Raw genomic sequence first — 72089 nt, 5'->3', positions numbered from 1 at the left:
CTGTGCAGTGTATATATACAGGACAGGAGGAGTGGTACTGTGCAGTGTGTATATACAGGACAGGAGGAGTGGTACTGTGCAGTGTATTTATACAGGACAGGAGGAGTGGTACTGTGCAGTGTATATATACAGGACAGGAGGAGCGGTACTGTGCAGTGTATTTATACAGGACAGGAGGAGTGGTACTGTGCAGTGTATATATACAGGACAGGAGGAGCGGTACTGTGCAGTGTATATATACAGGACAGGAGGAGTGGTACTGTGCAGTGTGTATATACAGGACAGGAGGAGTGGTACTGTGCAGTGTATATATACAGGACAGGATAATTGGTACTGTGCAGTGTATATATACAGGACAGGAGGAGCGGTACTGTGCAGTGTATATATACAGGACAGGAGGAGCGGTACTGTGCAGTGTATATATACAGGACAGGAGGAGCGGTACTGTGCAGTGTATATATACAGGACAGGAGGAGTGGTACTGTGCAGTGTATATATACAGGACAGGAGGAGCGGTACTGTGCAGTGTGTATATACAGGACAGGAGAAGTGGTACTGTGCAGTGTGTATATACAGGACAGGAGGAGTGGTACTGTGCAGATATACAGTACAATACAGAAAAAGCCACATTCACACGCTCAGTATTTGGTCAGTATTTCACCTTTTGTAGCCAAAACCAGGAGTGGGTGATAAATGCAGAAGTGGTGCATATGTTTCTATTATACTTTTCCTCTGGATTGTCCCACTCCTGGCTTTGGCTTACAAATACTGATTAAAATACTGAACAAATACTGAATGTGTGAATGTGGGCTTAATACAGGTACTCATTAGGGTGGAATCACAGTAGAATATGGAATCGGATGTGATATGCCAACGATACCCGGCTCTTGCTCTGCTGCGAGCGTAAGCCAAGTGTCAGTGCTCCAATGCTCTTGCAGCATAGATGTGGAGGAGAAGGAGAAATTAATTTCTCCATCTCCTCAATGGTCTGACTCGCCGTGTATCGGACTGCAACATCTGCTGAGAAAAAAAAGACTGCACACTGACAGCAAGTGGGAAGAAAATTGTACCACTTTTGTGGAAGAAAATGGAACCAATTTTTTTAATACTCTTTATTAGCCCATGTGGCAACATTTCACTTCCATATCAGAGAAATGTTCAGTTATGGATCCTAAACATTGCCACATGGGCCAATAAAGAGTCTGAACTTAATCAGGCTCCCTCGTTCCTGTATCCATGGCTCCTTATCCTCATCCTTGAATGCATGGTTCCTTATCCCCATTTTTCTATGCATGGCTCCTTATCCCCATCCTTGTCTGCATGGCTCCTTATCCCGGTCCTTGTCTGCTTGGTTCCTTATCCCCACTTTTGTCTGCATGGCTCCTCATCCCCATCCTTGTCTGCATGGCTTCTTATCCCCATCCTTGTCTGCATGGTTCCTTATCCCAGTCCTTGTCTGCATGGCTCCTTATCCCCGTCCTTGTCTGCATGGCTCCTTATCCCCGTCCTTGTCTGTATGGCTCCTCATCCCGGTCCTTGTCTGCATGACCCCTTATCCCCGTCCTCGTCTGCATGGCTCCTTATCCCTGTCCTTGTCTGTATGGCTCCTTACCCCCATCCTTGTCTGCATGGCTCCTTATCCCTGTCCTTGTCTGTATGGCTCCTTATCCCCGTCCTTGTCTGCATGGCTCCTTATCCCCATCCTTGTCTGCATGGCTCCTTATCCCGGTCCTTGTCTGCTTGGTTCCTTATCCCCACTTTTGTCTGCATGGCTCCTCATCCCCATCCTTGTCTGCATGGCTTCTTATCCCCATCCTTGTCTGCATGGTTCCTTATCCCCGTCCTTGTCTGCATGGCTCCTTATCCCTGTCCTTGTCTGTATGGCTCCTCATCCCGGTCCTTGTCTGCATGGCTCCTTATCCCCGTCCTCGTCTGCATGGCTTCTTATCCCCGTCCTTGTCTGCATGGCTCCTTATCCCTGTCCTTGTCTGCATGGCTCCTTATCCCCGTCCTTGTCTGCATGGCTCCTTATCCCCATCCTTGTATGCATGGCTCCTAATCCCCATCCTTGCCTGCATGGCTCCTTATCCCCGTCCTTGCCTGCATGGCTCCTTATCCCCGTCCTTGCCTGCATGGCTCCTTATCCCCGTTCTTGTCTGCATGGCTCCTTATCCCTGTTTTTGTATGCATGGTTCCTATTAAAAAAAAACAAAAAAACATCCTACTTACCTTCACTGCATGCCTTCGCAGAATCTCGTTCCGGTGCCAACAGCTCCTGTGGCCGGGTTATCACGTGTCCCCCGCTCATTAAGGTAATGAATATTTACTCCACGCCTATGGGAGTGGAGAGGGGTGAATACTCATTACCTTAATGAGTGGAGGGCACATGATCGCTCGGCCTGAAGAGCTGCTGGCGCAGGAACGAGATGCAGCGAGGGCGCGCAAGGAAGGTAAGTAGGTTGTGTGCTGGAAGCAGGCAGCTGTGCACGCTATAAGAGAAATGAATATTCATTGCCAGCGCAGTGAATATTTATTTCTCTTTAGCAGCGGCACAGGCTTTAGCCACAGCCACCGGCTCCTGCCTCTGTGACCCACTGCTCCCCCTCCATCTTTCTGAGACAATGACTCGTGTATAAGCCGAGGGGGGCGTTTTTAGCACAAAAAAAAAATGCTGAAAAACTCGGCTTTATACACGAGTATATACGGTATACTACATTCTATTATATACACAGCTGCATATTATATACCGTGTTAAGGAATATAGAGCGGTGTAAATATTATACAGTGTAGAAATGTGGCAGTGTATATAGTGTGAATTCTACACTATATACATAGCGCCATACAATATAAACATCTCTAGACTATAAAAATACATATATATATATATATATATATATATATATATACACACACACACGATGGTGGCCCGATTCTAACGCATCGGGTATGCTAGAATATGTATAGTAGTATATAGCACAGCCCTCGTGGTATATAACACAGGCCACGTGGTATATAACACAGGTCATGTAGTATATAGCACAGCCACGTAGTAGATAGCACAGCCACGTAGTATATAGCACAGCCCACGTAGTATATAGCACAGCCCACGTAGTATATAGCACAGCCATGTAGTATATTGCAGAGCCACGTAGTATATAGCACAGCCGACGTAGTATATAGCACAGAGACGTAGTATATAACAGCCCACGTAGTATATAGCAATGTGGGCACCATATTCCTGTTAAAAAAAAAAGAATTAAAATAAAAAATAGTTATATACTCACCTTTCGGCGGCCCCCAGATCCAGCCCAGGCCTTTACCGATGCTCCTCGCGATGCTCCGGTCCCAAGAATGCATTGCGGCAATAACACGTGATGATGTAGCGGTCTCGCGAGACCGCTACGTCATCTCCGGTCATTGCCGCAATGCATTCTTGGAACCGGAGCGTCGCGAGGAGCAGCAGGAAAGGTACCGGAAGGTTAGAATAGCACGATTTTTTTTTTTTAATTATTTTTAACATTAGATCTTTTTACTATTGATGCTGCATAGGCAGGATCAATAGTAAAAAGTTGGTCACACAGGGTTAATAGCAGCGGTAACAGACTGCATTACACCGTGTTATGCCGCGGTGTAACGCAGTCCGTTTAATGGACTGCTAAACCGCTATGGGGGCACTGACTGGAGGGGAGTAGGGAGGGTGCCAATTCGTGGCCCGACTGTGCCCGTCGATGATTGGTCGTGGCCGGTCGGGATTTCTGTGACAGACAAACAGACGTAAGTGACAATTAGATAGATAGATAGATACTGCGACTATACACAGCAGTATCACCTATATATTGAATATGAAGTAGTCTATACATTATACAGATGATTCTGCAAATGTTGGATACACGTTATGTATACTGCTACAGCTGTATATAATGATAGTATCACTTACATAATGTATATACAGCAGTCTATACATATTCTATAGGAGATACTGCTACTGTATATACGTTATATATAGGTGATATTGCTGGGTATATGTGTATGTATATATACATACACCGTCCGCAGTGTCACCTACAACGAATATACACATCAGTAGCAGTATTGCCTATAGAATGTATATAGACTGCTGTATATACATTATATGGGTGATACTATCATTATATACAGAAGCAGCCAGTATCACATATATTGTATATACAGCAGTCTATATACATTCTTTAGGCAATACTACTACTGATGTGTATGTATGTTATATATAGGTGATGCTGTGTGTGTATATATATATATATATATATATATATATATATATACACACGCACACACCAGTATTGCCTTTATAACAAGTATACACATCAATGCCAGTATTCCCTATATAATGTATATAGACTGCTATATATACACATTATCACTGTATCACCTTTATAATGTATGTATAGCAGTCTATATACATTATATAGTGAATATTGCTACCAATGTATATATATGTTATATAGGTGATACTGCTGTGTATATATGTACGGGTATGTGTATATAAATATATACACACACCGCAGTGTCACCTATATAATCTATATACATCAGTAGCAGTATTCACTATAGAATGCATATAGACTGCTATACATACATTATATAGGTGATACAGTGATTATATACAGCAGCATCACCTATATAATGTATATATAGCAGTCTTTACACATTATATAGGTTCAACTGCTGTATATACACATTTAAAAAAAATCATCTTGGGACTTACCCAGGTCCCTGAGATGGGGGGTTGGTAGGATAAAGGGCTGAGGTGGCTCGGGTCCCAGCGTCGGTGGTAGAGGATCCCAGGCAGCATTGGTGAGGACTCGGAGAGCAGTCTTTCTCTGACGCTGGTTCAGGCCGGCCAGCGTCAGACACAAGTGGAGGCGCCCAATTGCGCGCCAGCCTTTTCAAATATCTCCGTGTGCACGTGGGGTCTCCTGCTTGCCCGCTCTGGCAAGGGCAGCAGCAGCAGACGAGCACACTCAGCACCCGCAGGCAGGCGGCAGGAAGTGGAACAAGGACCGCGGCAGGAACAAGGACCGCAGCCGTGCACTGCTCATTGCTCCCGAGACCCGCAGTGACGCCGGCCGCCGCCGCGACCCGTACTGATGCCGGCCGCCGCCGCGACCCGCAGTGACGCAGCCCTTGTCAGTGCGGGCAACTGAACGCGCGCATGCAGGACCATTTAAAGGGCCGGTGCGCTATGCAGTAAAATCGCTGCTGGTCTTCCAGCGGCCCTGTGCAGCTGCTCAGGCACCGGCCCGGGGGGCACATGCCCCTCCTGTACTGTCTGTGAGCACAGCAGCCGGAAAGCAGAGCGGTGACGTCACCGCTCTGCTTTCCGGCTGACCGACGCTCACAGCCAGAGCAGGAGGAGAGCAGAGCACAGCGCTGGAGGACAGACGGCTGTAGGTAAGTATGTACTGTTTTTTTTTTTTTACTTTTAGGATGGTAACCAGGGTAAACATCGGGTTACTAAGCGCGGCCCTGCGCTTAGTTACCCGATGTTTACCCTGGTTACCAGTGAAGACATCGCTGGATCGGTGTCACACACGCCGATCCAGCGATGTCAGCAGGAGTCCAGCGACCAAATAAAGTTCTGGACTTTATTCAGTGACCAACGATCTCCCAGCAGGGGCCTGATCGTTGGTCGCTGTCACACATAACGATTTCATTAACGATATCGTTGCTACGTCACAAAAAGCAACTATATCGTTAACAATATCGTTATGTGTGAAGGTACCTTAACAGAAAATGTGCAATCTGCATTCAAACAAAATTTGACAGGTGCATAAGTATGGGCACCCCACCAGAAAAGTGACATTAATATTTAGTAGATCCTCCTTTTGCAAAAATAACAGCCTCTAGTCGCTTTCTGTAGCTTTTAATGAGTTCCTGGATCCTGGATGAGGGTATTTTTGACCATTCCTCTTTACAAAACAATTCCAGTTCAGTTGGCAAAAAACACAAAATACTTAATAAGTAACATTTCCCTCATGTCTACTTTACATCAGCACAATTTTGGAACTAAATTTTTTTTTAGTTAGAGAGTTATAAGGGTTAAAAGTTGACCAGCAATTTCTCATTTTTACAACACAATTTTTTTAGGGACCACATCTCATTTTAAGTCATTTTGAGGAGTCTATATAATAGAAAATAACCAAGTGTGACACCATTTTAAAAGCTGCACCCCTGAAGGTGCTCAAAACCACATTCAAGAAGTTTGTTAACCCTTCAGGTGTTTCACAGAAATTTTTGGAATGTTTAAATAAAAATGAACATTTAACTTTTTTTCACAAAAACTTTAATTCAGCTCCAATTTGTTTTATTTTACCAAGGGTAACAGGAGAAAATGGACCCCAAGTTGTTGAAAGTTATTGAACAATTTGTCCTGAGTACGCTGATACCCCATATGTGGGGGTAAACCACTGTTTGGGTGCATGGCAGAGCTCGGAAGAGAAGGAGCGCCATTTGACTTTTCAATGCAAAATTGACTGGAATTGAGATGGGACGCCATGTTGCATTTGGAGAGCCAGTGATGTGCCTAAACATTGAGACCCCCCACAAGTGACACCTTTTTGGAAACTAGACCCCCTAAGGAATTTATCTAGATGTGTGGTGAGCACTTTGACCCATTAAGTGATTCACAGAAGTTGAGAAGTTGAATGCAGAGCCGTAAAAATAAAAAATCATATTTTTTCACAAAAATGATCTTTTCACCCCCAATTTTTTTTCCCAAGAGTAAGAGAAGAAATTGGACCCCAAAAGTTGTTGTAAAATTTGTCCTGAGTATGCTGGTATCCCATATGTGGGGGTAAACTACTGTTTGGGCGCTTGGCAGAGCTCGGAAGGGAAGGAGCACCATTTGACTTTTCAATGCAAAATTGACTGGAATTGAGATGGGACGCCATGTTGCGTTTGGAGAGCCCCTGATGTGCCTAAACATTGAAACCCCCCACAAGTGACACCATTTTGGAAAGTAGACCCCCTAAGGAACTCATCTAGATGTGTTGTGAGAGCTTTGAACCCCCAAGTGTTTCACTACAGTTTATAATGCAGAGCCGTGAAAATAAAAAATCTTTTTTTTTCCCACAAAAATTTTTTTAGACCCCAGTTTTGTATTTTCCCAAGGGTAACAGGAGAAATTGGACCCAAAAAGTTATTGAACAATTTGTCCCGAGTACGTTGATACCCCATATGTGGGGAGGAACCACTGTTTGGGCACATGGGAGAGCTTGGAAGGGAAGGAGCGCCATTTGGAATGCAGACTTAGATGGAATGGTCTGCAGGCGTCACATTGCATTTGCAGAGCCCCTAATGTACCTAAACAGTAGACACCCCCCACAAGTGACCCCATATTGGAAACTAGACCCCCAAAGGAACTTTTCTAGATGTGCTGTGAGAACTTTGAACCCCCAAGTGTTTCACTACAGTTTATAATGCAGAGCCGTGAAAATAAAAAATCCTTTTTTTTCCACAAAAATAATTTTTTAGCCCCCAGTTTTGTATTTTTCCAAGGGTAACAGTTGAAATTGAACCCCAAAAGTTGTCCAATTTGTCCTGAGTACGCTGATAGCCAACATGTGGGGGGGAGAACCACCGTTTGGGCGCATGGCAGAGCTTGGGAGGGAAAGAGCGCCATTTGGAATGCAGACTTTGATAGAATGGTCTGCGGGCGTTATGTTGTGTTTGCAGACCCCTGATGTACCTAAACAGTAAAAAATAACACAAGTGACCCAATTTTGGAAAATAGACCCCCCATGGAACTTATCTAGATGTGTGGTGAGAATTTGAATGCCCAAGAGCTTCACAAAAGTTTATAATGCAGAGTCATGAAAATAAAAAATATTTTGTTTTCCACAAAAAAGTTTTTTAGCCCCCCAAGTTATTATTTTCACAAGGGTAACAAGAGAAATTGGGCCCCAAAAGTTGTTGTTCAATTTGTTCTGAGTATGCTGGTTCCCCATGTGTGGGGGAGACCACTGTTTGGGCGCACGGCAGAGCTCGGAAGGGAAGGAGTGCCGTTTTGGCATGCAGACTTTCATAGAATGGTCTGCGGGCATTATGTTGCGTTTGCAGAGCCCCTGATGTACCTAAACAGTAGAAACCCCCCACAAGTGACCCCATATTGAAAACTAGACCCCCCCATGGAACTTATCTAGATGTGTGGTGAGAACTTTGAATGCCCAAGTGCTTCACAGAAGTTTATAATGCAGAGTCGTGAAAATAAAAATACAATTTTTTTCCACAAAAAAGATTTTTAGCCCCCAAGTTTTTATTTTCACAAGGGTAACAGGAGAAATTGGACCCCAAAAGTTGTTGTAAAATTTGTCCTGAGTATGCTGGTACCCCATATGTGGGGGTAAACTACTGTTTGGGCGCTTGGCAGAGCTCGGAAGGGAAGGAGCGCCGTTTGACTTTTCAATGCAAAATTGACTGGAATTGAGATGGGACGCCATGTTGCGTTTGGAGAGCCCCTGATGTGCCTAAACATTGAAACCCCCCACAAGTGACACCATTTTGGAAAGTAGACCCCCTAAGGAACTCATCTAGATGTGTTGTGAGAGCTTTGAACCCCCAAGTGTTTCACTACAGTTTATAACGCAGAGCCGTGAAAATAAAAAATCCTTTTTTTTCCCACAAAAATTATTTTTTAGACCCCAGTTTTGTATTTTCCCAAGGGTAACAGGAGAAATTGGACCCAAAAAGTTGTTGAACAATTTGTCCCGAGTACGTTGATACCCCATATGTGGGGAGGAACCACCGTTTGGGCACATGGGAGAGCTTGGAAGGGAAGGAGCGCCATTTGGAATGCAGACTTAGATGGAATGGTCTGCAGGCGTCACATTGCATTTGCAGAGCCCCTAATGTACCTAAACAGTAGACACCCCCCACAAGTGACCCCATATTGGAAACTAGACCCCCGAAGGAACTTGTCTAGATGTGCTGTGAGAACTTTGAACCCCCAAGTGTTTCACTACAGTTTATAATGCAGAGCCGTGAAAATAAAAAATCCTTTTTTTTCCACAAAAATTATTTTTTAGCCCCCAGTTTTGTATTTTTCCAAGGGTAACAGTTGAAATTGAACCCCAAAAGTTGTTGTCCAATTTGTCCTGAGTACGCTGATACCCAACATGTGGGGGGGAGAACCACCGTTTGGGCGCATGGCAGAGCTTGGGAGGGAAAGAGCGCCATTTGGAATGCAGACTTTGATAGAATGGTCTGCGGGCGTTATGTTGCGTTTGCAGACCCCTGATGTACCTAAACAGTAAAAAAAAACACAAGTGACCCAATTTTGGGAAATAGACCCCCCATGGAACTTATCTAGATGTGTGGTGAGAATTTGAATGCCCAAGAGCTTCACAAAAGTTTATAATGCAGAGTCATGAAAATAAAAATACAATTTTTTTCCACAAAATAGATTTTTAGCCCCCAAGTTTTTATTTTCACAAGGGTAACAGGAGAAATTGGACCCCAAAAGTTGTTGTCCAATGTGTCCTGAGTACGCTGATACCCCACATGTTGGGATAAACCCCTGTTTGGGTGCACGGGAGAGCTCGGAAAGAAAGGAGAACTGTTTTGCTTTTTCAACGCAGAATTGGCTGGAATTGAGATCGGACGCTATGTCGCGTTTGGAGAGCCCCTGATGTGCCTAAACAGTGGAAACCCCCCAATTATAACTGAAACCCTAATCCAAACACACCCCTAACCCTAATCTCAACGGTAACCCTAACCACACCCCTAACCCTGACACACCCTTAACCCTAATCCCAACTCTATTCCCAACCATAAATGTAATCCAAACCCTAACCCTAACTTTAGCCCCAACCCTAACTGTAGCCCCAGCCCCAACCCTAGCCCTAACCCTAACGGGAAAATGGAAATAAATACATTTTTTTACTTTTTTAATTTTTCCCTAACTAAGGGGGTGATGAAGGGGGGTTTGATTTACTATTTATAGTGGGTTTTCTAGCGGATTTTTATGATTGGCAGCCGTCACACACTAAAAGACACTTTTTATTGCAAAAAATATTTTTTGCATTACCACATTTTGAGAGCTATAACTTTTCTATATTTTGGTCCACAGAGTCATGTGAGGTCTTGTTTTTTGCGAGACGAGATGACATTTTTATTGGTAACATTTTCGGGCAGGTGATTTTTTTTATCACTTTTTATTCCGATTTTTGTGAGGCAGAATGATCAAAAACCAGCTATTCATGAAATTCTTATTGGGGGGGGGGCGTTTATACCATTCCGCGTTTGGTAAAATGGATAAAGCAGCTTTAATCTTCGGGTCACTACGATTACAGCGATACCTCATTTATATCATTTTTTTATGTTTTGGCGCTTTTATAAGATAACAACTATTTTATAGAAAAAATAATTATTTTTGCATCGCTTTATTCTGAGGACTATAACTTTTTTATTTTTTTGCTGATGATGCTGTATGGTGGCTTGTTTTTTGCGGGTCAAGATTACGTTTTCAGCAGTACCATGTTTATTTATATCCGTCTTTTTGATCGCGTGTTATTCCACTTTTTGTTTGGCGGTATTATAATAAAGCGTTGTTTTTTGCCTTTTTTTTTTTTTTTACGGTGTTCTACGGTTAGGTTGGGTCGTTACGGATGCGGCGATACTAAATATGTGTACTTTTATTGTTTTTTTTTATTTAGGAATGTATTTATTGGAACAATATTTTTTTATTATTATTTATTTAGGAATTTTTTTTTTACATATGTAAATTTTTTTTATTTTTAATTTTTTACTTTGCCCCAGGGGGAGACATCGCAGTAAAGTGACAGATCGCTGATCTGACACTTTGCTGTGCACTCTGTCACATCAGCGATATGACGGGCACATCAGGGAGGCTTCCCGGCGCCTGCTCTGAGCAGGCACTGTGAAGCCACCTCACTGCAGGACCCGGATGCAGCGGCCATTTTGGATTCGGACCTGCTGCAGGGAGGAGGAGGTAAGAGACCCTCGGAGCAACGCGATGCTTCCCTATACCGCCGTAACACTGCGATCATGTTTGATCGCAGTGTGCCCTGGGTTAATGTCCCGGGGGCGGTCCATGACCGCTCCTGGCACATAGTGCCGGATGTCAGCTGCGATAGTCAGCTGACACCCGGCCGCGATCGGCCGCGCTCCCCCCGTGAGCGTGGCTGATCGCGCTGGACGTACTATTCCATCCTTGGGAAGTAGGGCTCACCCCACATGGACGGAATAGTATGTCCAATGGCAGAAAGGGGTTAAAGAGGTAATAATCATGGCCCTAATATTTGTAAGTCGAGAAGGTGTGAGCCCCAGTACTTCTGGAACTGAAGGTGCCTGTATAGTACTACGGCAACATTTTGGATCTGACAACACTGGCTATGTAAGCACAGAACCTTTGAAAATGTCTGTCTCCCTCACTGCAATCTGTACTTTGCACTATTTTTTTTTGTCTGTTCCTTTTAGGCCGGTTTCACACGTCAGTGGCTCCGGTACGTGAGGTGACAGTTTCCTCACGTACTGGAGCCACTGACACACGTAGACGCATTAAAATCAATGCATCTGTGCAGATGTCATTGATTTTTTGCGGACCGTGTCTCCGTGTGCCAAACAAGGAGACATGTCAGTGTTCGTGGGAGCGCACGTATTACACGGACCCATTAAGGTCATAGGGGTGGAGCCGCTATGAGCAGGACCTATGATGACGTCACGGTCACATGACCGTGACATCACGGCAGGTCCTTGTCACACACCAGCCCTGGGACCGGAAGCTGCCACTTGCAATGGAGCGGTCCCGGGAGCGACGCGAGGAGCGGGAAAGGCGGCAGATGGTGAGTATAGTAGGTTTTTTTTTTTTTATTATTATTTTTAACATGACATATTTTTACCATTGATGCTGCATAGGCAGCATCAATAGTAAATAGATGGGGACACACAGGGTTAATAGCAGCGGTAACGGAGTGCGTTACACCGTGGGCCGTTACCGCTGCCATTAACCCTGTGTGAGCGGTGAGTGGAGGGGATTATGGAGCGGGCGCCGGGCAGTGAGTGCAGGGGAGTAGTGGAGGGACTAATCGGACTGTGGCCGTCGCTGATTGGTCGCGGCAGCCATGACAGGCAGCTGCCGAGACCAATCAGCGAATGAGTAACCGTGACAGAAGGACAGACAGACAGACGGAAGTGACCCTTAGACAATTATATAGTAGATATATATGTGTGTGTGTGTTTTGATGAATATTTCCTTTGAAAATGATGTGTTAATGACAGAGAATTGCTGTATGTAAAAGCTCATGTTAAAATCGCATTACAATCGGATAGCAGTCGCACTGCACTCAGATGTAAATCGGATGCTAAGTGTCAAAAATCGGATTGTACTCACATTACACACGTGCGACTCTTGGCAGGGAGACTCGGACCGATTTTTCATACGTTATGTGTGACCCCAGCCTTAAACTCTTCCTCTATTATTTCTTAACCTCTTTTATGTCCTGAAAACGCTTTCCCTTTAGGTTGGGTGCGCATGGGTTGTCAAAAGTCATCAGAGGATCTGGGTCGGACTGGGCTACCGGAGGATTCTCCGGGGAGCCCAGGCCATGACACCTGCTGGCATACAGGGCCAGCAGCTGCCTAGGGCCCCCGCTGCTCCAGGGTCCCCCAGTCGCTCCAGGGTCCCCCATCCAGTGGGGTGTTGCTAATAGCAGCACACCACGCAGCTGCTATGGGGCCCCCGGTGCCAGCGGAGCAGCAGCTGGTGACAGGAAGCCTAAGCCTGTTCCTGCTGCTAAAGTGAAATGAATATTCATGCTCCCCCATGCCCCCATGGGCGTGGACAGGAGTGAATTAATTTCACTATAATAGCGGGCAGTGTTTACCACATGCTGCAGCTAACACTGCCCACTATCAGGGTCCGCAGACCAGGGCCCCTGCTCCCTCTCCCTCAGGGGCTCCCAGCCCATGCAGCCACTATGGGGCCATAAGCCAGGGGGACCTGTCCCCAGTGCCGCCCCCCAGCGTGCATTAATGGAGGAGAAAGCGTCAGATGGTGCTCCCTCTCCCATCATTCCCCTCGCCTCTGGCACAAAGCTGGTGCGCGATGAAGTGACATCACCCAGTACCTGCTGTGTGTGAGGCCGACTGCAGCGCAGCTCCTGACATCAGAGCAGAGCCGCCACCAGAATCAGTGTGGGAGTGAGAAGGAGAAGTGAGTATTGTGCTCTTTTTTAATATATATATCAGTGAGTCTGGGGCAGCATTATACCCTATGAGGGGGGAAGCATTATACCCTATGAAGGGGGCAGTATTATACCCTATGAGGGGCAGCATTATTCCCTATGGGGGAGCTACAGTATACCCTATGAGGTGGCAGCATTATTCCCTATGGGGATATACATTATACCCTATGAGGGGGGCAGAATTATACCCTATGAGGTGAGCAGCATTATACCCTATGAGGTGAGCAGCATTATACCCTATGAGAGGGGCAGCATTATTCCCAATGGGGGAGCTACAATATACCCTATGAGGGGGCAGCATTATTCCCTATGGGGGAGATACCTTATACCCTATGGGGGCAGCATTATACTCTATGTGTGTAGCAGTATTCCCTATGCATTGTACCTTATGAGAGGGGGGGGTAGCTTTATTCCCTATAGGGGGAGCTGCATTGTACCCTATGAGGGGGCAGCATTATTCCCTATGGGAGGAGTTGCATTGTACCCGATAAGGGGGGCAGCATTATTCCCTATGGGGGAAGTTGCATTAAACCCTATGGTGGAGCTGCATTATACCCTATGAGAGAGGGCTGCATTATTCCCTATGCCCAATGGGGGAGCTGCATTTTACCCTATGAGGGAGCAGCATTATACTCTGAGTGGGCTACATTATACTATATGAGGGGTGCTGCATTATATTCTATGGAGGGGCTGCATTATACTCTGAGGGGGCTACATTATATTTTGGGGGGCTACATTATATTCTGGGGGCTACATTATATTATATGAAGGGGCTGTATTATACCCTATGAGGAGGCTAAATTATAATTTATGGGGGGCTGCATTATACTCTGAGGCCGGTTGCATTATATTCTATGGGGGTACATTATATTCTATGAGGGGGCTGCATTATACCATATAACTTGGCTACATTATATCCTAGGGGACTGCATTGTACCCTATGAGGGGGCTACTTTATATTCTATGAGTTGGCTGCCTTATATTCTATGAGGGGAGCTACCCCAACACCTGCTACATAATTAAGACGTGTATTACCTTACATTATACCCTGATATTAGCGTGTTTTATCACACAATTGGTGATCTTGTATTTATTTCTATGAAGCTACATAGTGGGCCCCAAGAATGATTTTCTCTGGTGGGCCCAAGGTGCTCCAGTCCGATGCTGCAGAGGATGAATCTTGGAGTTACTCCTATGATCCTGAAACAAAATAGCAGTCCCGCTAGTGGTAGACGGCTTCATCGCCAAGACCAAAAAAAAGAATGGCAAATAAAATCAAATTTGAAGTCATTGATGGGTTTTTTTTTACATCAAAGAATTTGTTCATGTTGAATTTGTTCCTTAGGGCACCACAGTGAACCAACATTACTATCTGCAAGTGCTGAAGAGATGGCATGCGGCAGTGAGAAAAAAACAACAACCTGAATTGTGAATATTGAGGGACTGACTACTTGACAACACACAGCCTTGAAAATCCATCAATTTTTGGTGAAAAAAATGGCATGACAATGGTTTCTTAACCCCTTACTCGCCCTACCTAGCCCTCTGCAACATTTTCTTATTCCCAAGAATGAAGAAAAACCTAAAGGGAAAGCGTTTTCAGGACATTGAGGTTTAGAAAAAATAGCTGGAAGTAGTTAGCATTGGTTCAGATGAATATAAAAAAAAATGGAATAAGTTATTTTTTGGGGGGTTACTACAGTACCTTGTATCAAAAAAGTTTTATGAAAGCCAAATACCAGGAAGTATAAAAAAAACAAAGCAGCTTTTTTTAAAGCATGACATATCAACAAGAGATAAAACACGAGATAAAAAATGCATGTAAAAATGCAATAAAAAATACATTGAAAAAAGGCAACAATATAAATTTAAAAACATGCAGAAGTTCTGTAACATCAAATACTCAAAGGCTAATTGTGGAAATGTAGCCTTAAAACAAATCCTTTATTGAAAATCACCAAGAAAAATGCTGCAACTGATATTCTTAAACACTTTGTGTGAACCCAGCAAAATAACATTTTTTATTATGTAAATTAATGAAAGTGTGTAATTTGGATTAAAGAATAAACAGTGTTGTGCGTTCAAAGTTTCAAGATGGGGATAATTTATCATACCGTGAAATAGTGCAAGCTGACATGTCTGTTTCTGTTGGTTTAGGTATATACAAGATAAAGCAGACCTTACCTGTAGATGCTGTATGACTCGACTGGTAGGAATACTGCTAAAGTGAGAGATGAACAGCCTTTATAGTCTCCATGCAGGAAAAGAAATCCGAATTGACATACTGATAACGTATGCTGTTGGCCTAATGGTTCTATTCCTGGCTATCATTCAACCACTTCAGAATTCTGAGTACTCACCATATAAGTATATATGTTGCACACACAGAATGTTAAAGATAATGACTACAGAGGAAAACAATCTTTAACACCAGTTTTACCTAATATGGAACGTTTACATTCTACAAGTTGAAGTAACAACAATCAGGGCCGATTTTAGACAAAGTGGGGCCCCAAATGCTAATATATTGCACCATCACTCAAACATTTTGGTAGTATTTACATGTGCAGAGCTCAGGCCTTTAACCCCTTATCGTTCAATGACGGGCAGAGTCTGTCATTGGACTCCCCCCACCCTGGAAGCGTGTCATTACCTCCTCCCATCTGTGCCAGTGTCACATGACCTTGGCTTGCTAATGGGTTGGCATGACAACCAGGGGTCAGCAGTAGACCCCTGTGCTTGTTACAGCCGGTAGCTATGAGTGCCGCCCAGTGGTTGGCGCTCGTAGCAAGTGAGGTATTCTGCTACATGCAGGCGATCTGATCATCGCCTGCATGTAGCAAGGCCCATCGGGTTATTGCAGCTTATAGTCTCCCATGGAGACTATTGAAGCAAGCCAAAAGTAAAAAAAAGAATGTTTTTAAAAATATTTAAAACAAATATATATGTAAAAGTTCAAATCACCCCCCTTTCGTCCTATTCAAAATAAAACAAAAAAAATTCAACTATACACATTGTTAGGGTTGGCAGAACACACTAAATAAAATATAATAATAACATGCGTTTGCCACCTGGGGTTTGCCGTGCAGAGATGTATAACTGCAGCTAAGGTGAACAATGGCAAAATAAAGGTAGCGAAATACCAACCTAAACGCACAGTGGTATCCGTCACACTGGGTAAACAGAAAACAAAGTAGCTGCTCTGTTACTCCACTATAGTGCTATACCCTGTTAAACATCACAGGAGTATGGCAAATAATAACGCTAGAAACATTCCCTATTAAAGTCAGAGGATCGAAGCTCACTAAAGGAGCAGGTAGCATACAGTGGTCATACAGTCAGCAACTGCACACAAAACAACTCCTCTCTGGAGGTGCTGTAATTCTAACGGCTTACAGCCAACCCTGACCACATGCAGACACAGACCACACAGTTGCAAAGTTCATACTAGCGCACAGGCGTGCTCCATGGAGAGACTTTTATACATGAAGCTCAAGTCGAGACAGACATGATCTTGCCTGTGGACCAATCTGAAGCTGCCACATCCTAGAGTAGCCAACGTCCGAGAATCAATGAGGAGGTGCCACATCATGGACATACTCAGAAGGGTGAAATCAAGACTTAGGCTCAAGAGCACAACACAGCAGGTGTAAACCAGTAGTCACCATAGGCTTAGCTGGAGAACAAGGAGTAACTACACATACAGCACGAGCCTGGGCAAGGTGCTGGCACTGGAGTCTGTGATGAGCAGTCATCCCAGTGGCCAAGCCTGAATGGGAGACCACCAGACAAGGCTTGGGATCTATCCCGTGTAGCGTGAGAATCCAGGTGTAACAGGCCAGATTAACCCCCGCCCAGAATATACCCGGGGTTAAAGTGGCCTAGGCCAGGTTATACCCCGGATATATTCTGGCGTAGCCCAAACTATACCCCGGGTATATTCTGGCCTAGCCCAAATTATACCCCGGGGTATAAATTGGACTAGTCCAGATTATACCCCTCCAGGTCAGAATATACCCCAGCTGCTTTAGATCAGATTTTTCAGCCCTTTGAGAACCATTGAGTGATATAATCAATAACGGGGCCCAAGGCAGCACACAGGGGCCCCAGGGAGCGCATAGGGCCCCAGGCAGTGCACGGGGCTCCAGGCAGCCCACAGGGGCCCCAAGCAGCACACAGAGGCCCCAGGCAGCGCATGGAGCCCCAAACAGCGCATGGTGCCCCAGGCAGTGCACAGGACCCCAGGCAGCCCACAGGGCTCCAGGCAGCGCACAGGAGCCTCAGGCAGCACACGGGGCCCCTGGCAGAACACATGGCCCCAGGCAGCACACAGGGGCCCCAGGCAGCGAATGGAGCCCCAAACAGCGCACGGTGCCCCAGGCAGCCCACAGGGACCCAGGCAGCCCACAGGGCTCCTGGCAGTGCACAGGGGCCTCAGGCAGTGCACAGGAGCCTCAGGCAGCACATGGGGCCCCAGGCAGTGCACAGGGCCTCAGGCAGCGCACAGGGGCCCAAGGCAGCACACAGGGCCCCAGGCAGCACAGAGGGGCCCCAGAAAGAGCACAGGGGCCCCAGGCAGTGCACAAGGCAACAGGCAGCACAGAGGGGCACCAGGCAGCACAGAGGGGCCCCATGGAGCACAGAGGGGACGCAGGAAGAGCCCAGGGGCCACAGGAAGTGCACGGGACCCAGGCAGCCCCAGGGGCCCCAGGCAGTGCACAGGGCCTCAGGCAGCACACGGAGCTCCAGGAAGCACATGGGGCCCCCAGGCAGAGCACAAGGCCCCATACAGCTCACAGGGCCCCAGGCAGCACACAGGGGCCCCAGGCAGCGCACAGGGGCCCCAGGTAGCACACAGGGCCCCAGGCAGAACACAGGACCCCAGGCAGCGCACAGGGCCCCAGGCAGTGCACAGGGCCTCAGGCAGCACAAGAGGTCCCAGGCAGCACACGGAGCTCCAGGCAGCATACGGGGCCCCAGGCAGCGCACAGGGGCCCCAGGTAGCACACAGGGCACCAGGCAGTGCACAGGGCCCCAGGCAGCACAGAGAGGCCCCAGGCAGCACAGAGAGGCCCCAGGCAGTGAAAGGGGTCCCAGGCAGAATACAGGGGCCACAGGAAGTGAACGGGGCCCCAGGCAGTGCACAGGACCCCAGGCAGCCCACAGGGACTCCAGGCAGCCCATAGGGCCCTAGGCAGCACACAGGGCTCCAGGCAGCCCACAGGAGCCCAAGGAAGCCCACAGGACCCCACGCAGCCCACATGGGTCCCAGATAGTGCACAGGGGGCAGAGACAGTGAGCAAGGGGGTAAGAGAGAGCGCGCAATGGGGTAAGTAGACAGAGCGCATGTCCCCTGTGCGCTGTCTGGGACCCCCTGTGCGCTATCTGGGACCCACTGTACACTGTCTGGGACCCCCTGTGCGATGTCTAGGGCCCTGCTCTTGAGTATATCGCTCAATCCTGTAAGGCAAGTTTCACATTTGCGTACAGCTGTGCGCATGCATACGCTCTCAGTGAAGCCTTGACCACTGCTGCGTCCCGCCGGTTAAGCTCCGCCCATGTTCTTTTGACGATGCTGCAACCCGTGGCGAAGTTTGATTTTCTTGCACTCACCGAATCGTCAAAACAACGCATGCGGACACAAACGCAAACATCCGCAGGGCCTGCGTACCCAATGATAAAGATAATGTACGCAGGCTGCATGCGGCCGCATGCGTACCTGGGCGGAGCTTAACTCGTGGGTGCGGCAGTGGGTGGTGCTTCACTGAGAGTGTACACAGCCGTGCGCAAATGTGAAAACTAGCCCAAGATGTCTAGGGCGCCTGTGCGCTCCCTGGAGTCCATGCGCTGCCTGGGGGCCTGTGCGCTGCCTGGGGCCCCATGTGCTGCCTGGGGCCCCGTGTGCTGCCTGGGGCCCCGTGTGCTGCCTGGGGCCCCGTGCACTGCATGGGGCCCTGTGTTCTGCCTGGGGCCTTGTGCACTGCCTGGGGCCCCATTAGCTGTCTCTGCCCCGTGTGCTGCCTGGGGCTCTGGGTGCTGCCAGGGGCCCTGTGCACTGCTTGGGGCCCCATTAGCTGTCTGCCCCTTGTGCTGCCTGGGGCCCCGTGTGCTGGCTGGGGCTCCGTGCGCTGCCTGGGGTCCCTGTGTGCTGTCTGGGCCCCCGTGCTCTGCCTGGGGCCCCGTGTGCTGCCTGGGGCCCTTGTGCACTGCCTGGGGCCCCGTGTGCTTCCTGGGGCCCCTGTGTGCTGCCTGGGGCCCTGGGTGCTGCCTGGGGCCCCGTTATTGATTATATCACACAATGGTTCTCAAAAGCCTGAAATATCTGATCTACAGTAGCTGGGGTATATTCTGACCTGGAGGGGTATAAACTGGACTAGTCCAATTTGTACCCCGGGGTATAGTTTGGGCTAGGCCAGACTATACCCGGGGTATAATCTGGCCCAGAGGGGTATAAACTGGACTAGTCCAATTTATACCTTGGGGTATAGTTTGGGCTAGGCCAGAATATACCCGGGTATAATCTGGCCTAGGCCACTTTAACCCCGGGTATATTCTGGGCAGGAAGGTTAATCTGGCCTGTTACACCGGCACCTAACACACATATTTTATATTGCCACATTCAGAATCGAGCGATCCATCAATATATATAAAAAAAATTAATCCAATCGGTAAACGGCGTAGCGAAAAAGAATTGAAACAACAGAATTACTTTTTTTGGTCGCTGCTAAATTGCAAAAAAAAAAAAATGCAATAACGGGCGATCAAAAGATCATATACCAAAGATACCAAAACGGTATCAATAAAAACGCTCCATACAATAAAATACACATCCCATAGTGCTTCATACAGTATAATGCACACCAGTTAGTCGTCCTTATTGTATAATGTACACCCCATAGTCCTCCACACAGTATAACGCACACTCCATAGTGCTCCATACAGTATAATGCAACACTAAAAACAGAATTATTTTTTGGTGGCCTCAGGATCAGACCTCTATAACACACTAGATGCTACAAACTATTTGAAAGTCAACAGCTGCTGCAGAGAGAACGTTGTGCTGTTTTCTGCAAGAAAGGACCCACAGCCTGTAACGGAGTGGACTTGTGAAATTTGACAGACTTTTCGGGGTGCAGCGAGAGTGGCTGTCCTGTGTGAGTTTGAGAAGCTGCGAAGATACTGAGAAAGGGATTTACAGTTTCCAGGAGCACCCCCAGGACCCAAAAGCAAGGAGAAGACCACGTTTCATGGAGCTGGCAAAAAGCCTGCACACCACCGTACTAGACTGTTGGGGGCCCACCGGGACTGGATCTGAGTCCCCAACATCACCGTGAGTTTGTTCCTGTTTTGTGCACATGTTAGGGCCTAGTGTAGGCTTCAGTAGTCAGCACACGGGAGCAGTGTGGCCTGCTTAGTAAAGGCCAGGAAGGTTATACATAGAGTAGCACCATTATTTGTTTATTGTCTGCATTTACTTGTGTGACGTATGTTGATTCAGTAATAGTTGGAGCACCGTGCTATTTTACGGACAAGCTAAAGAATATAACTCTTGTACATTATGTTTAGCTATTGCATACCTGTGCTTGCATCTTCCTCATCCACTTCATTCATGGCCTTCCAATAAATCTACCCTTTTGTTGTCTCATCTTGTGTACGGTAGTATTCCTGCACCGTGGTGGTTCCCCGGCCATCGTTTCAAGTGGCGCTGCAAGCAGGGTACTGTCACCAAGATGGAGGCAGCAGACAGCAACGGCGGGAATGCTAATGTTAATGAAGATACTGTGTGCATTTGTGGAACCCCTGCAAGGACACTCCCTATGGGCACTATATTTAGTGTGCTACCAAAGTTTGACAGCAATAATATGCCACAGTCTCACTGGGTGTCCCGGCTGCAAAGCACCCTGATGATTTATAACATCAGCCCAGACCTTGAAGCGGACATTGCTTTAACTGCCCTAGAGAGAGAAGCCCGTAGAAATGTCTGCCTACAACCAGAACTCATCCGCAGTACCCTGATGGAGCTAGTGAAGTTCCTGGAAGAGATCTACGGCGAGACTGTAGCGCCGGACACCTTCACGCCAAATTTTTCTCTAGGCTGCAACGGAAAGAAGAAGGAATTTCTCAGTATGCAATAGCACTGCAAGAAGTGTTAGTGGCGGTTCAGAGAAAGGAGGCGGATAGATTTGGCGGCATGGGCTCTAAAGACCGGATACTCTGGGAGCAATTCATTCTGGGACTGCACAGCACATCCTTGAGGCGAATACTGTCAGAACGGGTCCGGGCAGATCCGGCTCTTAATTTTCATCAAATCCTGGCGGAAATGGTGGCCCGAAGTAAAGAGGAGAGCAACGCGTCTGGGGTGATGCGTGTCCAGGGCGCCAATACCAGAGGGGACCCAAAACATCAGGAAGTGCTGGTCCAGGTGGTGCAAGACTTGCAGCGGTCCCTTGTCAACGTGCAAGAGAAACTGACCCAGATGGAACGAAGAGTGGGGGAACTACAACAGTCTGACCCACCGTACTCACGCAACCATTCTTCAACCCGACGGATAAGGGATCAGTGGGAGCCAGCCCCCTCCCGTCAGGCATTGGATGCATGAGGACAGGTTCGAGGTGCCCCCGGCGAGGAGGAGGCATCCAATGCGGGAAATGTGGAGGATGGGGGCACCTTGCTAGAGACTGTCGGAACTATACTCAAGGCCAGCGGAAGCCGCCGTTAAACTACCAACCCCCGCAGAAGTGCGACACTCTGCGGGGGAGGCGAGGAGAGAAGCCTCTCCATATCATAATGAACACTTGATTGCTGGGTGTCCCATCCTATGTGCTGAATGCTAGGGAGTTCTAGTGGATCGCCTGATAGATACTGGGTCACAAGTGATGACGATGCCAGAAACGTATTTCAAGCAGCATTTCCAGTCCCTGGCCAAGCCAGAAAAAGAGACATTGATCCGGTTATTTGCTGCCAACCAACAACCCATCCCGGTCACAGGGGTCATGTGGATGAATATTCGAATCTGTGGGCAAGAAGTGGGGAGAAAAGGGATCCTGCTAGTCCCTGAGCATATCAAAGAAGATGTGCCTGTAGTACTGGGAATGAATATCCTACGTGCACTCAATCAGATTACATTTACCAAACGGGACCTGGATAATGGAAAAAGGCTACTACACATAAGCCTACTCAAGAAGCCCTTCAACGACTGATACGCGTCTGTGGGATGCAGAAGGGTGTGCCATCCTATCAGACCATAGGGGTCATCAGGGCTCTTGGTAAAGAACCTGTAGTCCTGCCTCCCCAGCGAGAAACTACAGTATACCTTCCAGTGGGGACTCATCGCAACCTTGACGGGTTGGAAGTGATTGTTCAGCCTGTGGCAGGCGGAGGAGTGGACCAAGAAGTCATGATAGACCGTACGATAGCTGTTGTCCTGCGAGGACACGTCCCCATAAGAGCTATGAATGTGGGCCCCGGGGAGGTCACTAGCCACGAGGGACAGATCTGGCCCTGCTGTACCTACATAAGGGTGAAGTGGTGAGTCAGAATGAGATGTCTTTATCGCCGAAAGTAGGTGTGGGGTGGACCCTAGCAGTTGCTGCGGGGGCCCAAGAGACGCCATCCCTGGAGTGGAGTGGACAGGTCATCCTTGATCAAATGGAAGTGGATGTGAAGGCTCTGGGCCCTGAGTGTGTGCAAGTAATAGAAGCTCTGCTGTGGGAAAATCAGGCCATATTCGCCTGTCACGCCGAGGATTTCGGCTGTACTGAAGCCATCACGCATGAGATACTGACCGAAGAAGCTCGTCCAATTCGAGAAAGATACCGGCAGATCCCGCCAAGATGTATCGAGAGGTTTGCCGGCGATGTCGAGTATGTGACTTCATTAAGAGTACCGAACAGAGGGCACCCATCCAGACCATGCAAACTAAGGAGCCGCTAGACGTCTTGATGACACTTGGCTCGGGGGCTACAGTACTGTTTGGTGATGACCGATCATTTTTCTAAGTTAGCTGTAGTCACCCTGACTAGAGATCAGACTGCGGAATCTGCGTTGCAAGCCATCTGTCAAGACTTCATCCGGGTGTATGGGTGCCCAAAGCGCATCCACTCCGACCAAGGCGCATGTTTCCAAGGCAAGGTGATGGAAGAACTGTATCGTATGTATGGCATCAAGCGGTTCCGGACCACCCCTTACCATCTTCAAGGCAATGGAGCATATAAACGCTTCAACCAAACCTTACTTCAAATGCTGAGAATGCTGGAGGAGGATAAGAAGGCGTGTTGGCCAGACTACCTGTCAGAGTTGGTCTGGACCTAGAACAATCGGGTCCACTCCACCACGTGTTATACCCCCTATCTACTGCTGTTTGGAAGAGCTGGACGAGAAATCAGTGAGCTGAATTTGGAACAGCCAGATGAGCTGATGGAGTGAACTGTCACCTCATGGGTGAAAGAGCACTGGCAACGATTGCAAACTATACGGCGGTTGGCAGGTCAGCAGCTGCAAGAAAAAGAACATACGGACCGTAAACCGACTCCAGAGTTACCGCTCCAACCTGGAAACCGAGTATTAGTCAGAGAGAAATGCCCCAAGGGAAAACTGAGAGAGATGGGAAGTACAGCCTTACAGAGTAATCGAGCGAGTGTATGCTAACGCCCCTGTCTATAAGGTGTAGATTGAGAGTGGGGTGTCGGCCCCTAGAGTACTTCACAGAAATATGCTGAGGCCCTGCCGGTCTGAGATCTGTTCTATGCCATTGTGGCCTGAAGGTGCTACTCCACTTCCTGAATCTGTCATGTCTGATGGTGAAATCGATGACGAGTGATGGACCATCCCTGACACAGTAGGGGGTCCTCAGCCGCTCAGACAGTAATCCCATAGATGTACGAGTACCGCCATGTGAGGAAGATACCAGACAAGAGCCCACGATGACTCCTGCAGCAAGTGTTCCTCTGGAAGATAGTCAAGCCTTGCCTGACAGCCAAGAGCTCCGGAGATCCCAGAGGTCTAATGCAGGGGTTCCACCAGTTCGATATGTAGAACAGTGTGCTCTGTCTGTTTTTCCAACTTTGTTGCCTCCTCTATAGGTGCTGTTTCCGCATTGCACTTTCCTTCATTACACTTTGACCTTGATGCTGTGATGGCCGAGAACAACTATCATTAAGAAGGGAGGAATGTAAGAGGGTGGTGCTGTTATGGACAGTAAGAAACATGCTGTCACTTTAAGAGTCTGCACCTCCTTGTCTGGTGTGATGGACTGTTCTGCTTCTCCCCTGCAATAGACTGTGTGAATGAGCTGGACTCTGCAGAGCGTGGGGGTGGAGCCTGAACAGCGTGTGTGAGCTGAAGCTGCTGCAGAGAGAACTTTGTGCTGTTTTCTGCAAGAGAGGACCCACAGCCTGTAACGGAGTGGACTTGTGAAATTTGACAGACTTTTCCCAGTGCAGCGAGAATGGCTGTCCTGTGTGAGTTTGAGTAGCCACGAAGATACCGAAAAAAATTATTTACAGTTTCCAGGAGCACCTCCAGGACCCAGAAGCAAGGAGAAGACCACGTTTCATGGAGCTGGCAGAAAGCCATGCGCACCACCATGCTAGACTGTTGGGGGCCCCCGGGACTGGATCTGAGTCCTCAACATCACCGTGAGTTTGTTCCTGTTTTGTGCACATGTTATGGACTAGTGTAGGCTTCAATAGTCAGCACACGGGAGCCGTGTGGCCTGCTTAGTAAAGGTCAGGGAGGTTATACGTAGAGTAGCACCATTATTTGTTTTGTTTATTGTCTGCATTTACTTGTGTGACGTATGTTGATTCTGTAATAGTTGGAGCACTAAAGAATATAAGCTAAAGAATATAACTCTTGTAAATTATGTTTTGCCATTGCATATCGCTGTTTGCATCTTCCTCATCCACTTCATTCCTGGCATTCCAATAAATCTACCCTTTGTTGCTTGCACTTCATCTTGTGTACGGTAGTCTTCCTGCTGCGTGGTGGTCCTCCGGCCATCGCTTCAAATCCAGCCACCCTTCTGCCTGTGGATTCAGAAAAGGGGAATTGTTGACAGTTAGTGATGGGCAAGCATTACAATGCTTGGGTGCTCGTTGCTCAGGTTGAGCAAATTGGAATACTCGGGTGTTCGACACGAGCAAAGAGCCCAATGTAAGTCTATGGGAAAACCAAGCACTTTTGCCGCGACTCCCACCCGGGGGGGCCTTTTAGGGTATAAAAATGTGTGAAAGCGATGGGAACTGTGCTTGAATGCCATGGGAACATTATAGGGTATACCCCTGGAAGAATTTCTGACTTCCAGGTCACAGCTGTGAACAATGTTATCAGAGTCTAACTCCACTGCTACAAGCATACAATGAAACATACAAAAACAAAATGGATTTTCCTGGGAAATATGTTAAGGAACACCCTTTCTAGGGTAATGATTTATAATATTCTAGTCTTTTATAGTCTTTTTGTGGGCAGCACGGTGGCGCAGTGGTTAGCACTGCAGCCTTGCAGCGCTGGAATCCTGGGTTCAAATCCCACCAAGGACAACATCTGCAAAGAGTTTGTATGTTCTCTCCATGTTTGCGTGGGTTTCCTCCCACATTCCAAAGGCATACTGATAGGGAATTTAGATTGAGCCCCAACAGGGACAGCGATGATAATGTGTGCAAACTGTAAAAGCGATGCGGAATATGTTAGCGGTATATAAAAATAAAAGACTAGGGTAATGATTTGTATGTAAGGCAAAATAACCCAAAACAAAAATATTCCTCCACCACTTGGGCTATGTTCACACGATGCGTTTTTCAACTTTAGCATTACTTTTAACCAAGACAAATGCATTCACTGGGAAATGTCATTTTAACATTTTACAACCTTAATTGGCCTTAATTGCACTATAGACGGTACTACAAACACAGCTGTCATACCGTCTGTTCAGCGGGGATGGCCTGAGGACAGGGAGGAGGAGGACAGTATGGTCAGTCGTCCTGTTGGTGAGGACACGGAAGTCTTTCCTGTTAGCAGTGTGGCACGCATGGCTGACTTTATGTTGCGCTGCGTTTCACGTGACCCTCGCATTATAAAAATTTTGGGTGACACTCATTTCTGGTTGGTGACACTTCTAGACTCACGCTACATGGAGAACTTTCAATCTCTTCTACCAGAGGCAGAGAGGTGTACTAAAATGTTGCAGTACCAGAGGGCCCTTGTAGTGGAATTACTTAGAAAATTCCCATGTGAGAATGCTGGCAGCAGATATCAGAGTTTGTTTGTTTGCGAGAGAGACAGAAGTACAATCCAGCTCAGGCAGGGGAACAATGACAACATTCTAGGACAGTTTTCTCAGACCCTCCCATTGTGATGGCACAGAGGCAAGGGGTGCTGTCACAAGAAGTGCAATGTTTGGGAAGATGGTGAGGGAGTACCTTGCAGATCGTACAAACGTCCTCTGTGATTCCTCTGTGCCTTTTAATTATTGGGTATCAACGCTGTACACGTGGCATGAACTGGCTCTCTACGCCTTGGAGGTCCTGGCCTGCCCTGCTGCTAGCGTTCTGTCAGAGCTGGTTTTAAGTGCTGCTAGTGGAATTATAGCAGATAAGCGCATCAGCCTGTCAACTGAAAATGCTAAGAGGCTGACTTTTATAAAAATGAACAAGGGCTGGATTGGGAAAGACTTCTGTACACCACCAAGTGAAAACGGCGAAACATAACCTCAAATACATTCTCTCTTTTGGGGAGGTGTATTCTGCAATGTGTCCTTTAACTGCCACTAGATCACAAGGGTGAACGTGCTCTGTACGGTAGAACCAGAAACACATGGGCTACTTGCACATTGAACAAGTCTGTGGAAACCTGTTCACACCACCAAGAAACTTGAAGGCACAAAAGAGCACAGTGGGGTCAAAAATACTCTGTTGTAAAAAAAAAAATCACAGTAATAAGCAAGTGCTAGTCAAAAAGATGGAAAAAAACAGGGTATTTAGTTGATATTTTTTTTGCAAAGAAAGTATACTAAGCTGCTCCACCAATCGCCAAGGTATACCCTTATAGAGCAGTCCTATCTAATGTATATAATCCTTATCTGATGTCTTTAAAACCTGATCATCTGTATAGTACCTGTATAAGCAGGGTTCAGAGAAGGAATATCCATGTGGACATGCAGGATGGAACAGCTTTAATGCAAATGACCCACAAAGGAGTGATGGACTCCCCAGTCTTGTAGAAACAAGAGAACAATTATAGAACCAGGAACACATGGGCTACTTGCACATTGAACAAGTCTGTAGAAACCAGTTCACACCACCAAGAAACTTGAAGACACAAAAGAGCACAGTGAGGTCAAAAATACTCTGCTGTAAAAAAAATCACAGTAATAAGCAAGTGCTAGTCAAAAAGATGGAAAAAAACAGCGTATTTAGTTGATACTTTTTTTTGCAAAAAAATGTATACTAAGCTGCTCCACCAATCGCCATGGTATACCCCTATAGTACGGTGCATTTTGGGCAAGGGGGCTGTGATGACATTATTTTCTTTTGTAAAGAAAGGACCCCACATTGGGGAATTGGGCATGACATTACATTGGGCCTACATCTTAATTCTGTCTCCTGCAATGTGTCCTTTAACTGCCACTAGATCACGAGGGTGAACGTGCTCTGTAAGGTGCATTTTGGGGAAGGGAGCTGTGATGGCACTATTTTATCTTGTAAATAAAGGACCACACATTGGGGAATTGGGCATGACATTACATTGGGCCTATTTCTTAATTCTGTTTCCTGCAATGTGTCCTTTAACTGCCACTAGATCATCAGGGTAAACGTGCTCTGTAAGGTGCATTTTGGGGAAGGGGGCTGTGATGGTACTATTTTATTTTGTAAAAATAGGACCCCATATTGGGTAATTGGGCATGACATTACATTGGGCCTGCTTCTTAATTCTGTCTCCTGCAATGTGTCCTTTTACTGCTACTAGATCACCAGGGTGAACGTGCTCTGTTCATTGCATTTTGGGCAAGTGGGCTGTGATGGCACTATTTTATTTTGTAAAGAAAGGACCCCACATTGGGAAATTGGGCATGACATTAAACTAGGCCAACTTTTTAATTCTGTGTCCTGCAATATGTCCTTTAACTGCCACTAGATCACCAGGGTGAACGTGCTCTGTATGGTGCATTTTGGGCAAAGGGGCTGTGATGGCATTATTTTGTTTTGTAAAAAATGGACCCCACATTGGGAAATTGGGCATGACATTAAACTAGGCCAACTTCATAATTTTGTCTCTTGCAATGTGTACTATAACTGCCACTAGATCACCAGCGTGAACATGCTCTGTACGGTGCATTTTGGGCAAGGGAACTGTGATGGCACTATTTTGTTTTGTAAAAAATGGACCCCACATTGGGGAATTGGGCATGACATTATATTGGGCCTACTTCTTAACTCTGTTTCGTACAATGTCTCTTCCTTATCTCTGACGACATGACCTGAGTGAATGTGTTCTGTACTTTTATAGGCCCCAGAATTTTGAGCAAGGGGGCTGTGATTACAATAAATATTTTTTAAAAAGGTACCCTCCCATTGGTGAAACAACATCCTTGTTGGCAAAGACTTCATAACATTTGTGTACCTTAAAGAGGTCACTTGAAAAGCTCCTTTTTGTATTGCCTGGTTGCTCAGATTGGACACAATACACTTCATATAAATTTGATAAAGCAATGCAGTTAGTTTGGCTCAATAGTCCATTACAAATATTTCTTTGTCAACTATATTAGTTTCTCTCCTTGAGGGTATGTGCACACGTCAGGATATCTTGCAGAAATTTTCCTGACAAAAACCGGACATTTCTGCCAGAAATCCGCATGCGTTTTTACCGCGATTTTGACGCGTTTTTGGTGCGTTTTTCCCAAATGCATAGAATTGTGGGAAAAACGCAGAAAATCCGCAAAAATAATGAACATGCTCATTTTTTTACCGCGATGTGTTTTTTTCACGGAAAAAAACGCATCCATGTGCACAAAACATGCAGAATGCATTCTAAATGATAGAATGCATAATGTATGCGTTTTTAATTAGTTTTTATAGCGTTTTTAGCGCGAAAAAATGCGAAAAAAAACTGTACGTGTGCACATAACCTGAGAGTCATAACTTTGGCTGCCTCAAATGTACAAATGGCTAATATACAAATGGCGATTTGGAACCCAGATTAAAATACTGTATACCGAAAGCATTCAGACAATCACATAGCTGCATTTCTTGTAAAACATTTACAGATGTGACAGACAATGATCATATTGACACATTTTTGAGAAATGTTTGTTTATTCACTTCACAAACAGTTCTAAGCCTCTATATGTTTGCTGTTTGTCATTGTAAAACATTAAGGTTTACTGAAACTCTGCCTGTGGTGATTTGATCTAAATCCTTGTGGCTTTTATATTCTAGGGGTTTATGGCCCCTCGTCTGATGACTCTATGATATCTCAGTTTCATACAACCTTGAAAGCTGGCCACTTGAAGGTCTGGGTGAAACTAAAGTTACTAACTACATAGTGTAAATCACTATATAAGACCAGAGAAACATGACTAAGACAGATGCCAAAACTGGGGTACTTGTACATGTACAGTGTGCTGATACCTGCATAATTGGGGATGCCCATGCAGTGTAGGTAATCTCCCAGAGGTTTTCTGTCTTGGTGTTGCTTCTCTGATATTCCAGACGGATGATGTTTAAAAACCTCTTGTGGATGATGTAAGTATACTGTATGTAGTTAATCTTCATATATACTTAATCACTATATGTATTTAATCCTTATATGCACTTATTAACCTTTGAATGTTAACATATACAAAAGTGTACGCACTCACACTATTCAATCATACTATTCCTTGAATTTTGTAGTTTGCAATAAAATTGCATTGTATTGCAAGTATTAGCCTTATTTAAAGCCGTATCTGAAACTTAGTGTTAAAAACATGGCAAATAAAATTGCCAAATTCTCCTGTAAATAATTCAGCAAAGAGGGAACCATGATACCATTAAAAAATATGCGTGGATTTTCTTGGGCCCATCCAGTATGTTGGTTCCAATGCATAATGGGGTGCATATGACTATGCAGCAGGGCTAGCCTTGCTGCCAATGTATAAAACAAAGGAGTACGGGAGTGCAAAATGCACATTGTGAAGTGGATTTTCATGGGCCTATCCAGTATGTGGGTTCCAAGGCGTAATGGGATGCATATGACTGACTATGCAGCAGGGCTTGCAACAAGAACAGAATAGCCGGTCTCAGGAGCTCAGAAGGAGAACACAGACACCAGTTAGGGTAAAACCACAACGCGTTTCAACGGCGTGCGCTGTCTTCTTCAGGTGGATATTTATTAATGATATGCAAGGAAGCAGTATTTAACCTTACAAGGACAAATGACAAAACAGTGGTAATTACATATGCAAACGTAACATACAAAAAGTGGGCATGTATCATTTATTACAACATTTTAGGAGCAAAGCAGCAAATATAACATACAGATAGTGGGCATGTATCATTTGTTACAAGATTTTAGCAGCAACAAATTGCCTAATAAAAACCAATTAAAAGAAAAGAATAAAAAATAAAAGTAATCACCAAAGTAATAATAAAAAATCAGCATAAAAAATTACCATAAAAAATAAGGAAAAAAATACAAATAGACGTGTAGTTAGTAACTTTCTCAATCATGAGGTTCAGACCCTCAGGGGCCAGTGTACCAAGCTTAAAAATCCAAAAGCTTTCTTTTTTTATTAAACTACTCAAACGATCTGTTACATACTCAGGTATATGGTCAATAATTGTTAGTTGCACTGCTTTCCAATTTTTTGGTGCATCAATAAAAAATGCTTCGATAGGCTGTGTAGCATGAAGCCATATTTTATGTTCTGTCTATGTTTATTTAGTCTCGCATGCATCGTTTGTATGGTGCGTCCTACATATTGTAGACCGCAACCACATTCAATCAAATAGACTACATGAGTAGTTTGACAGTTAACAGATGAATTGATTAAAAACATATTGCCCATCGTGTTGGATTTTAATTTACGTGCACCTTTCCCAATAGAGATGCAACACAAACATTTGGTACTCCTACATGGTAAACAGCCTGAATTCAGAGACGCATGAGGTTTTGATATGAATGGGACTATTGATGTGTTACTGGGTGCAACCTTATTCCCTAAAGTCTGGTTTCTTCGAAATATGGTTATGGGGTCGGAGGTAAATGTTTCGAAAGTACTGGATCCCCCTTCAAAATGAACCAATATTTTGATAGAATTTTTTTAACCATTACATGAGACTGATTGAAAGTGGTAGTGAAGCTCCACTTGCTAAATGTAGATCTAGAGGGGAGAGGCTCCGTCAATTTCCTCCTAATGCTATCAATACACTGCTTCTGTGTCAAAGAATTGGCATTTTTGTGGGCGTCCCTAACTAGGTTCTTCGGATAACCTCTCTGTTCAAACCTCTGATCCAAAATTTTAGCCTCCCTTAGGAAATCAGACTTATATATACAGTTTTTTCATATCCGCCAATATCGGCTGTACGGGACATTCCGGATCCACTTGGGTAGGTGATCACTATCAAAGCTGAGATAACTGTTTACATCCACTTCCATAAAATGTGTGGTCTGGATAGATGACCTGTTTCATCAACTCAAATCACAAGATCTAGGAATTGAACAGAGATGTTAGACATATTAGCTGTAAAATGTAACCCTAATGAATTCTTATTGAGGTTGGAGATAAACTCCAATGCCTCCCCCTCAGTACCAGTCGATATAGAAAACAAATCATCGATAAAGCGTCGATAAAAAGCCAATTTACCTGAAGTAAGGTAGGGTTGCGAGATGAGGACAGATTTGAACGCCCCCATAAACAAATTAGCATAACTGGAGGAGAATCTCGTCCTCATCGCGTCGCGCAACCCTTGATCTGGCGATAAAATGTGTGATCAAAAGAAAACACATTATTTAGCACAACAAACCAAATAGCATTGATTAGAAAGTCTTTTTGCTGAGTAGGCAAGAAAGGATCTTTTAACAAAAACTAGTGGACAACCTCGACACCCTTGTCATGAGGGATATTGGAGTAGAGAGCTTGTACGTCCATAGTAATAAGAATACAATTAGGGACAGGGGATAGATTCAGAAGTAAATCAATGAGATGAGATGAGTCTTTCAAATGGGAATCCAGTGTTAGGGCTAGCGGAACGCACCAAATAATAAGACTGATAGTGTACGGTGCGTTCGTAGCCCGGGGTCCACCGTGCAGAGATGGAACCTGCTGCTGAGTAATGATGGACTATATGGCGGTACTCATAAGTATACTCGCGTGGGTTAAACTTCACCCAACGTGAAGGAAGCGATCCTGTTGCGTCACAGGATCGCGGTACCGCACATAGAAGGCGAGCAAGCAGTCAGCGAACTTAACCCCAACTAGGATTGAAGTCCGATTAGACCACTTGCTGACACAACACCTCAACAGGGTGTGTTAGGCAACTCTTATAATTAGAGCACCGAAGTGCGAACTGTGCCGTGCTGGCAGGCACCACTAAGCACCCAGACGTGGGTCAGGAAGCGCACTACTGGCGCGTGGCGCCGCACTGGCGGTCACAGCAGTAGACGCTGATACGTGTGTGACACGTTGAGTGATTTGTCGGGCGCTAGATAGCAGCCATACTCCATACGCGAACAGTCATACAATAGGGTAGGGGTATTTAATGAACGACTTGCACTCACAACAAACACACGTATTCAATTGTACACTAGCGCATGGCCGTGCGGTCATGCGCAGTTTATATAGTTGCAGCACAGGAAGTGGCCACAGAAACTTTGCCCTTCCAAGACCTGCAAAGAGGTCCAATGGAATGTGCTGCAGAGCCTGAGCACATGACCCTCGATCTCCAACGGGAGATCTTGCCCTGGGCATGCTCAGTGTGCGCAAACAAGGACTTAGTCCCAGGAAAGTCCGCTCGCCGCTGACCAGCACTGACTTTAATGGCAGGAGCTGAGGAAGCAGCAGTAACTCTCTGTACAGAGTGAGAGCGAGCAAGACACTGGGAGCGACGTCCCTGCTGAGCAGACTCCACTGCGGCTGGAGGAGAATGGGAGACCGCAGCGGAGACGGATCGAGATTCCCCCTGTGCAGCAGAGGAAACTCGACTCCTAACATCCAGTGCTACAACATACCGTACATACTCGAGTATAAGCCGACCCGAGTATAAGCCGACCCCCCTAATTTTGCCACAAAAAACTGGGAAAACTTATTGACTCGAATATAAGCCTAGGGTGGGAAATGCAGCAGTTACCGGTGAATTTCAAAAATAAAAATAGATGCTCTATACCGTTCATTTTTGCCCCATAGATGCTCCATAGAAAGCTGTGCCATGTATAATGCTCTGCACCGTTCATTATGGCCCCATAGATGCTCCATAGAAAGCTGTGCCATATAGAATGCTCTACACCGTTCATTATGGCCCCATAGATGCTCCATAGAAAGCTATGCCATAAATAATGCTCTGCACCGTTCATTATGGCCCCATAGATGCTCCATAGAAAGCTGTGCCACATATAATGCTCTGCACCGTTCATTATGGCCCCATAGATGCTCCACATAAAGCTGTGCCATATATAATGCTCTGCACCGTTCATTATTGCCCCATAGATGCTCCATAGAAAGCTATGCTATAAATAATGCTCTGCACCGTTCATTATGGCCCCATAGATGCTCCATAGAAAGCTGTGCCACATATAATGCTCTGCACCGTTCATTATGGCCCCATAGATGCTCCACATAAAGCTGTGCCATATATAATGCTCTGCACCGTTCATTATTGCCCCATAGATGCTCCATAGAAAGCTGTGCCCCATATATATTGCTATGCACCGTTGATTATGTCCCCATAGATGCTCCATATATAACGCTGCTGCTGCAATAAAAAAAAATACATACTCACCTCTCTTCGCTCAGGATGTCGGCGCTTTCAATATTTACCTGCTCCTCATGCGGCTCCGTCTCCAGCAATAATGCTCAGCAAAGGGCACGCACTGACTACGTCACCGCGTCCTCTAACCTAAGCGTCACTGCTAGAGGATGCTGCAGACGGAGCCACACTGGAGCGAGGAGCAGGTAAATATCGCGCAGCGCTCCCCTCCCCGTATACTTACCTCCTCCTGGCACGGTCCCTGCTTCTCCCGGCGCTGCATCTTCTTCCTGTATTGAGCGGTCACAGTTACCACTCATTTACAGCAATGAATATGCGGCTCAACCCCTAGGGGAGGTGGAGCCGCATATTCATTGCTGTAATGAGCCGTACCATGTGACCACTCAGTACAGGAAGAAGCTGCAGCTCCGGGAGAAGCAGGGACTGCAGGGACCGTGCCGGGAGTAGGTAAGTATAACTAGACAGCCCTCGCTCCCCCTCCCGTGCCGACCTCCGGGTATGACTCAAGTATAAGCCGAGAGGGGGACTTTCAGCCCCCAAAAATGGGCTGAAAATCTCGGCTTATACTCGAGTATATACGGTACTTTTGCAAAAATAAACCACATAGTGAGAAAGAAATGGCTGGAGCAAGGCCGCCTAACCCCCTCACCCAAGGCCTGAGCGGAGGCCAGCATGACAGTGGGATGGAGGTGGGTATTTAGGGTAATTGGGGGGAGGTATTAGGGATGGGGGGGTATTATGGGGTTAGTTGGGGGTGGGGCCTGCCAGCTCCCGCTCTCTGAAGCCCCAGATCATCCTGCCCTCCCGCCCTTTCTTTTTATTATATGGGTACAGTTTTACTTGTCATGATGTTTACTTGCTTTGATGGGTCATTGTGGCTGAGGCGGCTGGGGGGAGTCCTTGGAGTTGGTGAAAATTGGTTCGGGGGATCCATTGGCATATGTGTCCCCTGTTTTTTCAGAGTTTAACAGGTTTTGGATCTGGTGAATTGTGGTGGGGACTTTCGGCTGGGGTGGCCGAATCCCCGTGAAATTTTCGTGAACAGTTAAACCTTTGGGTTTATCGGTGCTCCCGAGCCAGGGTGGTAACGGCTGGGAGTAATTCTGTGTTTACTGTTATATTCACAGTTATGTTTTGGGTATTCGCCAGATTCTTTGTAGCTTCAAGGACTCCTCCTAGTATAAGAGTAATATTTACATTGTGTGTAATTGTTATTTATTTTATGTGTTAAATAAAAGGCTGCTGTGGCCAAGTTATTCCAAAAGTAATTCTTGTCATGTGTTTTCTGTGTGAATGGGAGTTTGGAGGGTGTAACGGAGGAAGGGGGAGGTGGCCCAAGGGTGGTTTCTGGGGGTAAAAGGTGCTCACCAGGTATATTCACGGTCTCGAGTCGACAATGCCAGTGTCAAGATTACTGAAACGCATTGTGGGTTTACGCTAACTGGTGTCTGTGTTCTCCTTCTGCGCTCCTGAGACCGGCTATTCTGTTCCTGTTGCAAGTCTTTCTCCCCTGTTGTGGGTTATCCGGCTGGAGCTGCGGGGACCTGTGCACTTATTTCCTCCTCATTGGGACGGCCGCCATTTCTCCTTCTACAAATTGTTGTTTTACATCCACTATGCAGCAGGGCTGGCCTTGTTGCCAATGTGTAAAACATAGGAGTACGGGAGTTCAAAATGCATATTGTGAAGTGGATTTTCCTGGGCCCATCCAGTATGTGGGTTCAAAGGCACAATGGGGTGCATATGAATTGCTAGCAGAGCAGGCCTTGAATTCAATGCAACACTTTTTCAGGAGTCCCCCCTGGACATGTTATGAAAGGGATATTGTGGTGCGTCGTAATTCTTGGCAGCCCATCCACTCACAGCCTAGACTACAACAGCTTAGGAGACCAACAGTTTAATAATGCCCCTTTTAGAAGATTAATGCCACCTGATGCACGAGAAAAAATAGGCCCTGTGACTTTAAGAGTCCCTCCTTCATAAATTAAATAAGATGGGTCTGCTTATGTGTCACACACCACATGGCCAGCTAGGGTTGTTAACCCCTTTCTGACATCTGACGTACTATCCCGTCGAGGTGGGCCCGTATGCCCACCGACGGGATAGTACGTCATATGTGATCGGCTGCGCTCACGGGGGGAGCGCGGCCGATCGCAGCTGGGTGTCAACTGCCTATTGCAGCTGACATCCGGCACTAAGTGCCAGGAGTGGTCACGGACCGCCCCCGGCACATTAACCCCCGACACACTGTGATCAAACATGATCGCGATGTGCCGGCGGTACAGGGAAGCATCGTGCAGGGAGGGGGCGATGTGATCGCATTGCTCTGAGGGTCTCCTACTTCCCTCCCTGTAGCAGGCCCGGATCCTGCAGGGAGGGAGGTGGCTTACCAAGTGCCTGCTCAGAGCAGGCGCTTGGTAAGCCTGCAGTTCTGTAAGGCAGATCGATGATCTGACAGAGTGCTGTGCAAACTGTCAGATCAACGATCTGTGATGTCCCCCCCTGGGACAAAGTAAAAAAACTTTTTAAAAAATTCCAAATGTGTAAAAAAAAAAAAAAAAAAAAAATCCTAAATAATGAAAAAAAAAATATTATTCCCATAAATATATTTCTTTATCTAAATAATAAAAAAAATAAATAAAAGTACACATATTTAGTATCGCCGCGTCCGTAACGACCCAACCTATAAATCTGGCCCACTAGATAACCCCTTCAGTAAACACTGTAAGGAAAAAAAAAACCAGGCAAAAAACAACGCTTTATTCTCATACCGCCAAACAAAAAGTGGAATAACACGCGATCAAAAAGACGGATATAAATAACCATGGTACCGCTGAAAACGTCATCTTGTCCCTCAAAAAATGAAGCCACCATACAGCATCATCAGCAAAAAATAAAAAATGTATAGTCCTGAGAATAAAGCAATGCCAAAATAATTATTTTTTCTATAAAATAGTTTTTATCGTATAAAAGCGCCAAAACATAAAAAAATTATATAAATGAGGTATCGCTGTAATCGTACTGACCTGAAGAATAAAACTCCTTTATCAATTTTACCAAACGCGGAACGGTATAAACACCTCCCCCAAAAGAAATTCATGAATAGCTGGTTTTTGGTCATTCTGCCTCACAAAAATCGGAATAAAAAGCGATCCAAAAATGTCACGTGCCCGAAAATGTTACCAATAAAAACGTCAACTCGTCCCGCAAAAAACAAGACCTCAGATGACTCTGTGGACCAAAATATGGAAAAATTCTAGCTCTCAAAATGTGGTAACGCAAAAAATATTTTTTGCAATAAAAAGCGTCTTTCAGTGTGTGACGGCTGCCAATCATAAAAATCTGCTAAAAAACCCGCTATAAAAGTAAATTAAACCCCCCTTCATCATCCCCTTAGTTAAGGAAAAATTAAAAAAATGTATTTATTTCCATATTCCCGTTAGGGTTAGGGTTAGTGCTAGTGTTAGGGTTAGGGTTAGGGCTAGGGTTAGGGTTTGGGTTAGGGCTAGGGTTAGGTCTAGGGTTAGGGCTAGGGCTAGGGTTAGGGCGAGGGCTAGGGTTAGAGCTAGGGTTAGGGTTAGGGCTAGGGTTGGGTGCTAGGGTTGGGGCTAGGGTTAAGGGTACAGTTAGGGTTGGGGCTAAAGTTAGGGTTAGGGTTGGGGCTAAAGTTACAGTTAGGGTTTAGATTACATTTACGGTTGGGAATAGGGTTGGGATTAGGGTTAGGGGTGTGTCAGGGTTAGAGGTGTGGTTAGGGTTACTGTTGGGGTTAGGGTTAGGGGTGTGTTTGGATTATGGTTTCAGTTATAATTGGGGGTTTCCACTGTTTAGGCACATCAGGGGCTCTCCAAATGCAAAATGGCGTCCAATCTCAATTCCAGCCAATTCTGCGTTGAAAAAGTAAAACAGTGCTCCTTCCCTTCCGAGCTCTCCCGTGTGCCCAAACAGGGGTTTACCCCAACATATGGGGTATCAGCGTACTAACAACAAATAGGACAACAACTTTTGGGGTCCAATTCCTCCTGTTACCCTTGGGAAAATACAAAACTGGGGGCTAAAATATAATTTTCTGGGGAAAAAAAGATTTTTTATTTTCATGGCTCTGCATTATAAACTGTAGTGAAACACTTGGGGGCTCAAAGTTCTGACAATACATCTAGATAAGTTCCTTGGGGGGTCTAGTTTCCAATATGGGGTCACTTGTGGGGAGTTTCTACTGTTTAGGTACATTAGGGGCTCTGCAAACGCAATGTGACGCCTGCAGACCATTCCATCTAAGTCTGCATTCCAAATGGCGCTCCTTCCCTTCCGAGCCCTCCCATGCTCCCAAACGGTGGCTCCCCCCACATATGGGGTATCAGCGCACTCAGGACAAATTGTACAACAACTTTTGGGGTCTAATTTCTCCTGTTACCCTCAGGAAAATACAAAACAGGGGGCTAAAAATAATTTTTGTGGGAAAAAATTTTTGTTTTATTTTTACGGCTCTGCATTATAAACTTCTGTGAAGCCCTTGGTGGGTCAAAGCGCTCACCACACATCTAGATTAGTTCCTTAGGGGGTCTACTTTCCAAAATGGTGTCACTTGTGGGGGGTTTCAATGTTTAGGCACATCAGTGGCTCTCCAAACGCAACATGGCATCCCATCTCAATTCCTGTCAATTTTGCATTGAAAAGTCAAACGGCGCTCCTTCCCTTCCGAGCTCTCCCATGCGCCCAAACAGTGGTTTACCCCCACATATTGGGTATCAGCGTACTCAGGACAAATTGTACAACAACTTTTGGGGTCCAATTTCTTCTATTACCCTTGGGAAAATAAAATATTGGAGGCGAAAAGATAATTTTTGTGAAAAAATATGATTTTTTTTATTTCTACGGTTCTGCATTATAAACTTCTGTAAAGCACATGATGGGTCAAAGTGGTCACCACACCTCTACATAAGTTCCTTAGGGGTCTACTTTCCAAAATGGTGTCCCTTGTGGGAGGCTTCAATGTTTAGGCACATCAAGGGCTCTCCAAACGCAACATGGTGTCCCATCTCGATTCCAGTCAATTTTGCATTGAAAAGTCAAATGGCGCTCCTTCGCTTCCGAGCTCTGTCATGCGCCCAAACAGTGGTTTACCCCCACATATGGGGTATCCGTGTACTCAGGACAAATTGTACAACAACCTTTGGGGTCCATTTTTTCCTATTACCCTTGGTAAAATAAAACAAATTGGAGCTGAAGTAAATTTTTTGTGAAAAAAAGTTAAATGTTCATTTTTATTTAAACATTCAAAAAATTCCTGTGAAGCACCAGAAGGGTTAATAAACTTCTTGAATATGGTTTTGAGCACCTTGAGGGGTGCAGTTTTTAGAATGGTGTCACACTTGGGTATTTTCTATCATATAGACCCCTCAAAATGACTTCAAATGAGATGTGGTCCCTAAAAAAAATGGTGTTGTAAAAATGAGAAATTGCTGGTCAACTTTTAACCCTTATAACTCCCTAACAAAAAAAATTTTGGGTTCCAAAATTGTGCTGATGTAAAGTAGACATGTGTGAAATGTTACTTATTAAGTATTTTGTGTGACATATCTCTGTGATTTAATTGCATAAAAATTCAAAGTTGGGAAATTGCAAATAAACACAGGTAATATTAAAGAAATTTTACCACTATCATGAAGTACAATATGTCACGAGAAAACATTGTCAGAATCACTGGGATCCGTTGAAGCGTTCCAGAGTTATAACCTCATAAAGGGACAGTGGTCAGAATTGTAAAAATTAGCCCGGTCGTTAACGTGCAAACCACCCTTGGGGGTAAAGGGGTTAAATGTTACAATGACATTTCCCAGTGAACGCATTCGTAGTGGTTGAAAGCAATGTTAAAGTAGAAAAAAGCTTCAAAAACGCTGCCTCTGAACTAAGCCTAAGTGGGGGAGGACGTTTTCGGTCTCAGGCAAGTCATTAACCTGCAAGGGATGTACCTTGACATATTTACCAGCAAAATCTGTTTTGGTTTTGTTTTAGTGTGTTTTTTGTGACACTGGGAAGGGAAAAATGGAATCTCGGAAAAAAGTTTACTGCTGTGAACTAGGAGTCAGGAATGCTTCCAGAGGTGATCCCCATGATGTCCCTTTGTCATTTGAGCAGTGTTTCCATCATTTTCAGACATTTTTAGACATTAAAAGGACCCCCGCGGGGGATCGCGGTAAAAATACTCGGTTCTCCCATAGACTTACATTGGGCTCGTTGTTCTGGCCGAGTACCCGAGTATTCCAATCTGCTCGATCCGAGCATTTTAGTGCTCGCTCATCACTAGTAGTAATCCATTTCTCCATATCTGCTAGGCACTGCGCTTAGAAAACGCACGGGTGTGTAACCCTATTTTTGCACATCCCAAATATATAACTTTCATATCTTTGACACCACCTGAGGTTGAATTATTCATCATGAATCATTCTCACACAACTCAGATGGCTGCAAACAAAAGCATTCCTGAGGGATAGGGAAAGGAGTATAGAATTACACAGAGCTGACAGGCACTGAGAGGAGGGGGGTCAGAAAGCCCACAGCATGTGTCTAGGCCGCATGTCACTTACACATGCAGGAAAATGCAGCAGAGCTCAGTGTGCGATCAAACAATAAAACATTATGTCATATTTCCTGACAGTAATTTTTTGCAATTTTTCATTATTTGGTCTATTTTTTTTTTCAATTTGTTTATTTATTTTTATTTTTTTTCCATTTTTTCATATATATTGTTTTAATTTTTTTTTCAGTTTTTCTTTTCTTTTTTCATTCATTTTTAGTTCTATTTTTTTGTATTTTATTTTCTATTTTCTATTTTTTTTCCTATTTACTTTTTTCATTAACCTTATTTACATTTTTTATTTCTATTTATTTTTTCAATTGCTTCCCAACATTTATTTTACTTCTATGTAGATTACTGCCATTCTTGAAGACTATTTTCCAATTTTGGACGTACAGTGTTTTCCTACTCTACCATACCTCTAGGTATTTTCCTATTTTCTTTACACTACCATGTTGACATTACTTCGCTGGCTATTTAATACTCTGTCAGCATAAAGAATTGTCTGAATCACAGTGACAAAATAATGTTTCAATTTTTAAAGTGATTATTTGCTCCATATGTATTGCGCGATTATTACTACTTCCATGCTAATCTATGTAACTTACATTTTTGGCTTTTACAGGTCTTGGGGATAGTTATTAATCATTTTGTATTATTTTGTTTTTTGTTCTTTATCCTAGTCTGAGGAAGGTCTGAGTTAAAGACTGAAAAGTCACAAGATATTGGGACTGTTTATAATTAATAAATCAATTTGCATACATTTTTTGAGTGCCAGAATTTTGAACTTTCCTTGATAGTGTGTTATAGAGGCCTGATCAAGAGGCCTCAAAAAATTATTTTGTTCGTAGTGTCATACAGTAGGGGACCTGACTTTAAAATAATTTATAGCATCTAGTGTGTTATTGAGGCCTAATCCATAGGCCACAAAAAAACTTCTCTTCCTAGTGTAATACAGTAGGGGACCAGACTTTAAAATAGTTTGACATTTCTTGTGTTCCTAGTGTCATCCAGTAGGGGAACTGACTTTAAAATAGTTTGTAGCATCTAGTGTGTTATAGAGACCTGATCCATAGACCACAAAAATATTCTTTTGTTCCTAGTGTCATACAGTAGAGGACCAGGCTTTAAAAAAGTTTGTTGCATCTAGTGTGTTATAGAGACCTGATCCATAGGCCACAAAATATTATTTTGTTACGAGTGTCATACAGTAGGAGACCTGAATTTAAAATAGTTTGTAGCATCTAGTGTATTATAGAGGCCTGATCCATAGGCCACGAAAAATTATTCTGTTCTTAACATCATACAGTAAGGTGTCATGATCCAGACCGGGTTTTGAGTCCTGACTTCCCCTTTTTCCGGTCTGGTCATGCAACGGGTTAACTTTCTCAGCCTCAGTCTGGTGTCAGGTTTGCTATTTATCTCCGATGTGTCCTGCAGACCATGTTAGTTATAGATCTGCCTATTGCGTGTGTAGTTGACTTTGGTATATTCTGATTTGTCCTGCTGCTCTAGCTGCCTGAACTCATCTCTTTGTTTTCCCCTATCCTAGTCTTGACTCAGTGTTTCCCTTTTACGTGTTTACTCCCTGGCTTTGACTTGGCTTGTATCCTGACCTGCTTCTGTGTTCTGTCTTTGGCTTATCCGCTCCTGGTGGTTAATGACGTTTTGGCTTGTCTCTGACACTGTGTTTTGTCTATTCCTTTGGTACTGCGCTAATGACTAATATCTACCCGGCTTGTTTGACTTTCCTGCTGCCACCTAGTGGTAGCCTCGCTGCTGCGTGACAGGCCTACTTTGTCTAGGTGCAACCCTCCTTCCTCTCTATAGCTATATAGTGGAGTTGCACCTACCTGCATTGCAGCAGTGTGACATGTATAACTGACCACTGACAGTTTTTTTTTTCTTTGACCCAAATGATGCAGGATTTGTCAGTGGAACATGGGGCTCTTGTTTCCTCTCACCATCAAATTCAGCGGGAACATACTGAAACTGTAAAATCTTTTCAGGGTTCCATGACAAAATCAGCTGATAGGCAATCCAACACCACTGATGTTTCCTTACACTCTCATGAACCTACGGTCCGGCTCCCTGATACTTTCTCCGGAGAGAAGGAGAAGTGTTATGTTTGCTAATGACAGGTGTTATGAAGGCAATCCAGAAACACAGTGTGCTTAGCGATCAGAGCGCACACAGTGATCTGACAAATACCCAAAAATACAAGAACGAGCTCTGAGACGTGGAAACTCTGTAGACTGCACACCTGATCCTATCCTAAACGCAACTAAAAGCGGCTGTGGATTGCGCCTAACAACTACCTAGGCAACTCGGCACAGCCTAAGAAACTAGCTAGCCTGAAGATAGAAAAATAGGCCTGACTTGCCCCAGAGAAATTCCCCAAAGGAAAAGGCAGCCCCCCACATATAATGACTGTGAGTAAGATGAAAAGACAAAACGTAGGGATGAAATAGATTCAGCAAAGTGGGGCCTGATATTCTAGGACAGAGCGAGGACAGTAAAGCGAACTTTGCAGTCTACAAAAAACCCTAAAGCAAAACCACGCAAAGGGGGCAAAAAAAAACCCACCGTGCCGAACTAACGGCACGGCGGTACACCCTTTGCGTCTCAGAGCTTCCAGCAAAACAAAAGACAAGCTGGACAGAAAAAAAGCAACAAAAAAGCAAAAAGCACTTAGCTATACAGAGCAGCAGGTCACAGGAACAATCAGGAGAAGCTCAGATCCAACACTGAAACATTGACAAGGAGCAAGGATAGCAGCATCAGGCGGAGTTAAGTAATGAAGCAGTTAACGAGCTCACCAGAACACCTGAGGGAGGAAGCTCAGAAGCTGCAGTACCACTTGTGACCACAGGAGTGAATTCAGCCACAGAATTCACAACAGTACCTCCCCCTTGAGGAGGGGTCACCGAACCCTCACCAGAGCCCCCAGGCCGACCAGGATGAACCGCATGAAAGGCACGAACAAGATCGGAAGCATGAACATCAGAGGCAAAAACCCAGGAATTATCTTCCTGAGCATAACCCTTCCATTTAACCAGATACTGGAGTTTCCGTCTAGAAACACGAGAATCCAAAATCTTCTCCACAATATACTCCAATTCCCCCTCCACCAAAACCGGGGCAGGAGGCTCAACAGATGGAACTATAGGTGCCACGTATCTCCGCAACAACGACCTATGGAATACATTATGTATGGAAAAGGAGTCTGGGAGGGTCAAACGAAAAGACACAGGATTGAGAACCTCAGAAATCCTATACGGACCAATAAAACGAGGTTTAAATTTAGGAGAGGAAACCTTCATAGGAATATGACGAGAAGATAACCAAACTAGATCCCCAACACGAAGTCGGGGACCCACACGGCGTCTGCGATTAGCGAAAAGTTGAGCTTTCTCCTGGGACAAGATCAAATTGTCCACTACCTGAGTCCAGATCTGCTGCAACCTATCCACCACAGAATCCACACCAGGACAGTCCGAAGACTCAACCTGTCCTGAAGAGAAACGAGGATGGAACCCAGAATTGCAAAAAAATGGAGAAACCAAGGTAGCCGAGCTGGCCCGATTATTAAGGGCGAACTCAGCCAACGGCAAAAAGGACACCCAATCATCCTGGTCTGCAGAAACAAAACATCTCAGATATGTTTCCAAGGTCTGATTGGTTCGTTCGGTCTGGCCATTAGTCTGAGGATGGAAAGCCAAGGAAAAGGATAGGTCAATGCCCATCCTACCACAAAAGGCTCGCCAAAACCTTGAAACAAACTGGGAACCTCTGTCAGAAACAATATTCTCAGGAATGCCATGCAACCAAACCACATGCTGAAAGAACAAAGGTACCAAATCAGAGGAGGAAGGCAATTTAGCCAAGGGCACCAGATGGACCATTTTAGAAAAGCGATCACAGATCACCCAAATGACTGACATCTTTTGAGAAACGGGAAGGTCAGAAATGAAATCCATCGAAATATGTGTCCAAGGCCTCTTTGGGACCGGCAAGGGCAAAAGCAACCCACTGGCACGAGAACAGCAGGGCTTAGCCCTAGCACAAATCCCACAGGACTGCACAAAAGTACGTACATCCCGTGACAGAGATGGCCACCAGAAGGATCTAGCCACTAACTCTCTGGTACCAAAGATTCCAGGATGACCAGCCAACACCGAACAATGAAGTTCAGAGATAAGTTTATTAGTCCACCTATCAGGGACGAACAGTTTCTCTGCTGGACAACGATCAGGTTTATTCGCCTGAAATTTTTGCAGCACCCGCCGCAAATCAGGGGAGATGGCAGACACAATGACTCCTTCCTTGAGGATACCCGCTGGCTCAGATAAACCCGGAGAGTCGGGCACAAAACTCCTAGACAGAGCATCCGCCTTCACATTTTTAGAGCCCGGAAGGTACGAAATCACAAAGTCGAAGCGGGCAAAAAATAACGACCAACGGGCCTGTCTAGGATTCAAGCGCTTGGCAGACTCGAGATAAGTCAAGTTCTTATGATCAGTCAATACCACCACGCGATGCTTAGCTCCTTCAAGCCAATGACGCCACTCCTCGAATGCCCACTTCATGGCCAGCAACTCTCGATTGCCCACATCATAATTACGCTCAGCGGGCGAAAACTTCCTGGAAAAGAAAGCACATGGTTTCATCACTGAGCAATCAGAACCTCTCTGTGACAAAACCGCCCCTGCTCCAATCTCAGAAGCATCAACCTCGACCTGGAACGGAAGAGAAACATCTGGCTGACACAACACAGGGGCAGAACAAAAACGACGCTTCAACTCCTGAAAAGCTTCCACAGCAGCAGAAGACCAATTAACCAAATCAGCACCCTTCTTGGTCAAATCGGTCAATGGTTTGGCAATGCTAGAAAAATTACAGATGAAGCGACGATAAAAATTAGCAAAGCCCAGGAACTTTTGCAGACTTTTCAGAGATGTCGGCTGAATCCAATCCTGGATGGCTTGGACCTTAACTGGATCCATCTCGATAGTAGAAGGGGTAAAGATGAACCCCAAAAATGAAACTTTCTGCACACCGAAGAGACACTTTGATCCCTTCACAAACAAAGAGTTAGCACGCAGGACCTGAAAAACCATTCTGACCTGCTTCACATGAGACTCCCAATCATCTGAGAAGATCAAAATGTCATCCAAGTAAACAATCAGGAATTTATCCAGATACTCACGGAAGATGTCATGCATAAAAGACTGAAACACAGATGGAGCATTGGCAAGTCCGAACGGCATCACTAGATACTCAAAATGACCCTCGGGCGTATTGAATGCAGTTTTCCATTCATCTCCTTGCCTGATTCTCACCAGATTATACGCACCACGAAGATCTATCTTAGTGAACCAACTAGCCCCCTTAATCCGAGCAAACAAGTCAGATAACAATGGCAAGGGATACTGAAATTTAACAGTGATCTTATTAAGAAGGCGGTAATCAATACACGGTCTCAGCGAACCATCCTTCTTGGCTACAAAGAAGAACCCTGCTCCCAGTGGTGATGACGATGGGCGAATATGTCCCTTCTCCAGGGATTCCTTCACATAACTGCGCATAGCGGCGTGTTCGGGCACGGATAAATTAAATAATCGACCTTTAGGGAATTTACTACCAGGAATCAAATTGATAGCACAATCACAATCCCTATGCGGAGGTAGAGCATCGGACTTGGGATCTTCAAATACATCCTGATAGTCAGACAAGAACTCTGGGACCTCAGAAGGGGTGGATGACGAAATCGACAAAAATGGAACATCACCATGTACCCCCTGACAACCCCAGCTGGATACCGACATGGAATTCCAATCCAATACTGGATTATGGGTTTGTAGCCATGGCAACCCCAACACGACCACATCATGCAGATTATGCAACACCAGAAAGCGAATAACTTCCTGATGTGCAGGAGCCATGCACATGGTCAGCTGGGCCCAGTATTGAGGTTTATTCTTGGCCAAAGGTGTAGCATCAATTCCTCTCAATGGAATAGGACACCGCAAAGGCTCCAAGAAAAACCCACAACGTTTAGCATAATCCAAATCCATCAGATTCAGGGCAGCGCCCGAATCCACAAACGCCATGACAGAAAACGACGACAAAGAGCATATCAAGGTAATGGACAGAAGGAATTTGGACTGTACAGTACCAATGACGGCAGACCTAGCGGACCGCTTAGTGCGCTTAGGACAATCAGAAATAGCATGAGTGGAATCACCACAGTAGAAACACAGACCATTCAGACGTCTGTATTCCTGCCGTTCAACTCTAGTCATAGTCCTATCGCACTGCATAGGCTCAGGTTTAACCTCAGGCAGTACCGCCAAATGGTGCACAGATTTACGCTCGCGCAAGCGTCGACCGATCTGAATGGCCAAAGACAAAGACTCATTCAAACCAGCAGGCATAGGAAATCCCACCATGACATCCTTAAGAGCCTCAGAGAGACCCTTTCTGAACAAAGCTGCCAGCGCAGATTCATTCCACTGAGTGAGTACTGACCATTTCCTAAATTTCTGACAATATACTTCTATATCATCCTGACCCTGGCACAAAGCCAGCAAATTTTTCTCAGCCTGATCCACTGAATTAGGCTCATCGTACAGCAATCCGAGCGCCAGGAAAAACGCATCGACACTACTCAATGCAGGGTCTCCTGGCGCAAGAGAAAATGCCCAATCTTGAGGGTCGCCGCGCAAAAAAGAAATAATAATCAAAACCTGTTGAATAGGATTACCAGAAGAATGAGGTTTCAAGGCCAGAAATAGCTTACAATTATTTTTGAAACTTAGAAACTTAGTTCTATCTCCAAAAAACAAATCAGGAATAGGAATTCTTGGTTCTAACATAGATTTCTGATCAATAGTATCTTGAATTTTTTGTACATTTATAACGAGATTATCCATTGAAGAGCACAGACCCTGAATATCCATGTCCACACCTGTGTCCAGAATCACCCAAATGTCTAGGGGAAAAAAAAAAAGTGAACACAGAGCAGAAAAAAAAAAAAAAAAAAATGATGTCAGAACTTTTTCTTTCCCTCTATTGAGAATCATTAGTTTGGCTCCTTGTAATGTTATGTTTGCTAATGACAGGTGTTATGAAGGCAATCCAGAAACACAGTGTGCTTAGCGATCAGAGCGCACACAGTGATCTGACAAATACCCAAAAATACAAGAACGAGCTCTGAGACGTGGAAACTCTGTAGACTGCACACCTGATCCTATCCTAAACGCAACTAAAAGCGGCTGTTGATTGCGCCTAACAACTACCTAGGCAACTCGGCACAGCCTAAGAAACTAGCTAGCCTGAAGATAGAAAAATAGGCCTGACTTGCCCCAGAGAAATTCCCCAAAGGAAAAGGCAGCCCCCCACATATAATGACTGTGAGTAAGATGAAAAGACAAAACGTAGGGATGAAATAGATTCAGCAAAGTGGGGCCCGATATTCTAGGACAGAGCGAGGACAGTAAAGCGAACTTTGCAGTCTACAAAAAACCCTAAAGCAAAACCACGCAAAGGGGGCAAAAAAAAACCACCGTGCCGAACTAACGGCACGGCGGTACACCCTTTGCGTCTCAGAGCTTCCAGCAAAACAAAAGACAAGCTGGACAGAAAAAAAGCAACAAAAAAGCAAAAAGCACTTAGCTATACAGAGCAGCAGGTCACAGGAACAATCAGGAGAAGCTCAGATCCAACACTGAAACATTGACAAGGAGCAAGGATAGCAGCATCAGGCGGAGTTAAGTAATGAAGCAGTTAACAAGCTCACCAGAACACCTGAGGGAGGAAGCTCAGAAGCTGCAGTACCACTTGTGACCACAGGAGTGAATTCAGCCACAGAATTCACAACAGAGAAGTTTGTTACATTCGGAGAGAGTTGTAAGCTATATTTTTCCCTCAGACCCAAATCCTCTAGAGATGAGTCAACGGGTGGGAATTAGTGATGAGCAAACGTGCTCGACACTACTCGTTATTCGCCCGAGTATCACTGTACTCGGTGAGCACTGAGCATTTCCGGGATTATTCGGCAGGAGCTCGGGTCTCCTTTTTTTCTACATTTATTTGCTTGGTCACACTGCAGACTATAGCCAGGTTATTTTAATACAATAGCGCGAAAATCTAGCAACTTAAAATGGCTTTTTTTGTCCCAGGCATCAGATCTGAGTGCGCAGAAAATTCTGGCCTTTTTTTTGGTACTGTAGTATTTTTTGGAGTGTCTTACAACATTTTTGGACACCATTTTGCCTACCAAAAAATCTTTAGCTAGCCAAAAAATATTTAGCTACAGTTCTTATATTTATCACTGTGTTTTGTACGCCACATGCATTGCATATTATTGTGCTTAATATTTAACAATTTTAGTACTCCAACAATTTTTTTTTTAGTGTCATAGCCTACTTATTGACAGATTTTTGGTGGGCCAAAAAACATCCAAGCCACATATTTAACAGTGTTCTAGCTCCGTCAGATGCCAGATCTATCTGTGGTCTACAAATTGAGACATTTCCGGCCTATATTCCACTGGTTTTGCTGTCTGTTACCCTAGTTGTATACAGTGTTTTGGGGTAAAAAATGTTTAAAAAACTCCAGGCCACATATTGAACAGTCTGTTATCTCCGTCAGATGCCTGGTGTATCTGTGCTCTACAAATAGTTGCTTTTCAGGCCTACATTCCACTTTTTTGGCTGTCTGCTACCCTAGGTCTATACCAGTGTTCCCCAACTCCAGTCCTCAAGAGCCACCAACAGGTCATGTTTTCAAGATTTCCTTAGAATTGCCCAGGTGATAATTGCATCACCTTCACAGGCAATAATTCAATCACCTATGAAATACTAAGGAAATCCTGAAAACATGACCTGTTTTACAATGGCAAACAGCAAACATATAGAGGCCTAGAACTGTTTGTGAAGTGAATAAACATTTATCAAGATTATGTCCCTATGAGCATTGTCTGTCACATCTGTAAATGTTTTACAAGAAATGCAGCTATGTGATTGTCTGAATGCATTCGGTATACAGTATTTTAATCTTGTTTACAAATCGCCATTTGTATATTCGCCATTTGTACATTTGAGGCAGCCAAAGTTATGGCTCTCAAGGAGAGGAACTAATATAGTGGACAAAGCTATATTTTTAATGAACTACTGATCCAAACTAACAGCATTGCTTCATCTAAATTATATGAAGCGTATTGTGTCCAATGTGAGTAACAAGGCAACACAAAAAGGAGATTTTTATGTGAGCTCTTTAAGGTACACAAATGTTATGAAGTCTTTGACACCAAGGATGTGGTTTCACCAATTTGGGGTACCTTTTTTAAAAATATACTATTGCCATCACTGCAATAGTATATTGCTCAAACTTGCCCAAACTTCACCGGCCTATAACAGTACAGAGCACGTTCACCCTGGTGATCTGGTTGCAGGTAAAGGACACATTGCAGGAGAAAGACATAAGAAGTAGGCCCAATGTAATGTAATGCCCAATTCCCCAATGTGGGTGGAGCGCCCCCAGACGCAGGGCCGCGGGGTTCACGCCCACAACTCCACGCCCTTCTTCTTCTCCTGCACTCCTCGTGGCACGGCAATGGCGGTGGTTTTGGCAGGAATCTTGGCGGCAAATAGCAATACACAGTTCTTTGCAATAAGTCACAGTTCAAGCACAATTCTGACACAGTTCTAAGGCACACATGACCTGATTCTTCAGGCTTAAGTACATCCTGTTCGTGACGCCAAGTTGGAGCGCCCCCAGACGCAGGGCCGTGGGGTACTCGGTACCGGTCCTCTCTGTCTCGGTCCTGGGGTTGTCACGGTGGCTAGACCTGGTCCGTGACCCTGCTAAGGGGCGTTCAATGAAAGGTGGTGAAAGTTTGTCAGGAGTTCGTGACGCCACCTGTGGTATTTGGTCAGGGTGACCGACGCTGCTTAGGGGTCCACTGGGGTGATGTAATGGCAGCTAGATGGTATACCTTTCCATAGGTGAAGTATATCCCCAGGGCTTCCCAGTAGTGTAGGTGGTGATGATGTGAGGCGCGGTTAATAACGGGGACACAGGGTTGCAGTCTCTTTACCTTTTTACTGAAAACTTCGGGACCTGCAATCCAGAGCACTGCTAACAGGGCTGGCTGAGACCGGCCGTTCTGAAGGCACATCCAGAGTTCCCTTTGCAGGTGGAAATCAGTGCCTACCAACTGGTGCCTGTGTGTTGTAGTCCTTCCCTGCTGAGCACCACGGGATAGTCCTCACAACTGTCGTATCTGTTCTTTCTCTTCTCCGTCCCCCAGTTTATCTGGCTAGGATGCACCCGTATGACGGGAAGGACTGGAGTTATTCTGGGACCCTAGAGACGCCCCTCTCCCACAATTGCCCCCTATGTCTGCTTAGGTGATTTAAGGTAGACAGCCAACCTATAATCAACTGTCCTGCCGCTGTTTGAAGTAATGCTTGAAGTCTGTTACTTCCTCGGCGTTCCGGCCACCGGCTACGCGCCTCAGTAGGATGTTGCCGATCTCGGGGCACGACTCCTACTGGTTCTATCTCCTTTGTGCTGTGATCTCGTTTCTCACTTCTCCACAATCTACTTTGCTTCGTGTCCTTCCTTAGGATGCCGCCGCAAGGTAGTGCAGGCGCGGCTCCGTAACAATCTGTCCTTTCTGCTAGGCACCTTACAGGGACCCACCCCTGACAGGTCCTCCCTGGAGCTCTCCCAGGCTGCTTTCTCACTAACTTCCTATCCAACCCCCAGTTTTACCAAAGTGTGACGAGTGGCCTAATACATAGTGCCTTTTGCTCCCCCTGGTGGCCGGAGTGTGAAGTTTAATGTGTGACTGTGATACCTGGTCAGGTGAACTCCTTTAGTGCAATCAGACATAACATCACTCCCCTTAGTGGCAGAGCGACATTACTGCAACAACCAGGACTCTGGGGCGCTGCATGGGGTCCTGTTTTTACTAAATAAAATAGTCCCATCACAGCCCCCGTGCCCAAAATTCACCGTACAGAGCATGTTCACCCTGGTGATCTAGTGGCAGTTAAAGAAGGGACATTGCAGGAGACAGAGTTAAGAAGCAGGCCCAATGTAGTGGTGTGTGTCTCTGAGACTTGTAATGCAGTGCATGAGCTGCCAAACAATTCCCCAATGGGGGTCCCTTTTTGAAAAATAGACTAGTGCCATCGCAGGCCCCTTGCCCAAACTCCACCGGCCTATAACAGGACAAAGCACGTTCATCTTGGTGATCTAGTGGCAGTTAAACAAGAGACATTGCAGGAGACAGAGTTACGAAGTAAGCCCAATGTAGTGGTATGGGTCACTGAGACTTAAAATGGAGTGCATGAGCTGCCAAACAATCCCCCAATGGGGGGTACCTTTTTAAAAAATATACTAGTGCCATCGCAGGCCCCTTGCCCAAAATTCACCGGCCTATAACAGTACTGAGCACCTTCACCCTGGTCATCTAGTGGAAGGTAAAGGACACATTGCAGGAGACAGACTTAAAAAGTAGGCCCAAGGTAATGTAATGCCCAATTTCCCAATGTGGGGTCCTTTTTTACTAAATAAACTAGTGCCATCACAGCCCCCGTGCCCAAAATTCACTGTACAGAGCACGTTCACCCTGGTGATCTAGTGTCAGTTAATGGACACATTGCAGGAGACAGAGTTAAGAAATAAGCCCAAATGTAATGTAATGCCCAATTTCCCAATGTGTGGTCCTGTTTTTACTAAATAAAAGAGTGCCTCCACAACCCCCGTGCCCAAAATTCACCAGCCTATATCAGTACAAAGCACGTTCACCCTGGTCATTAGTGGTTCTGGATGATGAGAATGAAGAAAAGGAGGAGGATAACAACAAACAGACCAAATCTGGAAGCGTATACCCATGTGTGGTTGTGAAGAGGTGCATGAGAATACACCTCCCCAAAAGAGAGAATGTATTTGAGGTTATGTTTCGCAGTTTTCACTTGGTGGTGTACAGAAGTCTTTCCCAATCCAGCCCTTGTTCATTTTTATAAGAGTCAGCCTGTCAACATTTTCAGTTGACAGGCGGATGCGCTTATCTGTTATAATTCCAGCAGTGTCACTAAAAGCCTGCTCTAACAGAACGCTAGCAGCTGGGCAGGCCAGAACCTCCAAGGCATAGAGAGCCAGTTCATGCCACGTGTCCAGCTTGGATACCCAATAATTAAAAGGCAAAGAGGAATCATGGAGAACATTTGTGCAATCTGCTAGGTACTCCCTCACCATCTTCCCAAACATTGCACTTCTTATGACAGCACCCCTTGTCTCTGTGTCACGATGGGAGAGTCTGAGAAAACTGTCCCAGAACCTTGCCATTGTGCCCCTGCCTGAGCTGGATTGCACTTCTGTCTCTCTTGCTTGGACTCCTTGGTTGTACAACAAACTCTGACATCTGCTGCCAGCATTCTCACATGGGAATTTTGTAAGTAATTCCACTAGAAGGGCCCTCCGGTACTGCAACATTTTAGTACACCTCTCTGCCTCTGGTAGAAGCAATTCAAAGTTCTCCTTGTAGCGTGGGTCTAGAAGTGTCACCAACCAGTAATGAGTGTCACCCAAAATTTTTATAATGCGAGGGTCACATGACATGCAGCGAAACATAAAGTCAGCCATGCATGCCAGACTGCTAACAGGCAAGACTTCTATGTCCTCACCAACAGGATGACTGACCATGCTGTCCTCCTCCTCATCTTCCTCCTCCCTGTCCTCAGGCCATCCCCGCTGAACAGACGGTTTGACAGCTGTGTTTGTAGTACAGTCTATAGCGCATGAAAGTAGCTCCTGTTCTTCCTCCTCCTCATCCTCCTCATTGACTACCAATCCACGATAAGAAGACATGAGGCTGGGCTGAGTGTAATCCCCCTGTATGGTTCCTTGCTTCATGTCCTCGTGCCCTGCCTACAATGCATCCTCTTTAATTGTGAGCAAAGAGGTTTTCAGAATGCTGAGAAGCGGGATGGTGATGCTAATTATGGCGTCATTGTTGCTCACCATCATGGTGCAGTCCTCAAAGTTATGGAGGATGGTACATATGTCAGACATCCATGTCCACTCCTGAGGTTTTACACGTGGAGTCTGAACTGAATATCGATGGCCTTTTATATGTTGGTGGTCAACAACTGCCCTCTTCTGCTCACAAATCCTTATCAACATAAGCAGCATAGAGTTCCAGCTCGTGGGGACATCACACACCAGCCGGTGAACTGGATGCTGCAAACGCTGCTGAAGCACGGCAAAGGTGGCTGAAGCTGTAGCTGACTTTCTAAAATGGGCAGACAGATGGCGGACTTTCACTAGCAGATCCGACAGCTCTGGGTAGCTTTTCAGAAAACATGGGCAAAACAAGGTACGTGTGTGAGCTCACCTTGCCTCAGAGCCGCCACCAGGTTACAGCCATTGTCACACACGACCATGCCTGTCTGTAGATTCAGCGGTGTCATCCAAACATCTGACTGCTCTTTCAGCGCTGTCTACAACTCTTCTGCTTTGTGCGGTTTGTCACCTATGCAGATTAGCTTCAGCACAGCCTGTTGCCACTTGGCTGAGACAGTGCTGCAGTGCTTCCAATTTCTGACTGATGTGTTGATTTCAGACATTGGGTATGAAGAGGAGGAGGAGGTGCAGGACCTGTAGAATGTGGGGGCAACCCTGATTGATGTAGAGCCAGCAATCCTAGGCACGGGGAGGATGTATTCCATCCCAAAGTCCAATTGGGTCCCGACTTCCACTATGTTAACACAGTGTGCCCAAAGTGAGATGTACCGTCCCTGCCCACAAGCACTTGTCCATGTGTCTGTGGTTAGGTGGACTTTCCCTGTAACAGCATTGTTGATGGCACGGGTAATGTGGTGGGACACATGCTGGTGTAATGCCGGTATGACACACCGGGAGAAATAGTGGCGACTGGGGACCGAGTACCTTGGGACGGCCGCCGCCTTCAGTTTGCGGAAAGCTTCCGTCTCAACGAGCCTAAAAGGCAGCATTTCTAGCGCAAGCAGAAGAGAAATATTAGAATTTAGGACTATGGTCTGTGAGGCAATGGCAGAGTATTTCCGCTTGCGTTCCAAAGGCTGGGTTATAGACTACTGAAGGCTGTGCTGGGACAAGGACGTGGACCGGCTTGATGATGGTGCTGCTTGAATTTGTGGGCCACAACAGGTGCAGGGCTAGAGGCATCTTCACATGAACGGTGTACTGGGGATTGGCTTCTACACAAAACAGTGGAAGAAGCAGTGGTATGACCTGCAGGCAGTGGTCCTGGAGCCTAGGGTTTGCCCTACAAAGTCGGGTGCCTTGCTGCCATGTGCCTGATCATACTGGTAGTGGTCAGGCTGGTTGTTTTGCTACCCCTGCTGATGCGCGCATGGCAAGTGCTGCAAATGGCCTGTTTGGGGTTATCGGCAGAGTCTTTAAAAAATATCCAGACTCGGGAAGATCTAACAGTTGTAATGGCAACTTCCCTCATGTTTGTGGTACGGGGATGTGGGCTGCTGCCCTCGCACTGCATGTCCTCCTGCCGGGTTGGGTCAGTCACAATCATCCACCACCTCATCTTCCACATCCAAACCCTGCTCCTCCTCCTGACTTTCTGGCAATTGTGTCTCATTATCGTTCACCTCTTCTGACACTTTCCCACCATCGCCTTCACATGACCGGGGCTGGTCAAAGCTTTGGGCATCTCTACATGCGATCTCATAAGTCCCCACTTCAAGTTGACCGGCCGATAGTTCTGAATCTTGAAATGGAAAACTGAACAGCTCTTCAGAGTGTCCAAGTGTGGGATCAGCTGTCTCAGTGCACTTGGCATGGTGGGAGGAAGGAGGATCAGGGTGATGAACATCCAGGCCACACTCATGGCTACTCAGACTTGACTGTGTGGAAGACATGGTGGTGGTGGTGGCTAAGTGCCTGGAAGCATTATCATTATTTCACATTGTTCTGGCTTCAATAGTGGTGTGCTGCGGTCCCCTAGAAACTGGGACAGGAAGGTCGAGCAAGAAGATGTGGGTCTTTGTTGTTGCCCACTTTCACCTTGGCCACGGCCTCGTCCTCTGCATGCACCATCATCATCACGTCCACTTCTCCATCCTTTGCTCCTTACCTTGCCCATTTTAAATGGACTATTGCACTATTTCAAATGCTCAACACAAAAATATTTATTAGTAGTGAAATAATATCTGATCAGAATGCCTGCAAATCTATGATTTTTCAAACCCAAACACCAGGCAGGCCTCAGCCTGACACAACAGACTGTATTCAATTTTTTGGTGCTTTTTTGTGAAGTTAATTTATGCAAAATAGTAACAAAAGTAACAAACACCAAAAAAAGTGGTCTAACGGCCTACGATGCCCAAACTTGGAACATGCAGATATATGAGGGCTGTCACGGAAATAACACACTGGCAAATATGTGCCCTTTTTATATTTTTTTGGCTAAATAGTGCTGTAGATAGAGTAACAGACAGCAAAAAAAGTGGTACACTGACCTACAATGCCCAAACTTGGAGCACGCAGATATATGAGGGCTGTCATGGAAATACCACACTGGAAAATATGTGGCCTGTTTTTTTTCTAAATACCAAATAGTGCTGTATATAATTAGCGTAACAGACAGCAAAAACAGTGGCAAAACGGCCTAAAATGCCCAAACTTGGAGCACCCAGATATAAGAGGGCTGTCATGGAAATAACACACTGGCAAATACGTGACCTTTTTAAATTTTGTATGCTACATAGTGCTGTAGATAATTAGAGAAACAGACCGCAAAAAAAGTGTTACACCGGCCTACAATGGCCAAACTTGGAGCACGCAGATATATGAGGGCTGTCACGGAAATACCACACTGGCAAATATGTGGCCTGTTTTTTTTCTAAATGCCAAATAGTGCTGTATATAATTAGCGTAACAAACAGCAAAAACAGTGCCAAAACGGCCTAAAATGCACAAACTTGGAGCACGCAGATATATGAGGCCTGTCACGGAAATACCACACTGCCAAATATGTGGCCTGTATTTTTTTAAATGCAAAATAGTGCTGTATATACAGTTAGGGCCAGAAATATTTGGACAGTGACACAATTTTTGCGAGTTGGGCTCTGCATGCCACCACATTGGATTTGAAATGAAACCTCTACAACAGAATTCAAGTGCAGATTGTAACGTTTAATTTGAAGGGTTGAACAAAAATATCTGATAGAAAATGTAGGAATTGTACACATTTCTTTACAAACACTCCACATTTTAGGAGGTCAAAAGTAATTGGACAAATAAACATAACCCAAACAAAATATTTTTATTTTCAATATTTTGTTCCAAATCCTTTGGAGGCAATCACTGCCTTAAGTCTGGAACCCATGGACATCACCAAACGCTGGGTTTCCTCCTTCTTAATGCTTTGCCAGGCCTTTACAGCCGCAGCCTTCAGGTCTTGCTTGTTTGTGGGTCTTTCCGTCTTAAGTCTGAATTTGAGCAATTGAAATGCATGCTCAATTGGGTTTAGATCTGGAGATTGACTTGGCCATTGCAGAATGTTCCACTTTTTGGCACTCATGAACTCCTGGGTAGCTTTGGATGTATGCTTGGGGTCATTGTCCATCTGTACTATGAAGCGCCGTCCAATCAACTTTGCAGCATTTGGCTGAATCTGGGCTGAAAGTATATCCCGGTACACTTCAGAATTCATCCGGCTACTCTTGTCTGCTCTTATGTCATCAATAAACACAAGTGACCCAGTGCCATTGAAAGCCATGCATGCCCATGCCATCACGTTGCCTCCACCATGTTTTACAGAGGATGTGGTGTGCCTTGGATCATGTGCCGTTCCCTTTCTTCTCCAAACTTTTTTCTTCCCATCATTCTGGTACAGGTTGATCTTTGTCTCATCTGTCCATAGAATACTTTTCCAGAACTGAGCTGGCTTCTTGAGGTGTTTTTCTGCAAATTTAACTCTGGCCTGTCTATTTTTGGTATTGATGAATGGTTTGCATCTAGATGTGAACCCTTTGTATTTACTGTCATGGAGTCTTCTCTTTACTGTTGACTTAGAGACAGATACACCTACTTCACTGAGAGTGTTCTGGACTTCAGTTGATGTTGTGAACGGGTTCTTCTTCACCAAATTAAGTATGCGGCGATCATCCACCACTGTTGTCATCCGTGGACGCCCAGGCCTTTTTGAGTTCCCAAGCTCACCAGTCAATTCCTTTTTTCTCAGAATGTACCCAACTGTTGATTTTGCTACTCCAAGAATGTCTGCTATCTCTCTGATGGATTTTTTCTTTTTTTTCAGCCTCAGGATGTTCTGCTTCACCTCAATTGAGAGTTCCTTTGACCGCATGTTGTCTGCTCACAGCAACAGCTTCCAAATGCAAAACCACACACCTGGAATCCACCCCTGACCTTTTAACTACTTCATTGATTACAGGTTAACGAGGGAGACGCCTTCAGAGTTAATTGCAGCCCTTAGAGTCCATTGTCCAATTACTTTTGGTCCCTTGAAAAAGAGGACGCTATGCATTACAGAGCTATGATTCCTAAACCCTTTCTCCGATTTGGATGTGGAAACTATCATATTGCAGCTGGGAGTGTGCACTTTCAGCCCATATTATATATATAATTGTATTTCTGAACATGTTTTTGTAAACAGCTAAAATAACAAAACTTGTGTCACTGTCCAAATATTTCTGGCCCTAACTGTAAGTAGGGTATCCGACAGGAAAATACTGGACTAATGGCCTAAAATGCACAAACTTGGGGCACGCAGATATGTGAAGCCTGTCACAGAGATACAACACTGCCAAATATGTGGCCTGTATTTTTTAAATGCAAAATAGTGCTGTGTATAAGTTGAGTCACAGACAGCAAAAACAGTGGAAAAGGCCCTAAAATGCACAAACTTGGAGCACGCAGCTTTATGAGGCCTTTTTTGTTTTTTAGTGAATTTAACCCCTTTACCCCCAAGGGTGGTTTGCACGTCAATGACCAGGCCAATTTTTACAATTCTGACCACTGTCCCTTTATGAGGTTATAACTCCGAAACGCTTCAACGGATCATGGTGATTCTGACATTGTTTTCTCATGACATATTGTACTTCATGATAGTGGTAAAATTTCTTTGATAGTACCTGCGTTTATTTGTGAAAAAAACGGAAATTTGGCGAAAATTTTGAAAATTTCGCAATTTTCAAACTTTGAATTTTTATGCAATTAAATCACAGAGATATGTCACACAAAATACTTAATAAGTAACATTTCCCACATGTCTCCTTTACATCAGCATAATTTTGGAACCAATTTTTTTTGTTGTTAGGGAGTTATAAGGGTTAAAAGTTGACCAGCAATTTCTCATTTTTACAACACCATTTTTTTTTAGGGACCACGTCTCATTTGAAGTCATTTTGAGGGGTCTATATGATAGAAAATGCCCAAGTGTGACACCATTCTAAAAACTGCACCCCTCAAGGTGCTCAAAACCACATTCAAGAAGTTTATTAACCCTTCAGGTGTTTAATAGGAATTTTTGGAATGTTTAAATAAAAATGAACATTTATCTTTTTTACACAAAAAATTTACTTCAGCTCCAATTTGTTTTATTTTACCAAGGGTAACAGGAGAAATTGGACCCAAAAAGTTGTTGTCCAATTTGTCCTGAGTACGCTGATACCCCATATGTGGCAGTAAACCACTGTTTGGGCGCATGGGAGAGCTCGGAAGGGAAGGAGCGCTATTTGACTTTTCAATGCAAAATTGACAGGAATTGAGATGGGACGCCATGTTGCGTTTGGAGAGCCACTGATGTGCCTAAACATTGAAACCCCCCACAAGTGACACCATTTTGGAAAGTAGACCCCCTAAGGAACTTATCTGGATGTGTGGTGAGCACTTTGACCCACCAAGGGCTTCACAGAAGTTTATAATGCAGAGCCATAAAAATAAAACAAAAATTTTTTCCCACAAAAATTATTTTTTAGCCCCCAGTTTTGTATTTTCCCTAGGGTAACAGGAGAAATTGGACCCCAAAAGTTGTTGTCCAATTTGTCCTGAGTACGCTGATACCCCATATGTGGGGGGGAACCACCGTTTGGGCGCATGGGAGGGTTCGGAAGGGAAGGAGCGCCATTTGGAATGCAGACTTTGATGGAATGGTCTGCAGGCGTCACATTGCGTTTGCAGAGCCCCTAATGTACCTAAACAGTAGAAACCCCCCACAAGTGACACCATTTTGGAAAGTAGACCCCCTAAGGAACTCATCTTGATGTGTTGTGAGAGCTTTGAACCCCCAAGTATTTCACTACAGTTTATAACGCAGAGCCATGCAAATAAAAAATATTTTTTTTTCCACAAAAATTATATTTTAGCCCCCAGTTTTGTATTTTTCCAAGGTTAGCAGGAGAAATTGGACCCTAAATGTTGTTGTCCAATTTGTCCTGAGTACGCTGATACCCGATATGTGGGGGGGAACCACCGTTTGGGCGCATGGGAGGGCTCGGAAGGGAAGGAGCATCATTTGGAATGCAGACTTAGATGGATTGGTCTGCAGGCGTCACATTGCGTTTGCAGAGCCCCTAATGTACCTAAACAGTAGAAACCCCCCACAAGTGACCCCATATTGGAAACTATACCCCTCAATGAACTTATCTAGATGTGTTGTGAGAACTTTGAACCCCCAAGTGTTTCACTACAGTTTATAACGCAGAGCCGTGAAAATAAAAAATCTTTTTGGTTTCCCACAAAAATTATTTTTTAGCCCCCAGTTTTGTATTTTCCCAAGGGTAACAGGAGAAATTGGTCCACAAAAGTTGTTGTCCAATTTGTCCTGAGTACGCTGATACCCCATATGTTGGGGTAAACCCCTGTTTGGGCACACAGGAGAGCTCGGAAGGGAAGGAGCACTGTTTTACTTTTTCAACGCAGAATTGGCTGGAATTGAGATCGGACGCCATGTCGTGTTTGGAGAGCCCCTGATGTGCCGAAACAGTGAAAACCCCCCAATTATAACTGAAACCCTAATCTAAACACACCCCTAACCCTAATTCCAACGGTAACCCTAACCACACCTCTAACCCTGACACACCCCTAACCCTAATCCCAACCCTATTCCCAACTGTAAATGTAATCTAAACCCTAACCCTAACTTTAGCCCCAACCCTAACTGTAGCCCCAACCCTAACCCTAACCCTAGCCCTAACCCTAGCCCTAACCCTAGCCCTAACCCTAACCCTAGCCCTAACCCTAGCCTTAACCCTAGCCCTAACCCTAGCCCTAACCCTAACCCTAACCCTAGCCCTAACCCTAGCCCTAACCCTAGCCCTAGCCCTAACCCTAGCCCTAACCCTAGCCCTAACCCTAGCCCTAGCCCTAGCCCTAACCCTAACCCTAGCCCTAACCCTAGCCCTAGCCCTAACCCTAGCCCTAACCCTAGCCCTAATGGGAAAATGGAAATAAATACATTTTTTTTTATTTTTCCCTAACTAAGGGGGTGATGAAGGGGGGTTTGATTTACTTTTATAGCGAGTTTTTTAGCGGATTTTTATGATTGGCAGCCGTCACACACTGAAAGACCCTTTTTATTGCAAAAAATATTTTTTGCAATACCACATTTTGAGAGCTATAATTTTTCCATATTTTGGTCCACAGAGTCATGTGAGGTCTTGTTTTTTGCGGGACGAGTTGACGTTTTTATTGAAAACATTTTTGGGCACGTGACATTTTTTGATCGCTTTTTATTCCGATTTTTGTGAGGAAGAATTACCAAAAGCCAGCTATTCATGAATTTCTATTGGGGGAGGCGTTTATACCGTTCCGCGTTTGGTAAAATTGATAAATCAGTTTTATTCTTCGGGTCAGTACGATTACAGCGATACCTCATTTATATCATTTTTTTATGGTTTGGCGCTTTTATACGATAAAAACTATTTTACAGAAAAAATAATTATTTTTGCATCGCTTTATTCTCAGGACTATAACTTTTTTATTTTTTTGCTGATGATGCTGTATGGCAGCTCTTTTTTTGCGGGACAATATGACGCTTTCAGCGGTACCATGGTTATTTATATCTGTCCTTTTGATCGCGTGTTATTCCACTTTTTGTTCGGCGGTATGATAATAAAGCGTTGTTTTTTGCCTCGTTTTTTTTTTTTTTTTCTTACGGTGTTTACTGAAGGGGTTAACTAGTGGGACAGTTTTATAGGTCGGGTCGTTACGGACGCGGCGATACTAAATATGTGTACTTTTATTGGTTTTTTTTTTTTATTTAGATGAAGAAATGTATTTATGGGAATAATATTTTTTTTTTTTCATTATTTTGGAATATTTTTTTTAATTTTTTTTACACATTTGGAAAATTTTTTTTTTACTTTTTTACTTTGTCCCAGGGGGGGACATCACAGATCAGTGATCTGACAGTTTGCACAGCACTCTGTCAGATCACTGATCTGACATGCAGCGCTGCAGCCTTCACAGTGCCTGCTCTGAGCAGGCTCTGTGAAGCCACCTCCCTCCCTGCAGGACCCGGATCCGCGGCCATCTTGGATCCGGGGCTGGAGGGAGCAGGGAGGGAGGTGAGACCCTCGCAGCAACGCGATCACATCGCGTTGCTCCGGGGGTCTCAGGGAAGCCCGCAGGGAGCCCCCTCCCTGCGCGGTGCTTCCCTGCACCGCCGGCACATCGCGATCATCTTTGATCGCGGTGTGCCAGGGGTTAATGTGCCGGGGGCGGTCCGTGACCGCTCCTGGCACATAGTGCCGGATGTCAGCTGCGATAAGCAGCTGACACCCGGCCGCGATCGGCCGCGCTCCCCCCGTGAGCGCGGCCGATCGGCTATGACGTACTATCCCGTCCAGGATCAGATAAGCCCAGGGCACCTCGACGGGATAGTACGTCTAAGGTCACAGAGGGGTTAAAACCAAATTAAAAAAAAAATGGCACAAGGCTACCACACAGAACTATGCTACTGTGGAAATTTGATTTTTTCAAAAACAGATACACTAGGACTCAGCCTGACATAACAGACTGTATTAATTTTGGGGGGGCTTTTGGATGCATTAAAGAAAAAAAACCAGTGGCACAAGCCTAGCACACAACTATGCAGGGCCGGCTACAGGTTTTTGGGGGCCCCAGGCAAAAGAGTCTCAGTGGCCCCCCTTTAACACGTACCACGATTCATGATGCACAGATACAGCTGAGAAATATAGTTATAGTACAATGCCAGATTTCACTTCTTACATGAGTGATAGCTATTGTAAATCCTACAATACCATACAGCAGAGGGGCTTTATATAAGTCAACCCCTTACCTGCCAATTTTTGTGACCTACTCCGTAGGTCTCCGTTTGTGACCTGCCAGTAGGCATTTTATTGTTAGCTGAACTTACTGCAAAGAAAAAACTGCATACATTGAATATAACAATTTTTAATGGAAAACTTTTTAAAGTAAATATTAGAAAGTATTAACTTAGAACATTTGTAAAAGTGGAAAAATGGGTTGCAGCATCGCAACACACCAGTATTCGTTGTGAGAATAGCACGATTTTTTATTTTTGTTATTATTTTTAACATTATATCTTTTTACTATTGATGCTGCCTATGCAGCATCAATAGTAAAACGTTGGTCACACTTATCAAAATGGGCCCCCAGTCTCGCTAGGGCCCAGGCACTTGGCCGGGTGCGCCGGGTGCTGACACCGGCCCTGCAACTATGCTACGTATGCCTGACAAACTATGATTTTTAAACAGGCATCAGTTTGACAGACTGTATATTTTTTTTGGGGGGGTGAATTTTTAGGGAAAAAAAGGAAAACTGCAATTAGGTATATAGCAAATAAGCAGCAGCAGACAGTTATGGAGATTTGGGAGGGCTGCAGTGGGAGCTATGTATGCACATACAGTGCATGCAGGCCTTGCACTGATGTGGATATGCTGTGCCCTGCCTACCTAGCGCTGCAATATTGGGACCCACGAATTAGCCCTAAAAAGGACTGTCGGTTTCTGAGGAGTTGTGGAATTAAACAGTTGCAGACCTACACTAACTATTAAAAACATGATTCTCACTCTATTCCGGCAGCAGCTATCCCTACTCTCGCTGAATCGGGAGCTGAATGCAGCGCCAGGTCTCTTATACTCGGGATGATGCTGTGCGGCCAAGCCAATCACTGCACAACCACAACAAAGATGGCTGCGGCGTTTCATGGCCTGGCAGACAATCCCTGCACCATGATGGCGTCTCTAAAGTCTGCCAAAAACGCTGGGTGGAGACACCAGTTACCGCCAAATAATCCCGGAAATGCTCGGTGCTCGCCAAGTACACTGAGCATAGTGATACTTGGGCGAGTAACGAGCATGTTCGCTCATCACTAGCGAGGACATAAAAAAGGAGCCCCTGCAGTTTCTAGAACAGAAGCTAGAGATTTTGACATTTTGGCTGTATTTCAAGAGGTGCCAATTGGAGAGTGCGGTGGTCGTAGATGTGACTTCTACTATATGGATGTTTCCATTAGACAATCCATCGAACATGTTATTGAATCAAAATCTTTTTTTTCTAGCAACTCTGTTCAGTTGTGCAAAAACTATGTCAAATTGGTAGCTAGATCACAGTGGGTCTTGTCATAGTGTCATGTTGACTACAGTCCACAGATGTTATGTGGCTCCCTAATCTCACCTCTACTTTACCAACATGATGAATTAATAGGAAAAGCACATGGTATTGATGGAACTGTTGTTTTCTTGCAAAAGAAAGAAAATAAGATCAATGATGTGGTTAGCCGCACACGCAATGGAGAAATAGTAAAGATGACGATTACTTTTACATTTGAGTTAACACACACTTCGCCAACTTGCTTTCCCTTTTACAACATTATATTCCGAAGCCTTGAAGAAGATGAATATATTGTGAAGCAAATAGGTGTGAATAATTATCACCCAAATGGTGTTACAGAAGTCAGAGCATACACAACCTATCTGTAAGTATTCCGGACTTCCCTTGTGCCTGTTCTCCCTGATTCAAGATGGAAACTTGGATCTCACCCTGTCATGGAACTTCCTGTGTGTCCTGATTATTTAAGTCCGGGTCATGTGTTCTTCAGTACCTGAGTATTTTGTGCTGCTGGCTCCTGAGCATCTACCTGTTTGCTGATTAACTCCCTGCTTCTGCTGCTCACTACTCGGTGGTCTGCCTCACCCCATTCAGCTACCTCTCGGTGGTCTGCCTCACCCCATTCAGCTACCTCTCGCCTCTGGAACGGCTGAGATGGGCAGTACATCAGTGGAAGAATCTCCTTTGTTTGCAAAACTTTTCCCAGTGTTGTGCCTCTTTGCACAATCACACCAGGTGAGCAAGATTCAAGCTGTGCTTTCCTCTCCAAGAAAGATCTACTCATCTACTACGCTTAGATAGCGCTCTCCCTCTTTCTCCCCTCGTCCTCTTTTTTCCAGGATGTCATTCACACAATGCACCATCTGTGAATTATTGGACTCCTACTAACAAGTGCTGTGCACACATGTGATCAAGTTTTGCTAGACTTCATCATTTAAGTACTGTGTGCATTCTTACTAATAACCATATTGGACTTCCTCTTTAAGTGTCTTGTTTGCTTCCACATCATTCCCTTGCTGGACTGGTTCATATTAGCGGTCGCGCCCCGCTACTCAGTTTGCTGTGATTTTCTATATAGAGCTGAGGACCTCGTTACTATTGCAGGATTATCTGTACTATGTTCTGTTCGCAATCTTGTTGGCTATTTTCTATATAGAGCTGAGGACCTTGTTACAATTGCAGAAATAACTGTGTTAGTTCTGTTTACATTTCTGTTTTGAGTAAATACATCTTTTGCTGCAACTTTGCTCTTAGACTAGCTTTATCCCATGCTATCAGATTCCGTAGTACCCATATAATTATTACACTATCTGTAGGGAAATGATTTACCACCAAAATTTTGAAGGATGAGACTAGTTTCATCTTGTGGATTAATATGAGCCACAAAGTCCTTCAAAGTGAAACTGTTCTGGATGTATTGTACATTTTTGCTCTTGAAAATTAGAACATGCCTTCTATGATGCTTGCATTAAAGAACTGATTGGCTAGGTATGTACGGACTCAGGATGACCGGACTGCAGGTACCTGAGCTGTCCCGGGTCAGGAAATGTAAAGGCTGCGTCCCCTGTTTCCCGGGAGAAGGAATAGGGGAACGGACAGGACCCATTACCCAGGAAGAGGGCACGTGTTTAGACAGGGAACTTGGCCGGAAGCTGAAGGAAAAAACACATTAAGCAGGAGTGAGTCCCCAAATGTCAGCGTTTGAGCAGCAAGGGGAGGGGGGGGCAGTGCACTACGCACCCAAAGCGCCGGCGCTGCGACAACCTGAAGCAGACAGACCCGGTGACCTAGAGGTAGGGGGGCCAGCTTAAGAGAAAGCGGGCACTACAGCAGAGATTTTTGTCGTAGACAAGCAGCACATAGGAGGCTGAGCAGCGTACTCCGTCCTTAGAGCACCAGCGCTGCAAAGGACTGTTCCTGTTGGCTCCTGCCACTAAAAGCAGTACTGCCAGAGAGCGAGGCTCCGTGTGCCCAGTGACTGCCAGAGAGCAAGGCGAAGTGCGCTCCTTGACCGCGAGTACAGCGCACGTGTGCAGTAGAGAGAGCAGGTTCATTCCATATGTACAGCTTTGCTAACCAATAATAAGGCACAGAGGAATGACAGAGGATGTTGGTACGGTCAGCAAGGTACTCCCGTAGCATCTTCCCAAACTTTGCACTCCTTGTGAGAGTCGCCAGGGCCAAGGGAGGGTCTGAGAAAACTCTCCCAGAACTTTGCCAGTGTTCCAGTGGCTCTGCTGGATTAGAGTTATGTCTCTCTCACCTGTACTCCTTGCTTTGCCATCGAACATTTTAATACACCTGTCTGCCTCTGGAATAAGAGCTATAAAGTTCTCCTTGTAGCGTGGGTCTAGAAGTGTCACCAACCAGTTTTGCTTGTCCGCCAAAATTTTGAGAGCGCAAGGGTGACAGGAGAGGCAACGTGACATAAACTCAGCCATTCTTGCAATACTGGTAACAGTCAATACTTCCGTGTCATCACCAAGAGGACGAATGACCATGCTCTCCTCCTTCTCCTTGTCCTCAGGCTTCCACAACTTTCAACAAACCTCAGTACTATCATTGTATATACATCATTGGAAATAATTCAATGTAAATACACCCCTGTAGTTTTTATCTCCCCCATCTCATTGTAGATTGTAAGTTGTCATGAGCAGGATGTTTTTTTTTTGGTTTAATTATTATCGTTGTTACTTAGTGTAGATTGTAAGCTGTCATGAGCAAGGTCGTTTTGTTTTAGTTTAGTTATTGTATTATTGTTATCGTTGTTACTTAGGACTGTTGTGTTTGAAACTGTTAAACTGTAAATATGTTGGCGCTATGTAAATAAATATGACAAATAATATTAGAACACAGAGAAGCAGGATGGAGATGTTAATTATGGCCTCATTGCCGCTCACCATCTTGGTAGATTCCTCAAAGTTTTGTAGGATGGTACATATGTCTGACATCTATGTCCACTACTGAGATCTTATGTGTGAAGTCAGAACTGAATACTGACGGCCTTGTTGATGATGGTAGTCACCAACTGCCCTCTCCTGCTCACAAATCCTTTCCAGCACCTGCAGTGTAGAATTCCCACACGTGGAGACATCACACACCAGTCGGTGAGCCAGAAGCTGCAAACGCTGCTGAAGCACGGCAAGGGCGGATGAAGCTCTAGCTGACTTTCTAAAATGGGTACGCAGGTGTCGTACTTTCACTAGCAGATCCGCTTTTCCTAAACCATTGAACAATGATATAAAGCACATGGGCCAGGCATGTCAAGTGTGTTAGCTCACCTTGCCTCAGAGCAGCCACCAGGTTCCAGCCATTGTCACACATGACCATGCCTAACTGTAGGTTCAGTGGTGTCAGCCACAGATCTGACTGCTCTTTCAGAGCTGTCCACAACTCTTCAGCATTGTGCGGTTTGTCACCTAAACATATTAGCTTCAGCACAGCCTGTTGTCGCTTGGATGAGACAGTGCTGCAGTGCTTACAGCTTGTGACTGATGTGCTACTTCGGAGATGGATGCTGAAGAGGAGGAGAAGGAGGAGGTGTAGACTGTGAGGATTATCCAGATTGAAGTAGGGCCCACAATACTCGGGGTTGGGAGGACGTCCACCATCCCAAAGTCGGACTGGGTCCCAGCTTCCACTATGTTAACCCAGTGTGCCATCAGCGAGATGGAACGTCCCTGCCCACAAGCACTTGTCCACGTGTCTGTGGTTAGGTAGACTTTCCCAGTAACAGCATTGTGGAGGGCAAGGGTAATGTTGTGGGACACGTGCCTGTGTAATGCCGGGACGGCACACTGGGACAAATAGTCCCACATGTTAGGGGCCTGGGGGTGATCCTCGACTCTGCCCTCTCTTTCAAGCTACATATCCAAGCCCTTGCCTCCTCCTGCCCACTGCATCTCTAAAACATTTTCTGGATCTGTACATTCTAAGAAACTGCTAAAATGTTTGTGCACACCCTCATCATCTCCTGCCTCGACTACTGCAAACTTCTACTCTCTGGCCTCCCCTCTAGCACTCTTGCACCACTATAATCTATCCTAAACTCTGCGGCCCGAGTAATCCAACTGTCCCTCTGTTATAATCCCAACCTCTCCTCTCAGCCAGGCCCTTCACTGTCATCGTATTGCCCAGAGGCTACAGTTCTAAACCCTAACTATGACATACAAAGCCATCCACAACCTGTCACCTCCATACATCTGTGACATGGTCTCTCAATATCCAACTGGGTCATGGCTTCCTCTAAGCTAACCCAGTGTGCCATCAACAAGATGTACCATCCCTGCCCACAAGCAATTGTCCACGTGTCTGTGGTTAGGTACACTTTCCCAGTAGCAGCATTGTTGAGGGCCCAGGTACTGTTGTGGGACACGTGCTTGCTTGTGTAATACCATGTCAGCAGATGGGAGAAATTGTGGGGACTGAGTACCTTGGGACGGTCACCCACATCAGGTTGTGGAAAGCTTCTGTCTCCCACAAGCCTAAAATGCAACATTTTGAGCGCAAGCAGATGAGAAATGTGTGAATTTGGTACTGTGGCCTGTGTGGCGTTGGCTGCATATTTCCGCTTGCTTTCCAAGGACTTGGGTATGGACAACTGTACGCTGCGCTGGGACAAAGAGGTGGACGTGCTCGTTGATGGTGCTAGTTGAGTTTGTGTGCAACTACAGATGCAGGGCAGGAGGCATCTTTGCATTCACCATGCACAGGGGATTGGCTTGCATGCACAACAGCGGAAGAAGCAGTGGTATAACCCGCAGACACTGTTCATGGAGCCTGGTGTTCCACCAACAAAGTTGGGTGCTTTCCTGCCATGTGCCTGATCATGCTGGTGGTGCTTAGGCTGGTAGTTTTGCTACCCGTGCTGATGCGGACATGTTCAGTGTTGCAAATGACCTTTTTGGGGTTATCGGCAGAGTCTTAAAAAAACAACCAGACTGTTACAGGGATGTGGCACCCCAGGAGTTCGGGTACCACAGTAGTGCTGCCTTCCTCTCGGGGAGGGTAGTGTTATGCCTGGAAACAAGAGGGATATCTTTGGCAGGTAACCTCACACACAACACCTTCTGAATCCAGACCAGGAGGGGGGGCTCAAAACCTGGTTTTAGGGCAGCTTCCCTGAATAAACATCCTGGTCTGGAGGAGTCAGTTTAGTCTGGAGCAGTGAAGGGAAAGGAGCACAGAGGAGAGAATAAGGCTCAAGGAGGCTGCGAGTGGGCCTCCGAGGAGCCAGAGCGCAGAGACAGGGTACCGGGAGCCCGAGGCTGTGGGGAGCTGCAAGCCCCATAGCAGAACCGGAGGGCACAGAACTACACATATATTGCCCAAATTAAGCCTGCGGTACAGCAGCATTCTGGAGCCTGGAGTCACCATGCAGAGACCCCAGAAGGAACGGCTCAATCTGCCTACCATACAGGTACCTGTCCCAGGACAGGAAAAAGAACCAGGACCTTGTTAGGACATGTCAGGCAGCAAGGGACTTATAGCGAGCGCAATTCGGAAGGCTTCCAACCTGACTTGTCAAGGGGATTTTACTTGTTTCCGGGCTGCCTGGACACCTAATGTACCTGTTGCTGGTACCCTGGACTGAGGCCTGTTACATCTTCAGTAAACCAGGTAAAGACTGCAACGCTGTGTCCTTTACTCATTGACCGGCATACACCATCATCATCATACACCTTGGGAGACGTGGGATCCCCAATTCACCTGTGGGAAGCATCACAATGATTGCTGCAACAACATCATCATCATACACCTTGGGAGACGTGGGATCCCCAATTCACCTGTGGGAAGCATCACAATGATTGCTGCAACAACATCATCCAGAGTACCCCTTAAAGCAGCGTCGGTCCCCCTATTGACCAAACCCCACAGGTGGCGTCACGACAGACTTTATCACAATTCCCTTTAAAGACCGTTCCCCTTTTACAGCGAGTCCCAGGGCCACGGACCGGGTTACAGCCACTGTGACATCACCTTTGATAGTGACCGAACCCGGTGCCGAGTACCCTGCTGCCCTGCTGGGTGACTCAGGGACAATCAGTGTCTTCATCTCCCACACCACCTCCTCACCTCGACCCCTGTCTTTCGGTGTTCCCCAAGGCTCAGTTCCAGGACCCCTACTCTTCTCCATCTACACCTTCGGCCAGGGACAGCTCATGTAATGGCACGGTTTGTAATATCATCAGTACGCAGATGACACCCTAAGATCTACCTATCTGTACCTGAAATCACCTCCTTACTGACCAAAATCACACGTCTTCCCGCTATTTCATTCTTCTTTTCTGCTTGCTTTCAAAAAGTGGACATGGACAAAGTGGAATACATCAACTTTCAACCATCTCACGCTGAGTAGACATGAGAGCTGTGTATGCATCTTTCAGTACCATTTTGGTAAGGCTTCTTTCACACTTGCATCGGTACGGGTCCATCGCTAAGCGTCGACGCGACGTACCGACGCACTTTGCTAAAATTTTGCACAACATGGGCAGGGCATGCAGTTTTTCAATGCATCCACTGCCCATTCTAAAGTCCGGGAGGAGGGGAAGGAGTTCCGGCCGCGCATGCGCAGTAGGAAATGGTGGACGCGACGTACGAAAAAACGTTCCCTTGAAAAAACGTTCCCTTACCGACAGTCCGCCAAAACACGACGCATCCAGTGCACGACGGACGTCGCGATCTGTCGGCAATACAAGCCTATGGTCAAAAAACGCATCCTGCGACCACATTTGCCGGATCCGTTTTTCCCCAAAACGACGCATTGCGACGAACGTCACACGACGAAAGTGTGAAAGTAGCCTAAGAGGGAAAGTTTGCCCAAGAGAAAATGAATTTCCTGACATTCACAGCCTTTTTTGAACATTGTTTGCAGCTGTGATCTTTATCTTCTTGGTGAGGATGTGGTAAAGTTCAAAATTGTCATCAATACCATCATCATCCATATCTTGTAAAGAGGAATTCTGGTGTTTCCCAGGATCGTGGTTATCTACATTTGGTGGCATTCCTTTAAGGCTATGTGCACATGTTCCAGATTTTTTGTGTTTTTTCGGCGGTTTTCCGCTGCAAAAATGATTAAATAAACGCTTACATTAGGCATCCCATTAATTTTAATGCATTCCACAATTTTTGTGCACATGTTGCGTTTTTTTGCGTAATAAAACACATCCCGCCGCTGCACAGGGGGAATCTCGAACCACCTCCGCTGCGGTCTCTCATTCTCCTCCAGCCACAGTGGAGTCTGTTCAGGCTGATACTCTGCGCTTGGTTACTGCTGCTTTTCCAGGCTCAGCCATTGTAGCCAGTACTGGTCTGCAGTGAACAGATGTCTCTGGGACTAAGTCCTGCTTTTTCCCTTCTGGGCATGCCCAAGGGAAGACCTCTCATTGGAGGTCGGAGGTCACACACTCAGGTCCTGCAGCAGCTCCCATTGGTCCTCTAGGAAGGTCCAGATGTTGCTGCAGCTATAAAAGGTTCACATAGCTGCATGGCCATGCGCTAGTATCATTTGTATTTTGTTTCCAGTCATACTCTGCCACTCAGGCTACACATGGAGAGTGTCCGTTAGCCGTGGGAATTCTTACAGGTAGGCAGCTAGCATCAGTGGGGGCAATTAGTCGCTTGGCCTAGCATCTGGTTCCTTCATGTGTGCGGTTAGCACAGAAGAGTTCCGGAGCA

This window comes from Ranitomeya imitator, chromosome 5 (assembly GCF_032444005.1).
Source record: "Ranitomeya imitator isolate aRanImi1 chromosome 5, aRanImi1.pri, whole genome shotgun sequence".
Lineage (NCBI taxonomy): Eukaryota > Metazoa > Chordata > Amphibia > Anura > Dendrobatidae > Ranitomeya > Ranitomeya imitator.
The sequence above is the reverse complement of the archived record's forward strand: the minus strand, read 5'-3'. Positions refer to the sequence as shown.